Here is a 72,089-nt window from a genome sequence, read left to right on the forward strand (position 1 = left end):
GCTTGGATTGATTGTTGCCTATAGATATTGTCTTGATGTTAAAGTAGGATTTATCCTTATTATTTTCTTTCCTTAACATGTCAAAATAGTATGTGTTTTTTCCATCTTAAGGAGGAGGGCACATATATAGCCTCCCTCATTCTATATTATGCATTTTTGTTCTAATCTTTTATTTTGTATCATGCTAAATACTTAGAAAGTAACACACATAAGTTTCTAAATCCTAAAGAGACATACATTTCCAATTTCAAATATGTTAAACCTTCTAAAGGTAACACGAATAAGTTGCTAAATCTTGAAGAGGTACGCATTTTACAAATGTATTCTATGGTGATATGAAAATATGGATCCATGGGTACTTTATAAAAGCCACCAGAAGGTGCACAAATTTATGAGGTGACTATCAAGTGTTTTCTTGGTGGTCCATTCTATTCTTTTGTGGTTCATAGTGAGATACACAAATCTTGCTAGACAAGCTAGCAACTCCTCTATCCTCCCTCTTCTCTCTTTTTTCTAGTGATGTCTCTCTTACTTTAATCTTGAAGTTGAAAAATACTTGAGTCCCTAAGGTCTTGAGGATCACTTTTTCCCTTTGATTTCAATAAGATTTTTTTTCTTTGTGATCTCCTTTACCAAGAGTTTGCATTGAGTCCATACTTTTGCTAAAGTGAGGGATAAATGTATCATCAAAAAATGTAACCACTTCTATTTAGGACTAGTTTAGTCCTTTGAGGAGGTGGTTTGGGGTCATTCCAAGTGCCTTGAATGGATCCTCAGCTCAGATCTAGATTTTTCCCCTGATTCTACCTCCTTTTCCACTTTCTTTTTGCATTTTTCTAGCATTTTGGTAAGATCCTAAGATTTTTGACCTCAAGGTCAAGGTTGATTGTGACCTTGACCCTAACCTAGCTCAAATTCAACTTTTACCTTGACCCAAGGTCCAAATTTCAAGGTTCCATGATTTTTGGATGTCTAGTTTCGGAAAGAATTGTTTTCCCACTTCTTAATTGGTTATTTTGGTCTCCAAAATGGTAAAATCTTAAATTGCATTTAATCAAAGTCTATTTCTAGGGGTAAGGGCCTAATGAGATTGTATTTCTCATACATCAGCCTCTCTAGGAGTTTGTGCCCTAGATATCTATAAAAGGAAGCCTTCTCCTCTCATTTTCTCTATCTCTTGTCAGCATCTCTTTTGGAGGATCTCCTTTTAATCTCTCCATCAAGTTTTGGAATTAAGAATCCATCTTCAAGAATTCCATTCATCAAGGAGATCCATTAGTAGTCATTGAAGGATTCAAGCTCTATGGGTCCCTCTTGTTGAAGATTCATCAATTTCCATTCAAGCATCTTTCGAATCCAAGATCCATTTAAGATTAGTGTTGAAGATATAAGAAAATTGATCTATAACATCCTACATCCTATTCTAAATTCATATGGAGCATCCATACTTCTAGATTTAAGGATTTGAATAATCAACAAGGGGTTCAACATAAGCAAGGTGAATTATTCCACTTACTTTGTTTATTCTAGCAATTTCAATTCAATTTCAAGGTTAATTCCTAAATTGGACCTTACCTTAGGAAAACCCCTGCCCCAAAACAAACTAAACCATTTTTCTTGTAGGTATAAGTGTGGAACAATGAAGATTAGTGTAGATTTGGATACCCTTTTTGTTGAACTTTGAAGATACATGAACATAATTTTTGTTAGAGTAGTGTAGGTCAAGGACAAATTTTTGGGGTCAAGGTTGACTTTATCTACCTAGATCAAGTTTGAGTTTCCCAAAAGAGAAAAATATTTTTGAATTTTGTAGATCTCACAATTTTGATTCAGGATTATAGAATTCAATATTTTTTGAGACTCTCAAATAGGGTTTTCAACCGATTCTTTTTTGCAGGTAAGATCCTTTTATTTCTTAATTTCTATATTAGTCTCCTATATTTACATCCCATATCATAAGAATTTATATGTATGTGTAGAATATTGTTTTAGGGTCTCTTTCATATGCACTATTCTAAAACTCTATCTAACCCCATATTTTACATATTACAATAAAATATAATGGTAACTTGAACACAGTCACCCTCTTGGACAACAATGCCAAAGGCATCATCTATTCACATACACAACATCCTCATGTCACTATATGAATAATATTTAAAGATCACTTTCTCTTTCATCTTTACCTTGATTCTTTGCAATCTCATCAGCTTCATGCTTTAGTTCAACATTTCAAAATCTTTAGGTAGCTCCTAAAGTGTTACTTTCTAAATCAACGTGTAAGATATTATGATTATATCATTTGATGTAATGTTGTATCTCTTCTCAACTTTCTTTAGATAAGGGAATGACCCCTAACTTTCCTGTTAGGTTCTCATAATCATCCTTAGGTAATGCCTTAGTGAATATATCAGCTATCTGCTTTTTTGTATTAACATATAGTTTCACTCTCCCTTTTTTGTCTTGTGACAACTCTCTCAAGTAGTGATACTTTATTGCAATGTGTTTGGTCTTTGTGCGAATATGAGATTCTTGGATATGTTTATTCCAGTTGTAATATCACAATATATCACAATAGGTTCATTAATATCTTCCTTTATACCTTTAAAAAATTTCTTGATCCACACAATATTAGTGTCATGCCCAAAATTAAGAGAAAAAACACAAATTTTTTTATTTTAAAAGAAACTAAATTCCCTAAGATGATAAGTTCAAAAATGAGGAAAACTAAAATACATCCAAGGTAGATACAAGGTCTCTGAACAAACTTTAAGGCTATGACACAGTTGAAAGCCCCATAAGGAATAGGTTGATAAATGTTCATTGCTAAATTAATTAATTAATTAATTTAAAACAACTAGTTCAATTAGTTAAAGGACTTAGTATTTTATTAATTTTAAATACTCTCTTATTAATACATTCTTAGGATGATGACATCCATAATTTACAACAATTTTAAGTCCTATTATCTTTAATTCAATTGCAACCTGTTAAAGAAAAAGTAAATGAACAACTTACTTGATTGGTTTGGATATTCAACTATTATAAAACTAATTGTTCGACTGGTTTAGAATAACATTTTTAACTAGGTAGAATCCTACACTTAATTACATAAACTTTACTTTAGTAGCAATTTCATTAAGAACAATATACTGCAACCCTTGAAAAGAACTAATTAACTACCCCCTTCAATTAACTTCCTAACTTGAACGACAAAACAAATTTAATCATTTAACTCTAAGCTTAATGTAATAAAATGATAACTTTCAACTTCTTTCTAAAATACTTACATTCAGATCTACAATCCATCCTAAATAAACTTATCTAACAAATGCTAACTGAGTCTTAAAACTTTTAATCCAAAATCCAAGCTAACCTTTAGTTACACACAATAGAGATATAGCCTTTATTATAAATTAAACTAACTACACTTAAACTTTTAAAAAATTTATCTAACACATACTTATTATAAATCTAATTTATACAAATCTACAATGACAACTACTCTATTTAAACTAAAGACTAAATTAAATTTAACTAAGTTAAAAATTAAACCAAGTCTTAATTAAAACTAATATAAATTTATAACCAACATTATTAAAAACTTTGTTACCCATCAATCACTTAAATTAAAATAACACAAGCTAATAACTACAATAACTAAAGTAACCTTCTTTCTAACAAAACATTAATAATGAAATTTAAAATACAAATTTCTAACCTTTACTACACCCCATCCCCAAAAATCCTAACAACTATACCAGAATGACCATTAACCTACCACTAACTTAAATTAGCAATATATATATAACCCACTAATCAACTAATCTAATCTACTCTATTCTTATCTAGCCTAACCCCCCTTCCATGTGACACATGTCACAATACCCCTTCCCAACACATGAGTGCCTTCCAAGGCAACTACCATGCAACTCAAGATAAGGAGCACAAGTTAAAGGAAGTGGGAGGATGGTACGTCTAATTCTGGAAGAAGTACATAAAGGTAAAAAGAGAGGTTTATGCCAAACATCCAATACTTGCACTCCACCCAAAGCTATGCCAATCCCCAACACTGACATGATCTTAGGACAGTCTGCACATGGGCACGGGATCCCAAGGTTGCTTGGTGGAGGAAATTTGCAGCCCAAGGAAGCCTTGTTAATGCTTGCTAGAAGTGATGGTCAAATCGAGGGTGGCCAAGCTCTTTTAAGTTTTATACACATATTTATAATTCATTATTACTTGAAGCCATCACTCCCTTATCTTGCAGGACCAATTTGGCGCCCAGAGTTGTACTTATGCACGGAGAATTTAATGGTTTTCTTTTTTCCATGTGCTAGGATCTTGAAGGTAATGAATGAGATGTCGTAGGTGAAGACATGGAAAGGGGGAAAGGAGTATTAAGAGAAAAAAGTTTATTAGGTGAGTTTATGAAATGAGATATTTCTCATGTATAATATTTTCTTTTAAAAAACCAAACATACTTATTTTTATATTTTAAGAAATTGATAATTCCCCTTTTTTTAAAGAAAGGAATCAAACTAGAATATACTCTATTGTTTCCCAAGGACTAAATTTTATTTCTCACACAAATTCCAGAGAGCAAATTGCTCTTTGGGATGGACATTGTTTTTCAAGCCATGTTTTCTCCCTAAGTGTTATCTAGTATTTTATTGGTTTATATCAAACTTGCATGTACTCCTTTTTGTTTTAAGACATGATTTTCTTTGGACTTGCATTTTAATACATGGGTAAATATTTATATAATTACTTATGTTTATCAATTGATCTAATACCTAGGGTGTATGCTATCTTACTCCTTTCTAATTGTATTTGCAAAATGCCAAGTTAATTAAGAAATCGAATAATGTGTATTTAAGCAATAATACAAGATTTGTTTTAATTCCAATTAAGCACGGATTGAATTGAGAATTGCAACGTAATATAGTTTCTTCCTTAGCAAGATTGAACTTGAAAATATGTAATTTATCATCATCATTCTACTTACTCATCAATGCACATATGCAAGAACTGAAATAACATAAACTACAATGCAAGAAAGTTTCTCAATCATTTCTCTCTATTAGTCAACCTAGTTCAAGGCTCCATCGGGAAAGAACCAGTAAGAAAACCCAACATCTTTGCCAAATACATCCAATTTTAAATTCATTTTTTTACATAATGTTACAATTCAATTGAATTTTCTTCTAGGTCTTTCACAAGAGGTCTTTTCCAATATCTACAATGCACTGAGGGAACCATAGGAAAACAAGAACTAACCCAGAGGTAAAACAACATATTATGATAAACAATTCAAGCATACATTCCCAACCCATTTTTTCACAAATGGTTCAACATTGAACCAAAATAGGGGGGTAGGTGGATTTTCTCAATAGGAGACGTCAATCACCATACCATAACATAGCCCTTTCAGGGCTAAAATTCAAGAACTTCCATTCTTCTACAAATGCCCTTTTGAGGCCAATGCAACAAGGATTTTCATTCCTTCCCTTCTACAAGAATTCAAATTTTCATACAAGGTATGTGATGACAAGTAGGGGCCCATACACCCTACCCTCTTTCCCTCTTCTCACCATGAGAGGAGACTCTACACTATTGAGGTCCAACTAAGGCCCTTCCCCCATACTTAGCCACTTCTTCCCTATCCAAGGGTGAGTAATTCCAAAACAATCCCCATGAAATCCCCTCAAAATTTCAAAGCAAAGCATAATAATGACATCCAAGAACAAGTTAAGATTCCTCCCAAAACACCCTCAACACACATAAAAGCAATACAAAGATCATCACAATGCCTTATGCATGAATCAAGCATGAACAATAAGAGGAAACATGGTCAAAAGAGTGAAAAACCCTACCTTCACAAAAATTTATGGTAAAATGACAAGTTGAGAAGAGCTTATTCTTCCTTTCCTTCAATCTTCAACTTCTCTCTAAAAACTAGAGATTGCGTAACAAAACCAAAACTTCTCCAAAATGCCTCTAAATATGATCCTAACTCAACTAGACGTTAGGTAACCCCAAGGTGGAGTTGAGTCACCAACTCATGAAGGAGACAAACCAATTTTTGTAATCAACCAAAAGTAGGGTTTTTGAGTGACCCTAAAAGTCAACCAAAGAGGCTAAGGGGCTGGAAAGTACTCCCAACCCCTACCCTTACCCCTAGGGTACTTAATTTTAATTTTTTTTAGGCCTTAAAGACTTAATAGAACCCAAACAAAAGCTAGGAGAATTTTAAGACTATATAACAACCTTCAAAGAAAGACAATGCAAAAATAGCACAAATTAACAAGTGGTTTCATTTCATCTTTCCATTAGGTTTCTCGGTTAAATATCTTACACACTAATTGCACACATCAGTAGTTCAAGAATCACATGCATACATGTAAATTATGTATCAAGAAAATCACGTAAATTTAAAACATCCATCTTTCTAATAATCAATTGTTTATCTCATTCTTCTCATATTTTGACCATTAAAACTACATAATCAAAGTGTTAGTTTTGCATTCATTTACTTTGTCATTATACATGTTCATAAAGAATTAAATGACTAAATCAAATATCTGAAAGTAAAGCATCACTCATCATAAAATAGCATAATAATGTTCAGTGAATCAAATAATGTCCCGACATATTGAGTCATGAGTATCAAAATAATAAAGTATAAACTAAGCTACGATGGGTCGGGGCAAGGCCTCACAATTAGAGCAATTAACTACTGTAGTAACATACTCAACCTCTTTTGTAGATTGGGAAATATAGTTCTACTTTTCTTGTCCATGAAATCGGTCACTTGCCTATAAAGAAAGAGCCTCCACTTGTAGTCTTTCTATCATTAATATTTCTAGCCTAATCAACGTCAGTAAACCTCCATCTCAAACTCATCACTTTTCTTGTACCATTGTCCATAGTCTTCTATTCCTTCTAGATAGCTTAGTATTCTTTTCACATCCATTATGTGATTTTTTCTAGGACCAACATAAAATCTAGCAATAATACCAATTGCTAATGTAATGTCAGGTCTTCTATGCACAACATATTATTTCCAATCATTTTCATGTATAATATTTGATCCACCTCAAATGAATAATCATTCTTTAAAATTTTATGACCAATAACCATAGGTCTTCCAAGTGCTCTTGAATCCTTAATTCCAAAAGTCTTCAATATCTCCTTGATATGCTTTAATTTTGTAATGTATATACCTTTCTTCATCTAATGAACTTGCAAACCAATAAAGAGATTGATCTCTCCAAACATTGACAACATAAATTATTTCTTCATCTCATTAGAAAATGATTTACACAACATATCATGTCCTCCAAATATGATATCATCAACAAAAGTTTCAGCTAGCAATATCTTTTTCTCAGATTTAGTCTTCAAGTACAAATTTATCTTGTCATTAGTTGTTGCAAAAAAATCTTCACTAAATAATTCTGTAACCTTTCATACCATTCTATAGAGGATTTCTTCAAACCATATAATACTTTGTGCAACTTACATACCATATTCTTCTTACTAAGATCAACAAATCCTTCAAGTTAACCAATGTAAACTTCTTCTTCTAAGATTGTATTCAAAATGTAGATTTGACATCCATTTGGTATACCTTAATCCTTTGTAAGCAACATATGTAAGAGAATTTCTCACTCCTTCCAGCCTTCAAATTGGGGAAAATTTTTCTCCATAGTTAATTCCTTCTTCTTGTGAATATCTCTTACAAACTAGTCTTTCCTTGTTCCTTGTGAGTTCACCTTTTTCATTCAACTTGTTTCTAAACACCCACTTAGTTCTAATTCTCATTATTGTCCTTTGGTCTAGGTACTAATGTCCATGTATTTTTCTTCTCTATTTGATCAATTTCCTCATTCATTACCTTAATCTAATCTCCATTCTCCAATCTTTAATTGATCTAGGTTCAACCTCACATAATAAACATGTATCATTCTTTAACATAATTTTTGCCAAGAATTTTGAATATTTTCTTCCAATGATTTGGTCTAGTGTATAATTCCTTCTTAAATAAATTTCTAAGATAGGTTCACATATTTTTTCCTCTTGTTGTAATTTACTCGGTCCTTCTTGTTCACCTTTATCAGGTATCTCTGGCTAGAATTTGACATTGTACATCTGATATTTAGTTTCTACTCTCTGATGTTTAGCTTCTTCTATGTGTGACTCGACTCCTACAACCTAATGTTTGGTAGTCTTCTAATGCTAAGTAGAGTTTTTCTACTAAACCTTGGTAGTGCTTGGTTGCTGATGCTTGAAAACCTCTTTCTCTCAGTTAGGTAAATACTAGGTTATCCTTCATAGATGTAAACAAAATTTATGTAATCTTTAGGTTCTTTCTTTCATTCCTCTTCATTATTTTCTACAAATTCATGAACTCTAACATTTGCACTTTCCAAAATCTTGTTAGTGTTAGAATTCAAATAGTTATATACCTCTCTTTTAATGAAATATACTAGGAAAATACCTTCATTACTCTTTGCATCAAGTTATCCTTTCCTTGTATCTTTTAGTATCTAACACTTTCTTCCAAAAAATTTGAAATAATTAACATTAGGTGCATAGCCATACCAAAGTTCAAAAGTGGTTTTTTTTGTACCTTTCTTAACTTGAACTTGGTTAAGAGTATAGACTACGATACTTATAGCTTCTCTCCAATATTTCTATGAAACACTCTTCTTTGTCACCAGTTTACTTGCATAGTCTATGATTGATCTATTCCTTTCTATGGTGGAGTCCCTAGTGCACTCATTTTTCTCTTGAATTCTTTTCTATTCTAGAATATTTTGAACTCATCTTATATGAATTCACCTCCTCTATCTGATCTCAAACACTTGAGACTCTTGCCTATTTATTTTTCAACTCTATCCAAATACCACTTAAACATCTATAATGCATCAATTTTTTCTTTAATAAACATCACGATCATCATTTTAGAGAATTTATCAACAAATATAATGAAATATTTTTCACCATAATGTCTTTTCACTCCAATACCTAGGAGTACATAAGTCAATATGAACTAACTCCAAAATATCATCACAACAATAAGTCTTGCTCTTGAAACTAGACTTTGACATTCTTTGCACCACCACTTTATCAAATTTGTTCAATCTTGGTAACCCTCTCACTCTTTTTATCTTACTAATACTTACCAAATGATCAAAGCTCACATTGGATAGCCTCTTATACCAAATCCAAATACCTTCAAATTGTGCAAATAGACAAGTATCTTTAGATAGGTCAACATAGAACAAATTACCTCGTGTGATCACCACTTTCAACTAGTTCACTAGTACCATCATAGATCTTTTCCTTTTTATTTTGAAATTCAACTCGAAAGCCTAAATTGATCAACCATACCACACTCAATAATTTATACTTCAAACCATCAACCCAATATATATTGTCATAGATGATCTTATCATTTAGTATAATTGATCCTTTACCTTTCACATAACATGATGCAACATTTCCAAACTTATCACTACTTCCATTATAATATTCTCACTTTTCAAGCTTTCTTGTATTACCATTCATATGATGTGAACAACCACTATCAATTATCCATCTGTCATTATTATCTACATCTAAAATCAATGAAATTTTCTCATTTGCATCAAATTCATCTTTCATTGCAATATAAACAACTTCTTCGTCATTTTCATTGGAGTCACTATCAGAACCATCTTCTTCAACAATGTAACAAAATTTCTTACCTTTTCCTTTATAGTCTTTATTATCTTGGTTGTTTCTATTGTCTCTCCTTCCTCAATATTTTTTTTCCTTCCTTTCATCATTCTCATCTCTATTAGGACATCTTATAGCAATATTGTTGGAAATGATTGAAAAGATCATAAAAGGAACTGGTAAAAAATGTTTTCAATCATTGTTTTGTCATTGATGTCAAACTTGCTACTTGCAGGAATGAAAATTTCTTAAGTGATCCAAATACTATCAAAATTTGATTTTCAAGGAGGTGGCAATCAATAAGATGTAACTAGAGTACCTAGAGAAGGGTTGAAGTTATGATGTTGCAATGAAGTATAAGGATCAGCTAAGCCATTGATGAAATAGTATATTGATGACATACTCTAAGACACAAAGGATGGACACACTGAGACACATCAAAGATGTAAGGATTAACTAAGTTAATTGGAAAGCTAGTTAGAGCCTAGCAGATTCTTAGTTGAAGTTGAGCAAGTTCAACTTTAGTGTGTGCCAAGTGATCTTCAGGTGCTAAGTAGCCTTCAAGTGCCGAGTGAAGATCAGATGCCAAGTAACATAGAATTTCTTCAAGTCCTGAGCATGAGTAAAATAATAATAGAAGCTAAGTAACATAGAAGGAGTTGAGCATCAGTAAATCAATGATGCCGAGTTGCTGCATTATTTGTTAAAGTCAAAGATTTGCCAGATCAGAACCGATAAGGTCGTTACATTGAATTTTGTGAATTAGTTGGATGATAAAGATGATGAGTATATGTCACAAAATTCTATGTAATCCATGCAAACCATTTTCAAGGTGAATGCTAATGGATTTATCATGAAGTTTCTAGAAGAAACAATTTGGAGGGAAAACAATACCATTTTCTCAAGATCAAATTAAGATTTGAGCGAGAAATCGAGAATAGAACTTCTTTATAAGGAGCTATAGGTCAGAAATCAAGTGTGCATGTGAGAGAGGGATTTGGTCATAAAGTATGATCATGTGAAGAAGCCAAGAGGAATAACAACAGAGCATCAACACTCTAAATTGATCAAATGACCATGGAGTGCATTGGAATAACGAGTGGAAAAACTCAAGGAGAAAAATCTTGAAGGGTGAATAAGGTGTCAACACTGCAAAGGAGGAAAGCCAAGCAAAGAAAAGAACTGAAGAGTGATCTAAAATTTGCATAGTTAGGGTTGCAATCAGTATCAGGTCAAAACCCTTCTAATACTTTCTTACCATTGTATTAGCTATTGAAATCCTACATTGTTAAGTTAGCTTAACAGCTAGGTGGATAAGCCTCAGGAAAAGGATAAAGAGATCACTAGGAGAAGGACAAAGAGATCCTCAAGAGAAGGATAAAGAGATCCTTAGGAGAAGGATAAGACATCCTTAGGAGGAGGATAGAAGATCCTTAGAGAGGGATGAAAGATTCTTTTGAGAAGGTGACTGTAAATCCTATGGACTTGGGTGAGCCTAAAGCTCTATGTAAATCCTTTAATAGGGTGACATTCCAAGTTGAATGTTCTTAAATCATTTAACAAGGTCACATTTAATAGTGTGCTATAGCCTTTAACAGGGCAGACCATCAGAAGTGGTTGAAATCAATTGCAAAGTTATTTTGTGGGCATCATCCCCACCCCAGTTTTACCTTCTTATTCCTAGAGGGTGTTTGGGTCATCAAAATCCTTAGTATTATGGTGTGATGCATATTATCTTTTATGGTTGTTCAATGTTTAATTGCATGCATGATAATTTTAGTTATGTGCCATTAAGGATTTGTAGAAAAAGTTGTATTGGACATCATTGGACCTTGAATAATTGATTCACCCCCCCCTCTCAGTTATTCTAAAGAATTCTAACAATAATGACCAACTTTGTTACATGTAAAATAAATAATAGGGAGTTGTCCTTTGTATTTTCCTTTTCCTCTTAGTAGTCTCCTTTACAATGATGCTTCTAATGCATCAAATTCATCATCAGATTTAGTATCACTACCCACATGCCTACTCTTCTTCTTTCTCTTACATCTATCAAGGGTTATTTGAGACTTGAAAGAACATTCAATACTAGATGGTGTATAATCATCAAAATTTCACTACTTAAATACAATGAATCTACCAATCAGACTATCCAGGTCAAATCATCACCAGGTGTACATCTTAGTTCTTGAATCTTAGATGCTCTAATTGCACAGATATGAAGTAAAGTAATTAATTCCATATTTATCATAGTCTCATAAGATATGATTCCTCTAGATCCTCTAATAGCATTCAAAATATCCTTGATTTAGCCACAAAATTATGCAATAGTTTCACCTTCTTTCATTCTCATGTCATCAAATTTGCCTCTCAAACTTTCATCTTTGGACCTCAACACATATTTTTTATATCCTCCACAAATTTGTGCCAACTTCTCCCACATTTTCTTTGTAGTAATAAATTCCTTTACATCATGAAATTAAACATAACCTAGGGAAGATGCCAAATCTATCATCATTTGATTATGTATGCTTCTCTTTCATTTGTTCAATAGTAGGAACTTCAATGTATTCATTCTTCATGTAGTGTAATGTAAAATCTCCCACTCTAGATAGATGAAATCCCATAAGTCTCTAACATGCTGGAAAGTTCTCCATATTCATCTTATGTACCTCTCTCTTGTACATCTTGATCTTTTGCAAAGTCTCTTAAAAAATTTCTTACAAGTACCAACAATTTTCTACGAATTTAAAAATATTTAGAATAACTAAAGTGGGGACGGGGGTGAATCAATTATCTTTAGGTCTAGATGTACCAATTTAGCTCTTAGTAACTTCAAACAACTTTTAAAAGCTCTTAAAACCACTTGGTCCATATAGAAAATCTTTATCAACCTATCATATTCATTTATCACTTAACTCTTTGTTCAATATGTGTTGACTAGCTAATAGTAAATAGCATGCATCACACATGTTTGAAAGTAAGATTTAAAGTGGAAACACAATTTTTGAAAAACCACCAAGTAACATGTTACCACTTTTCACTCTTATGAAATGAGCTCAGTTAAGAGCCAACCTTGTTAAAGGTTACAAAACATATTGTTAGGCATGACCCTTTTAAAGGATTTTGTCACCTTGTAATGAGTAGCCTGGTTAGAGGACTTTGGATCATTCCATTAGAATGTCATCTTAATTAAATGATTTACTCAACCTTGATAAAAGGATTTTGGACTACAATAATGGTTAGAAAGTAGCAACAGGTTTAATCTATTGGATATAATTGTTTAATTGTGTGTTGTCTTTAATGTTACACAAATGTCATATCAAACATAAGACAATGCTTACTGAGCTCACTTGGTCAGCAAGGCAATTTTCTATTTCTACCAAGCATTCCTAGAAATTATTCTGCGTAGACAGTGTCTACCGAGCTCACTTAGGCATCAAAGGAGATTATGGTAGAAAGAAGGGTTAACTGAGTTCTCATGGTTAATGAAGGAAAGTTGGACAGAAGTCAATGTTCATTGAGTTCACTTGGTTGCAAAAAGATTTTGCAAATTTGTAGTGTTAACCAAGCTTCTGTTGGTTAACACAGGAAATCATTTTAAATCAGTATTTACCAAGCAGGGTTGGCCAATGAAGGATTTTATTAATTTTGGGAAATGAAGTTTAATTATTTCAAGTATTGATTCTAGCCAACTGTGGTAATGATTATTGATAATTGTAAGTTGTAATTGGACCGATTTGATAATCTGAATGGTATATATGAAAGGTCAAGTTGATATTCTAATGTATGAGTGAGTATGCAAGTGTATTGATTGTTTGGAGAGGAAAGTGTGAGAGAATTTTAAGGACAGTCAGATATCCTTGAGGAGTAGAAAAGTTATATTTTATTAGGAAGGATATAGTGTAAAGCAGAATAGAGATTTGTAATTAGCAATTCAGTTGCATCTCATTCAAGTATTTTCATTGTTACTTTCTTACCATTGTAGCAGTGATTCCAAAATCTCTTAGTAGAGTTGGTTTAATAGCCAATTGTAAATCCTCTAACAAGGTGATAGTTCCATTTAATTATTCTAAAGACTTCTTGCAAGGCCACTCCTAACAGGGTGATTAAATCCTCTAACAAGGTCACACCTAATAGTGTGTTTTGTAACATTTAACTAGGTTGGCTCCTAACAGAGCTCACTTCAGAAGAGTGAAAATTAGTAGGTAGTTACTTGGTGGTTTTTCCCATATTGGATTTCCATGTTAAATCTAGTGTCTCATGTGTTCATGTTATTTATTTTATGCTTGCATATTGATCACTGTGAAAGTTTAGATCTGTTAAAGTGTAACATACACTGCATCTACCGAGTTACAACAATTTCTATATGTTTACTAAGTGACAGTAGTAATTAGCTTTATATGAAATCTAAGGGATCTATGAAATATTTTTGAGGTAACTAATTCACCCCCTCTCTCATTTACTCTATCTATATTTCCAACAATTGGTATCGGAGCTTTTGGTGCTTGCAGGAAAGGTTTCAAAGACATAAGCTAAAGATTAGGATGTCTTACAAGAGAGAAATTCCAACGCTTAATAGAGATAACTTTTTAGCATGGTAGGGTCTCATAAAACTTCATCTAGCTTCCATTGGTGATTCAAGATTGAAATACCTTGATGAAGAATACATGACTCCTTCTAGTACATTATCTATTGGTTACATTATTGAGAAAAAGACTCATAACATCATGATGATAGACATTTCATTTGCTCTAAGCTATGAGGAATTTGATGATATCAAGGAATGCAAAACTACCTTTGAAATGTGGAACAAGCTAAAAGATATCTATGGTGGTGATGACAATGTGAGAAGAGTCGAAGTAGAAAGCCTTAGAGGACAATTTGATTAATTGAGAATGAGAGAGGATGAAAACATTGCCAAATATGTTGAAAGGATCAAAGCAAGTGTTAGTTTAATCAAAGCTTCTAGAGGAGAGATCAAGGAAGAAATAGTTGTAAGTAAAGTTATTAGAACATTGCTTCCCATTTATGCAATTAGAGTATATGAAATTCAAGAAAGAGGATGTGAGACAAATCATAAGATAACTTTGGATACCTCAGTAGGAAGATTGACAACCTTTGAACTAGATAACTATGACAATTATGTTCTAGCTTCGAAGACTATTGAATCTCCACTTGAGGTCAAGCTTTCACTTTAGGAAAAATGCAAGAAAGTAAAGGATACTCAGTCAAAAAGTGAAGAAGAATTAGAAAAAAGTTTTGACAAGGATATTGAAGTTGTTGAAGCTCTACTTGCAAGGAAATATTCTAGAGGCAGAGAAAAATAAAAAGGTAAAGTATACCTAATCTATTTTTCATGTGAAGAAATTGGTCATATTGTAGCTAGGTGCCCAAAAAAGCAAACAAGGATGAAAAGAAAGGTCACAAGTGCAATGGCGAGAAGGATTTCAAATCATTCAAGGATAGAGGTAATAAAACATGTTTTATGGCTAAGGATTCTAATAATAGTGAAGATGAAATAGTTTACATTTCTAAGAAAGAGGAATCTAATAATGATGAAGAAGATAAGATGGCACTTGTCTCTCATGTGAGAAAAAATGATACCTAGATCATAGACAGTGGATGTTCACATCATATGACTGGTGACAAAAAAAAATTTGAACACTTTGAAGACTATGATGGTGGTAGTGTAATCTTTGGAAATAATGAACTTTGTTGCATGAAAGGGAGAGGATGAATCTCATTCAGCAAAGAACTTGTATGTGATAATGCCTATTGGGTTGAAGGACTAAAATAATATCTATTGAGTGTGGCATAGCTAATCAACATTGGATTCAAGGTGGAATTCATGCATGGCAAGGCAAGACTACTAGATGACAAAGGAAAACTAATTGGATTAGGAAAAAAAACAAAAGGTAAATTGTTTTATCTTGATCTTGGTGAGTGCTCATGTTTTATTGCTCAAGTTAAAGAAATATGGTTATGGCATAGAAGGTTGTATCATGTAAATTTTGATAACATGGTGAAAATAAGTAAATTCAAGAAAGTAAGAGGCATTCCTAGTTTGAAGAAACTTGATGTTGGTCTATGCAAGAATTGTCAAATTAGCAAGATGGGAAAGACTAACTTTAAAAGAAAAAACTATTAGTCTGAAGATATCTTGGAAATTGTGCATACTAATTTGTGTGGACCTATTGGAATTGAGAGCTATAATGGAGAAAAGTTCTTCATTCTTTTTGTTGATGACTACTCTAGGATGATGACTATTATGTATCTAAGATAGAAGTTAGAAGCATTTGAGAAATTCAAATGGTATGTGGCAAGAGTAGAAAAGGAAACAAGGGAAAGATTGAAATGCTTGAGATCAGACAGAGGTGGTGAATTCATCTCCAATGAGTTCAATTACTTTTGCATTGAAAGAGGAAATAAAAGATAGGTATCAACCCCTAGAACTCTCAAGAAGAATGGAATAGCTGAAAGGAGAAACAGATCTATCATGGATTGTGAAAAGAATCTAATGATTGAAAAGAACATTACTATCAAATACTGGAAGGAAGCTATTAGCACTAAGTTCATACCTTAAACTGAGTATAGTTGAAGAGGGACTCATACAAAAGTGTTCGAAATATACATGGAGTAACTAAGAGGGGGGGTGAATCAGTTACCACAAAAACAAATCCACAAATCCTTTAGATGTCTTAAATAACTAGTTACTACTGTCACTTAGTAGCCACACAAAAAAATGTTGTAACTTGATAGATGATCTGTGTATTAACTTATTACTGATATTTAAGAATTCACAATTATTAACATGCATGCATAAAATAAATCATCAACACAAAAGACACCAAATTTAATGTGGAAACCCAATATGTAAAAAACTACCAAGTAACTAGCTACTAATTTTCACTCTTTTGAAGTGAGCCCTATTAGGAGCCAACCCTGTTAAAAGTTAAAAAACACACTATTAGGTATGACCTTGTTACAGGATTTAATCACCCTACTAGGAGTGGCCTTGCTAGAGGACTTTAGAAAAATTTAGTAGAACTATCCACCTTGTTAGAGGATTTACAAAAATGGCTGCTAAACTAACTCTGTTAAGAGATTTAAAATTCACTACTACAATTGTGAGAAAGTAACAATGAGTGACCTGAATGAGATGCAACTGATCTTTGTTGTTACAAATCTCTATTCTACTTCATTGGATCTTACTAATCAAATATAACTTTTTTTCTCCTCAAGGATATCTGATCCTTCTTCAAAATTCACTCACACTTCCTCTTTACACAATCATTCACTTGCATGCTTGCTCATTCATCCATCCATTCATACTTTAGAATTTACAACTTGACCTTTTATTTATACTTTACAGGTCGGCTCATTTACAAGTTACATTTACCAATAAAAAATACATCAGTTGACTACAGTCATTACATGAAACAATTAAACATTATTTCTCAAAACAATGAAATCCTTCATTAGCTGACCCTACTTGGTAAACACTACTTTAGAAGTGATTTCTAGTGTTAATCAAGTGAAGCTTGATAAACACTGCAAACTTTGCAAAGTCCTTTGGAGACCGAATGAACTCAGTAAGAACTTATTTTCCTTTGCTGACCTTGTGAGCTCAGTAGAAACTAACTTCTTCCATGGAATCCTTTAGTGCTCGAGTGAGCTTGGTAGAAGCTATCTTCATAGTGTAACTTCTAGAAATGCTTGGTAGACTCTGTAAATTGCTTTGCTGGCTAACTGAGCTCAATAGATGCTATCTAATAACTGATATGACATTTGTGTAATATTAAAGACAACACACAATTGAACAATTGTATCCAACAATCTCCCTCTGTGGCATTGATGGCAACAAACATGTCATAGCAGAATGAAATTTGAAAACAAGTCTTTTCTTGACAGAATGTTTCTTCATCTTAGATTTCATTACACAAACTTCTCAAATATAGTAATCTCCCTCTATGAAGGAATTACATAGCTTCTTTTTAAACATCAAATTCTTCACAAACAAATGCAAAGTTGAGAAAGATATGACAGTATACTCTCCTTCTTTGACAACACATGCCAAAAACAACACAAACCAAATGAAGAACAATGTACCTTATGTACTGATTCATATGCAATGTTTTTATGATTATTCTACATCAACTGAAAGATCTTCAACTTGATACCTATTGATGCATCACTAAAACTTTATTTTAGTGAGCTTCAGATAGGGGAATTCCTCCTAGCTTACCTCTTAGATAAAAGAATACATCCTTAGGTAAAGGCTTGGTGAATATGTCAGAAATTTGTTCTTTGATATGGACATTCCAATTTGATCTCCTTATCTTGCACCAATTCTCTTACAAAGTGATACTTTATTGCTATGTGCTTGGTTTTTGAGTGCATCACTGAAATTTTAGATATGTTGATTGCACTTGTATTGTCACAAAACATAACAATAGCTTCTTTGATGTCCACCTTCATGCCTTCCAATAATTGTTTGAACCAAACAATATTAGAATAGTTTACTATTGCTGCAACATACTATGCTTCTGTAGTGGATTGGGATGTACAATTTTGCTTTTTACTTGTCCAAGAAACCAACCTCTTTTCAAGAAAGAATGGACCTCCACTTGTACTTTTTCTATCATCAATATTTCCTTCCCAATCTGCATCAATAAACACTTTCAAATCTAGATTACCTTCAAATTTGTACCATAATCCATAATCTTCAGTGCCTTTCAAATATCTCATGATCCTTCTAATTGCCATCATGTGATTTTCTCTTGGTTTTTCTAAAAAATTTGCTACAATACCAACTGCAAGGGCAATATCTAGCCTTGTGTGAACTACATACTACAATTTTTCAATCATAGATCTATACAATGTCTAATCTACCTCCTTTGATTCATCATCCTTGGTAAGCTTTAGACCAGTGCACATAGGAGTTCAAACTGGTTTACAATCTTCCATACCAAACTTTTTCAGTATCTCCTTGATGTATTTTGACTAAGTGATGTAGATTCCATTCTTACTTTGCTAAATTTGAAGACCAACAAAGAATTTGATCTCACCAAACATAGACATCTCAAATTTCTTATTCATTTTCTCTAAAATTCTTTGCAAAGATCATCATTTCTTGTGAACAAAATGTCATCCACAAATATCTTTGCCAAAAATATCTTGTTATCTAGTCCTTCCTTGATGTACAGGCTACTATTATCATTAGTTCTCTGAAAACCAATCTGAATAAGATAGTTATGCAATCTTTCATACCATGCTCTAGGGGCTTGTTTCAAACTATAAAATGCTTTGTGTAATTTGCAGACCATGTCCTTCTTGTCTAGATCAACAAAACCTTTAGGCTATTCAATGTAGACTTTTTCATCTAGTATACCATTGAGAAATGTTGACTTGTCATCCATCTGATAAACCTTAAATCCTTTGTATGTAGTATATGCAAGTAGGGTCTTGACACCTTCCAATATTGCTATAGGAGCATAAGTCTCCCCATAGTCTATTCCTTCTTCTTGAGAGTATCTTTTGAATACCAGTCTAGCTTTGTTCCTTGACACTTACCATCTTAATTCAACTTATTTCTAAATACCCACTTAGTTCCAACCAAATTTTTATCTTTAGCCTAGATACAAGAGTCCATATTTTGTTTTTCTCAATCTGGCCTATCTCTTCATTCATAGCCTCAATCCAACTTTCATTTCCTAATGCATCTTTGACAGTTCTAGTTTCAAAATCAGCAAGTAAACAAGTACCTTTAAACTTACTTCTTATTATAGTACCTTCAAATTTGTCTCCAATAATCTGATCTTGTGCATGATATATCCTTACATACTTAGCTAAAATAGGTTCCTTGCCTTTTGAATGAATTGCATTGTCAGCCTCTTTCACTTCAACTTTAGGTTCTTACTATTCTATCTACTACTCAGGTCCTTTAGACTCGATAGGCATTAGTTTGATAGTGTCTAGTTGTGACTCAATTTCTTTTAACTCGGTTTGAGCTTCCTACAACTTAGTTACTGAAGAGTTGGGAGTAGAAGATTCCTGATTGATAGATGTATCTGGCACTATGTCAGGTTCAATGAAAACAAATCTCCTATAATCTTCTAGTTCCTTTTTTCTTTCTTCTTCAGTCCTTTCTGTAAACTCATCAACTTTCACATGTGCACTTTCTATGACTTTGTTAATAGACTAATTAAAATATCTAAATGCTTTGCTTTTGCAAGAATATTCCAAAAATATTCCTTCATCACCCTTCACATCAAATTTACCTTTTCTAAATTCTTTCAAAATGTAACATTTTCTTCCAAATATTTTTAGGTAACTTGCATTGGGTTTATAGCCATACCATAACTCATAGGGGGTTTTGAACGAGTCCTTCTTTAGTTGTGCTTGGTTCAAGGTATGAATTGAAGTGCTAATAGCTTCCTTCTAGTATTTGATAGCAATGTTCTTTTCAATCATTAAGGTTCTTGCATAGTCCATGATAGATCTCTTCCTCCTTTTAGCTATTCCATTTTTCTTGGGAGTTCTAGGGGTTGATAGCTACCTTTTGATTCCCCTTTCAATGTAAAAGTTATTGAGCTCATGGGAGATGAATTCACCACCTCTGTCTAACCTCAAGAATTTTAGTCTTTTGCATGTTTCATTTTCTACTCTAGCCAAATACCACTTGAACTTTTCAAATTCTTTTGATTTCTCTCTTAGATACATGACAATCACCATTCTAGACTAATCATCAACAAAAGAATGAAGAACTTTTCCCCAATATAGCTTTCAATTCCAATAAGTCGACACAAATTAGTATGCACAATTTCCAAAACTTTTTTAGACTAATAGTTCTTACTTTTAAAGCTAGTCCTTCCCATCTTACCAATTTGAAAATTCTTGCATAGACCGACATCAAGTTTCTTTATACTAGTGATGCCTCTAACTTTCCTTAATTTTCTTATTTTCACTAGATTATCAAAGTTCACATGACACAATCTTCTATGCCATAACCAATTTTCTTCAATCTGAGCAATAAAACATGAACATTCACCAAGTTCAAGATAGAACAAGTTACCTTTTGTCTGTATGCCTAATCTAATTAGCTTTCCTCTGTCATCTATTAGTCTTGCTTTTCCATGCATGAATTCCACTTTAAATCCATTATTGAGTAGCTATGCCATACTCAACATATTGTGTTTTAGTCCTTCTACCCAATATGCATTATCACATGCAATCTCTTTAGTTAGTGAGATTCTTCCATTTCCTTTTATACAACAAGGTTAATTATTACCAAACCTCACACTACCACCACCATAGTCTTTAAATTGTTCAAACTTAGATTTATCATCAGTCATATGATGAGAGCAACAACTATCTATGATCGATGTATCATTTTTTCTCACATGAGAGATAAGTGCCATTTCCTCATCATTATCAAATTCATATTTCACAAAAATGTAAACAATTTTATCTTCTTCTTCATCAGAATCATTAGAATCCTTAGCCATGAAACATGTTCTCTTACATTTGTCTTTGAATGATTTGAAGTCTTTCTTGCCAATGCACTTGTGACCTTTCTTCTCATCCTTATTTTTCTTGTTTAGGAACCTAGAAGCAATATGACCAATTTCCTCACATGAAAAATAAATTAGAGGAACCTTACCTTTGTATTTCTCCTATCTCTGGAATATTTCCTTGTAATCAGAGCTTCAACTACCTCAAGATTACTGTCTGAACTTTGTTTTGATTCTTCGTCACTTTTTGGCTAAGGATCTATTATTTTATTTCCTTTCTCCTTGAGTGAAAGCTTGGCTTCAAATGCTGATTCAATGTTCTTAGAAGTTGGAACATAGTTATCATAGTTATCTAGCTCAAATGTAGTCAATCTTCCTACTATGGCCTCTAAGTTTATCTTATGATTTTATTCACATCTTCTTTCTTGAATTGTAGAAACTCTAATTGCATAAATAGGAAGTAATGTTCTAAGAACTTTACTTACAATTATTTCCTCCTCAATATCTCCTCTAAAATCCTTGATAGCACTGACAACTACTTTGACTCTTTTAGCATATTTGGCAATATTTTCATCCTCTCTCATCCTCATCTGATCAAATTGTCCTCTTAGACTTTTTGCTTTGGCTCTTTTTACATTATCATCACCTCCATAGATTTCTTTCAGCTTGTTCCACATTTCAAAGGCAATTTTTTAGTTTTTGACATCATCAAATTTCTCATAGCTTGGGGCAAATGTAATGTCTATCGTCATGGTGTTATGAGTATTTTTCTCAGCAATGTCATTAGTAGATAATGTACTAGAAGGAGTCACATATGCTTCATCTAGATATTTCAATCATGTATCTCCAAAGGAAGCTAGATGGAGTTTCATGAGACCTTGCCATGCTGAAAAGTTATCCCTATTAAGACTTGGAATTTCCCTCTTGTAAGACATCCTAATCTTTATCTTAGATCCTTGAAATCCTTTCTGCAAGCACCAAAAGCTCTGATACCAATTGTTGGAAATATATATGGAGTAACTGGGGGGAGGTGAATCAGTTACCACAAAAATAAATCCACAAATCCTTTAGATGTCTTAAATAACTAGTTACTACTGTCACTCAGTAGCCACAAAAAAAAATGTTGTAACTCGGTAGATGATTTGTGTATTAATTTATTATTGATCTTTAAGAATTCACAATTATTAATATGCATGCATAAAAGAAATCATCAACACAAGAGACACCAAATTTAATGTGGAAACCCAATATGAGAAAAATCACCAAGTAACTAGCTACCAATTTTCACTCTTCTAAAGTGAGCCCTATTAGGAGCCAACCCTGTTAAAGGTTACAAAACACACTATTAAGTGTGATCTTGTTAGAGGGTTTAATCACCTTGCTAGGAGTGGCCTTGCTAGAGGACTTTAGAAAAATTTAGTAGAACTATCCACCTTGTTAGAGGATTTACAAAAATGGCTGCTAAACCAACTCTATTAAGTGAATTAAAATTCATTGCTACAATTGTGAGAAAGTAACAATGAGTTACTTGAATGAGATGCAACTAATCTTTGCTATTACAAATCTCTATTTCGCTTCACTAGATCCTTACTAATCAAATACACCTTTGCTACTCCTCAAGGATATCTTATCCTTCTTCAAAATTTTCTCACACTTCCTCTTTACACAATCAACTCACTTGTATGCTTGCTCATTCATACATCCTATAGCTATCCAATAGTATTCATCTTCTCTCAGTAATAGATAAACCATATGGTCTTTGTTTAATCTCTTAGATAGCCTATATAATGGACTTTGTAAAGAGCCATAATGACCAAACATTGCATAAATAGATAATGATCCAATAAGGCCAATATTTATTCCTTCAAATGTCATAATCAAAAAAATATGTCCATAATAACTAGGATGAATATCCTTACAAATTGTCAAGTCGGCTCATTTACAAGATACATTTACCAATAAACAATACATCAGTCGGCTACAGTCATTACATGAAATAATTAAACACTATTTCTCAAAACAATGAAATCCTTCATTGGCCAACCCTGCTTAGTAAACACTGCTTTAGAAGTGATTTCTAGTGTTAACCAAGTGAAGCTCAGTAAACACTGTAAACTCTACAAAATCCTTTGGAGACTAAATGAATTCGGTAAGAATTGATTTTCTTTCGCTGACCTTGTGAGCTCAGTAGACATTGTCTTAATAGTGTAACTTCTAGAAACACTTGATAGACTTTGTAAATCACTTTGTTAACCAACTAAGGTAGGTAGACTATGTCTGATAACTGATATAACATTTGTGTAACATCAAATACAACACACATTCGAACAATTGTATCCAACACAAACCCCCTATGAGTTATTGTATGGCTATAAACCCAATGTAAGTTACTTAAAAGTATTTGGAATTAAATGTTATATCTTGAAAGAATCTAGAAAAGAAGAATTTTATGTGAAAGGTGATGAAGGTATATTTTTAGGATATTCTTGCAAGAGTAAGGCATATAGATGTTTGAATTTGTCTACTCATAAAATTAGAGAAAGTGCACATGTGAGAATTGATGAGTTTTCAAAAAGGACTAAAGAAGAAAGAAGAAAGGAACTAGAGGATTACAAGAGATTTGTTTACTTTGAACCTGATACATTGCCAGAAACATATATCAATCAGGAGACTACTACTCTTGAGTCTTCCCCGGTCACTAAGTTGCAAGAAGTTCAAATTGAGTCATAAGGACCCAGGTCACATTTTGAAGCTACAAAGCCAATGCCTATCGAGTCTGAGCAAGTGGAACCTAAAGTTAAAGTTTAGGAGGATGAAAATGCAATTCATTCAAAAGGAAAGGAAATTGTATTGGCCAACTATGTCAGAAGGCATCATGCACCAGATCAGATCATTAGAGATAAATTAGAAGGTACTATGACAAGAAGTAAGCTAAAAGGTACATGTTTACTTGCTGATTTTGAACCTAGAAATGTCAAAGATGCATTGGAAAATGAAAGTTGGGTTGAGGCTATGAATGAAGAAATAGAGAAAATAAAGAAGAAAAAAACTTGAACTCTTGTACCTAGGCTTAAAGAACAAAATGTGATTGGAACAAAATGGGTATTTAGGAATATGTTGAATGAAGATGGTAAGGTATCAAGAAACAAAGCTAGATTGGTGTGTAAAGGTATTCTCAAGAAGAAGGCATTGATTATGGTGAGACTTTTGCTCTTGTTGCAAGATTGGAAGGTGTCAAAACCTTACTTACATATGCAGCACATAAAGGATTTAAAGTATATCAAATGGATGTTAAATCTATATTTTTCAATGGTATTCTTGCTGAAAAAGTCTACATTGAACAACCTAAAGGTTTTATTGATCTAGACAAAAGGGACATGTTCTAAAAATTACACAAAGTATTGTATGGTCTAAAAAAAGCTCCTAGAGCATGGTATGAGAGACTGCATAACTACCTTATTCAGATTGGTTTCTAGAGAACTAATGATAACAGTAGTTTGTACATCAAGGATGGACCAGATAACAAGATTGTTTTAGCAAAAATATTTGTGGATGATACTTTGTTTACAGGGAATGATGATCTATGCAAAGAATTTTCAGAGCAAATGAACAAATAATTTTAAATTTCTATGTTTGGTGAGATTAAGTTCTTTGTTAGTCTTCAAATTTAGCAGAGCAAGAATGGTATCTACATCACCTAGTCTAAGTATATCAATGAGATACTCAAGAGGTTTGGTATGAAAGATTCAAAACTAGTTGGAACCCCCATGTGTACGAGACTAAAGCTTACCAAAGATGATGACTCAAAAGAGGTAGATTGAACCTTATACAGATCAATGATTGGAAAATTACAGTATGTAGTTCATACAAGGCCTGATATTGTTCTTGCAGTTGGTATAGTGGCAAGATTCTTGACAAAACCCAAAAAAAATCATATGATGGAAATCAAAAGAATCTTGAGATACTTGAAAGGTACTAAAGATTATGGCTTATGGTATAAACTTGGAGGAAATCTAGACTTAAAAGTGTTTACTGATGTTTATTAGGTAGGAAACATTGATGAGAGAAAGAGTACAAGTAGTGGAGCATTCTTTCTTGGAAAAAGGTTGGTATCTTGGACAAGTAAAAAGCAAAATTGCACATCCCAATCTATAGCAGAAGTATAATATGTTGCAGTAGCAATAAATTGTTCTAATATTATTTGGTTTAAATAGTTGTTGGAAGGCATGAAGGTTGAGATCAAAGAACCAATTTTTATGTTTTGTGATAATACAAGTGCAATTAACATATCAAAGAATCTAGTGATGCATTCCAAAACGAAGCACATTGCTATAAAATACCACTTTGTCAAAGAATTGGTGCAGGACAAAAAAATTTGATTGGAATATGTCCATACAAAAGAATAGATTGCAAACATATTTAACAAGCCATTACCTAAGAATGCATTCTTATATCTAAGAGGTAAGTTAGGGGTCATTCCCCTATATGAAGCTCACTAAAATAAATTGTTAGTGATGCATCAACAAGAATCAAGTTGAAAATCTATTAGTTGATGCAGCATAGTCAAGAAATCATTGCATATGAATCAACACTCAAGGTACATTGATACTCATTTGGTATGTGTTGTCTTTGGTATGTGTTGTCAAAGAGGGAGAGTTTATTGTCATATCTTTTTGAAATTTGTTTGAAGGAGAGTTTACTATCATATCTATTTGGAGAAGAAGCTATGTAATTCCTTCATAGAGGGAGATTACTACATAAGAGAATTTTGTGGCATAAAATCTATGAGAGAAATTTTCTATCAGAAAAAGACTTGTTTTCAATTTCTTTGTGCTATGAGATGTTGTGTTGCCATCAATGCCAAAGAGGGAGATTTTTGGATATAATTGTCTAATTGTGTGTTGTCTTTAATGTTACACAAATGTCATATCAGTCATCAAACAATGTTTACCAAGCTCACTTGGTCAACAAGGCAATTTTCTATGTCTATTGAGCATTCCAAGAAATTACTCTATGTAGACAATGTCTACCAAGCTCACTCGGGCATCAAAGGAGATTATGGCAAAAAGTAGTGTTAACCGTGTTCTCATAATTAACAAAGGAAATTTGGTTAGAAGTTAGTATTCATTGAGTTCACTCGTTTTTCAAAGGAGTTTGCAAATTTGTAGTGTTAACCAAGCTTCTTTTAGTTAACATAGTAAATCATTTTTTATCAGTGTTTATCGAGAAGGGTCAACCAATGAAGAATTTTGTTAATTTTGGGAAATGAAGTTTAATTATTTCAAGTATTCATTCTAGCTAATTGTGGTAATGATTATTGGTAATTGTAATTTGTAATTAGTCTGACTTGATAATCTGAATGGCATATATGAAAGGTCAAGTTGAGATTCTAATGTATGAGAAATTATGCAAGTGTTTGATTGTTTGGAGAGGAAAGTGTAAGAAAATTTGAAGGATGGTCAGATATACTTGAGGAGCAACAAAGTTATATTCAATTAGGAAGGATCTAGTGTGAAGAAAAACAAAGATCTATAATCAGAAATTTAGTTGCATATTATTCAAGTCATTTCATTGTTACTTTCTTACCATTGTAGCAGTAATTCCAAAATTTCTTAGTAGAGTTAGTTTAACAGCCAGTTGTAAATCCTCTAACAAGGTGACAATTCCATTGAATTGTTTTAAAGACCTCTTGCAAGGCCACTCCTAACAGGGTGATTAAATCCTCTAACAAGATCACACCTAACAGTGTGTTTTGTAACATTTAACTAGGTTAACACCTAATAGGGCTCACTTCAAAAGAGTGAAAATTAGTAGCTAGTTACTTGGTGGGTTTTCTCATATTGGGTTTCCACGTTAAATATAGTGTCTCATGTGTTCATGTTATTTCTTTTATCCTTGCATGTTAATCAATGTGAATGTTTAGATATGTTAAAGTGTAACATACACTACATCTACCGAGTTACAACAATTTGTGTATGTTTACCAAGTGACAAAAATAATCAATTTTATATGACATCTAAGGCATCTGTGAAATCTTTTTGAGGTAACTGATTTAGCCACCCTTTCGCCCTCCTGCACCCTAGTTACTCCATCTATATTTCCAACATGATCTATAAAGATACAATTCACTTTGCAGATTTAGATCTCCATTTAGCTATTTTTTCTCTCATTTACTTGACTTCATTATTGTCTCCTTCTCTAATATACTTGGAAAACCTTCAAGCAATCACACTTCACTAATCTTCTTGTTGGAAATGATTGAAATAATTATAAGAAAAGTTGAGGGAGATTGTTGGAATAAAATATGGAACTAGTAAAGAATGTCCTCAATCATTGTTTTGTCATTGATGTCAAACTTGCTACTTGCAGGGATGACAATTGCTTTAGTGATCCAAATACTATCAATTAGTTGATTGTCAAGGTGGAGGCAATTAATAAGATGTAACTAAAATACCTAAAGAAAGGTTGAATTTATGATGTTGGAATGAAGTACAAGGATCAGCTAAGCCATTGATGAAAGAATGTATTTGATGACACACTATAAAGAATGGGCACACTGAAACATATCAAAGATTTAAGGTTTTAAGTAAGTCTTTTGTAAATCTCAAACTAAGTTCATTAGAGAGAAAGAGCCAGGCAAGCTAGTAAGAGCCGAGCAAGTTCTAGTTAATGCCGAGTAAACTTCAGATGCCAAGCGGTGCCAAGTAGAATCAAGTGCCGAGTAAGTTCAAGTGCCGAGTAAGTTCAAGTGCCGAGTAAGTTCAAAGTGCTGAGTAAGTTCAAGTGCCGAGTAAGTTCAAGTACTGAGCAAGTTCAAGTGCCGAGCTAGTATAGGTGCCGAGTAACATAGGGGTGCCGAGCACCAGCAACTCAATACTGCCGAGTTGCTGCATTATTTAGGAAATTGAAGATTCGCCAGATCTAAGCCGACAAGGTTGTTATCTAGAAATCTGTGAATAAAGGAAGATAAGAATGATGAGTTGGTGGCACAGAAAACCATGTAGAACGTGTTAAGATACAACTAGTGAAGTCTCAAGAAGAAAACAAGATATGGGGTAGATACATTGTATCCTACCTAATCAATTTTGAAACCCTAAAATTGGAAAGGGAGAATTGAGTGGTAAAGGAAAATTAGACTTCTATATAAGAAGACATAAGTTAATAAGAGAAAGAGAGAGTGAGAGGGGATAGAAGGAAAGGAGACAGTGGTCAAGCATAAAAGCATGAAATGCTGAAGAATGTGCCTAGGAGAAGATAGCGCAGAAATTCTATTTGTATAGATGACCACAAAGATGATTGCATTGGTAGAATGAGTTAGAAGACTTAAGGAGATAAAGCTTGAGAGGAAGACAAGCAGTCAGAGCTAAAGAGATTAAAGCCAAGCATAAGGATTGAATTGAAAGTGTGATCTGAAATCTGCAAAGTATGTTGTAAGTTATATCAGATCAAAAGACCATTATTGTTACTTTCTAGCAATTGTAACTGTAAGTCTAAATCCTATGGACTTAGGTTGGTTTAACAACCATTAGAAAAATCCTTTAACAGGGTGACATTCCAAGTGAATGTTCTAAAGACCTTTAACCATGCCCATTCCTAACAGTTTGTTGAAATCTTCTAACAAGGTCACATTTAACAGTGTGTTGTAAGACTTTAACAGGGTAGGTTTTTAACAGGGCATCACTTCAGAAGAGTGAGAATCAAGTAGCATGTTACTGGTGGTTTTTCCAAAATTGGGTTTCCACGTAAATCATTGTGTCATGTGTTGATCTTGAGTGTTTTATCTTTGCATGTTGATTTACTGTAACTTTCTTATATGATTGATTCAAGTATGGATTCATTAAAAGTAGTAAAAAGGTATTAATAGGGCATTTGGACCTTGAATAACTGATTCACCCCCCCTCTCAGTTATTCTAAAGAATTCTAACAATTGGTATCAGAGCCTAACTATTGATTCAGTTTAAAGGGACTACTAGCAAAAAAGATCAAAATGCCAAAAAGAGAAGTTCCCAAGCTCAACAAAGACAACTTTGTTGCATGGTAAAGTTTGATGAAGCTACATCTTGGATCCATAGGAGATTATGCCCAAAATTTAATTGTCACTGAACATGTAGATCCAACAGGTGCACCTACTGCAGAAGACATGAAAAACAAACAAGAACACAATCAGATAATGCTGGAAATTGTATCTGCACTCAGCTATGCTAAATTTGATGATATCAAAGGATGTGACACTCCATTCAAAATGTGGAAAGCACTATGAGACATCTATGGAGGAGATCAGAATGTACAAAGAGCAAAAAGAGAAAGTCTCAGAGGAAAGTTTGATGAAATGAAAATGGAGGAAAATAAGAATGCTGCTCAGTATGGTGTAAGAATAAAAGAAGTGGTAAGTGCAATAAGATGCCTGAATGATCAACTAGATGAGGATACTGTTAATAGTAAGTTCTTAAGAACCTTGCTCCCTATCTATGCTATTAGAGTATCAGCAATACAAGAACTAAGATGCATACCAGGAAATAATCTAAGCTTTGAAGGTATAATAGGTAGACTCACAACATTTGAATTATCTAACTTTGACAACTACAAACCTAAAAATGTTGAATCTTCTTTTAAGGAAAAGTTATCACTGAAAGATGCCGAACAGGTAAAATCAAAGAAAGGAAGAAAAATGAAGTATGTATCTAGTGACAGTAGCATTGATGAGGAAGATGTGGAACAATTGGAAGCATTGCTTGCTAGAAGATTTCACAAGGGCAAAGGAAAATTCAAAGGTAAAATGCCTATCATCTGTTTCAATTGCAATGAAGTAGGTAATATTGCTGCAAGATGTCCACAGAAAAAGGATTCCAAGGAAAGCAATAAATACAAGAACAAAAGAGATGATGAAAAAAGAGATTACAAAGAAAAAGGTAAGAAGTGTTATATTGTTGAAGAAAATTCTTGATGACAATGATGATGAAGTTGTTTATGTAGCCATGAAGGACCAATCTAATGAAGAAGAAGCCACAACACTGGTGACTTGTATAAACAAGAATGATAGATGGATCATAGACAGTGGATGCTCACATCACATGACAGGAGACAAAAGTACGTTTGTCTACTTTACTCAGTATGATGGAAATAGTGTTAGATTTGGTAATGATGCTCCATGTCAAATCAAAGGAAAAGGTTCCATTAAGCTCACATAATATATTTCATGTGATACTGCATACTATGTTGAAGGATTAAACTACAATTTACTGAGTGTCTCACAGTTAGGCAATATAGGTTGCAGAGTGGAATTTAGAAACAAAACTACAAAAATCTATGATACTGATGGTAAACTAATAGGAAAAGGAGATCAAACAAAGAGAAACTTGTTTTACCTTGATATGGATGATGCTTCTTGTCTATTTGCAAAATTTGATGATGAATGGTTATGGCATAGAAGATTATGTCATGTCAATTTTGATAATCTAGTCAACATCAGTAAAATGAAGAAATTCAAAGGTCTACCAAAATTGAAAAAGCCTGATAATATCATGTGCAAACAATGTCAACTAGGAAATATGACAAAATCAAGTTTCAAAAGCAAGAACTATACATCTAAAGAGATACTTGAGTTAGTTCACACTGACTTATGTGGCCCAATGGAAATACAAAGCTATAGAGGAGATAAATACATAATGCTATTTGTTGATGACTATTCCAGGATGATGATTGTTATGTTCTTAAAACAAAAATCTGATGCTTTTCAAATTTTTAGATGGTATGTGGCCAGAGTTGAAAAGGAAACTGGAAAAAGCTTGAAATGCCTAAGATCAAATAGGGGTGGTGAATTTACATCAAAAAAATTTGAGATATTCTATAATGACAAACGAATCAAAAGACAAACGTCAGCTCCTAGAACTCCCCCACAGAATGGAATTGCTGAGAGAAGAAATAGATCTGTGATTGACTATGCTAGAACATTAATGATGGAAAAGAATGTTTCTCTAAAATACTGGAGAGAAGATGTAAGTGTAGCTATTCATACACTGAACTGAGTACAAGTCAAGAAAGGTACAAATACAACACCTTTTGAATTATGGTATGGTTACTCACCAAATGTAAAACATTTCAAAGTGTTTGGTTGCAAATGTTTTATCCTTAAGGATACTAGAAATGGAAAATTTGATGCAAAAAGTGATGAAGGTATATTTCTTGGTTACTCCACTAGAAGTAAGGCATATAAGTGTTTGAATGTTAACACTAACAAAATTGTGGAAAGTGCAAATATAAATTTTGATGAGTACATAGAACTCCTAGTTGAAGAACCAAAGAAAATCGAAGAATACAGAACCTTTGTATATTCTTATGAAGGAATGACTACTGATGAGGATGATGACAATCAAATTGAAAATCAACAACAAGTGTCAGTTTCAAGCGATTCACAACCAATGAATGCCAAGTTGCATTCAGAAGCTGAGTTACAAAATGAAGAAAATGCATAATCTGATTTTGAAGATAGTACAGATAATGAAGAACAACCCAAAAATGAAGTGTATAGTGATCCTGAATCTGAAAGATCGAACATGGAAACAAGAATAGAGCCAAGATTATCCAAATATGTAAAAAGACATCACCCTGCTGAACAGATAATTTGTGACAAAGATGCAAGACCAATGATAAGGAATAGACTAAGACATGAATCATGTCTGATCAGCAAATCTGAACCCAAGACAGTATATGGTGCATTACAGGATGATGACTGGTATAAAGCTATGGAAGAAGAAATTAATCAAATAAGGAGAAACAAAACCTATAGTTTGGTTCCCAGACCAACTGACAAGAATGTGATTGGTACAAAATGGGTATTAAAAAAAAAACTAGATGAGAATGGTGAGATTACCAAAAATAAAGCCAAATTGGTATGCAAGGGTTATGCTCAAGAAGAAGGAATAGATTATGGAGAAACATTCACTCCTGTTGCTAGAAAGGAAGGAGTAAGAACTTTACTTGCATATGCTGCCTACAAAGATTTCAAAGTCTATTAGATGGATGTAAAATCTGCCTTCTTAAATGGTATACTAGAAGAAGAAGTCTACATTGAACAACCAGAAGGATTTGTTGATGAGAACAATAGGGATATGGTGTGTAAGCTACATAAAGCACTCTATGGTTTGAAACAAGCACCTAGAGCATGGTATGAGAGACTTCACAAGTATCTAGTGCAAATTGGATTTGAAAGAACTGATGATAACAACAACATGTACATCAAAGCTGAAGAAGGTAAAGACATTATTGTATTTGAAATTTTTGTGGATGACATAGTATTTGGTGGTAAGGAAGTACTTTGCAAAGGCTTTGTTGACAGAATGAAACATGAATTTGAAATGTCTATGTTTGGAGAAATCAAATTTTTTGTTGGATTGCAAGTACACCAACTTAAACATGGAATATTTATTACATAATCAAAGTACATCAAAGAAATTCTTAAAACGTTTGGATTGGAGGAATCCAAACTAGTAAGCACACCAATGGCCGTAGGAAATAAGCTGTCCAAAAATGATGAGTCAACTAAAGTCAATCAAACAATGTACAGATCCATGATTGGAAAACTACAATATGTTGTGCATAGTAGACCAGACATAGCATTAGCAGTTGGAATAGTGGCTAGGTTTTTTGCTAATCCTAAAGAAAATCATCTCATAGCAGTAAAAAGAATAATGAGATATCTCAAAGGGACTAATGATTTTTGTCTATACTACAAAAAGAATGGAAAATTTGAACTCAATGCATATACAGATGCAGACTGGGGAGGAAACATTGATGACAAAAAAAGTACAAGTGGAGGTGCATTATTTCTAGGCAAAAGGCTAGTTACCTAGACTAGCAAGAAACAAACATGTATATCCCAATCCATTGCAGAATCAAAATATGTGGCAGATGTAGTCAATTGTACAAGCATTGTATGGCTCACACATCTATTGAATGGAATGAAAGAAGAAATAACAAAATTGGTGATATTGTATTGTGATAATACAAGTGCTATAAACATATCCAAAAATCCAGTGATGCATGCAAAAACCAAGCATATCACAATCAAGTATCATTATGTTAGAGAATTTGTAGAAGACAAACAAGTGAAGTTGGAATACATTCACACGAAGGAACAAATTGCAAATATCTTCACCAAACCATTGCCCAAGGATGCCTATGAATATCTTAGAGGCAAATTGGGGGTCATACCCCTAACCCAAGCAGTTTAAGGCAACAAGGAAGCTGCCTTGCATCAACAGGAATAAATCATTGAAATATTAATAGGTTGATGCAAAGGATGACAACAGGTACAGAAACTCCAAATCAGTCACAAGCATGGTGATAGAGGAAGACAAACAAAAAGAAGCCAAAGCTTATATTTTGCATGATAAAAATGCTACATCTTTGGCATTTATGTCAAAGAGGGAGAAATATGTAGGGAAACTGATCAATGCAAAGAAAGAGGGAGATATATATATGAAAGAGGGAGATATATGAGATCAGTAGTGAAATACAACAAGACAACGTATACAATCTTGATGGTAACTGAATTGATTACTTGATCAGTTTGGTTTGCCATCAATGCCAAAGAGGGAGATTGTTGGAAATGATTGAAATAATTATAAGAAAAGTTGAGGGAGATTGTTGGAAATGATTGAAATAATTATAAGTAAAGTTGAGGGAGATTGTTGGAATAAAATATGGAACTAGTAAAGAATGTCCTCAATCATTGTTTTGTCATTGATGTCAAACTTGCTACTTGCAGGGATGACAATTGCTTTAGTGATCCAAATACTATCAATTAGTTGATTGTCAAGGTGGAGGCAATTAATAAGATGTAACTAAAATACCTAGAGAAAGGTTGAAGTTATGATGTTGAAATGAAGTACAATGATCAGCTAAGCCATTGATGAAAGAATGTATTTGATGACACACTACAAAGAATGGGCACACTGAAACATATCAAAGATTTAAGGTTTTAACTAAGTCTTTTGTAAAGCTCAAACTAAGTTCATTAGAGAGAAGGAGTTGGGCAAGCTAGTAAGAGCCGAACAAGTTCTAGTTAATGCCGAGTAAACTTCAAATGCCGAGTGGTGCCGAGTAGAATCAAGTGCTGAGTAAGTTCAAGCCGAGTAAGTTCAAGTGTCGAGTAAGTTCAAAGTGCCGAGTAAGTTCAAAGTGCCGAGTAAGTTCAAGTTCCAAGTAAGTTCAAGTACCGAGCAAGTTCAAGTGCCGAGCTAGTATAGGTGCTGAGTAACACAGGGGTGCCGAGCACCAGTAACTGAATAATGCCGAGTTGCTACATTATTTAGGAAATCGAAGATTCGCCAGATCTAAGCCGACAAGGTTGTTATCTAGAAATCTGTGAATTAAAAGGAAGATAAGAATGATGAGTTGGTGGCATAGAACACCATGTAGAATGTGTTAAGATACAACTGGTGAAGTCTCAAGAAGAAAACAAGATATGGGGTAGATACATTGTATCCTACCTAATCAATTTTGAAACCCTAAAATTGAAAAGAGAGAATTGAGCGGTAAAGGCAAATTAGACTTCTATATAAGAAGACATAAGTTAATAAGAGAAAGAGAGAGCGAGAGGGGATAGAAGGAAAGGAGACAGTGGTCAAGCATAAAAGCATGAAATGCTAAAGAATGTGCCTAGGAGAAGATAGCGCAGAAATTCTATTTGTATAGACGACCACAAAGATGATTGCATTGGTAGAATGAGTGAGAAGACTCAAGGAGACGAAGCTTGAGAGGAAGACAAGAAGTCAGAGCTAAAGAGATTAAAGCCAAGCATAAGGATTGAACTGAAAGTGTGATCTGAAATCTGCAAAGTATGTTGTAAGTTATATCAGATCGAAAGACCATTATTGTTACTTTCTAACAATTGTAACTGTAAGTCTAAATCTTATGGACTTAGGTTGGTTTAACAGCCATTAGAAAAATCCTTTAATAGGGTGACATTCCAAGTGAATGTTCTAAAGACCTTTAACCAGGCCCATTCCTAACAGTTTGGTGAAATCCTCTAACAAGGTCACATTTAACAGTGTGTTGTAAGCCTTTAACAGGGCAAGCTTTTAACAAGGCATCACTTCAGAAGAGTGAGAATCAAGTAGCATGTTACTGGTGGTTTTTCCCAAATTGGGTTTCCACGTAAATCATTGTGTTATGTGTTGATCTTGAGTGTTTTATCTTTGCATGTTGATTTACTGTAACTTGCTTATATGATTGATTCAAGTATGGATTCATTAAAAGTAGTAAAAAGGTATTAATAGGGCATTTGGACCTTGAATAACTGATTCACCCCCCCTCTCAGTTATTCTAAAGAATTCTAACACTTCTCACTTTTCCTCTACTACTCTAGTCTTCACAGGTTCTCCACAAAATCGACAATCAATAACAACCCAACCTTATAAAACATCTCTTATTCCTCCTTAAATATGTATCTTTTATCTTTTTCCACTTAAGCATCACCATAGATCTTAAGGTTTGATTAGATTAAATGAATCTATCCATCATTTTGTCCTTCAAATCCTTTCTTGATACTTCTATAAACTTCACTTTAAATCCTTCCCTTTGATCACATAACAAAATCTATTTGCATATTAAATATGCCAACTAATTAATCCTTATCGTCCATGTAGTTTGACCAATCTAAAAATTCAACTATGTTGGCATCAAACTCAATTCTTTCACAAAATGTCATTTTGCTGACACTTGATCATCACTATGATCTTTTGCTCGATCTCTACTATTCTATCTCACCCAGGTTATATTAGCTTGCTCAGTTTTCACTACACTTGGTTGCTACTATGTTTTCTTTCTTCAACTTTTTCGGCTATAACTATCACTCAACTAAAAATGTTTACTTGACTATCTTTTAAGTTCCTTAATCTTCTATTGCATTAGCCTCATAAAACTATCAACTAATCAAGCTTATGAATTTACTTAATTGTTTGTCTTCTATTCTAAATATGAACTCACCTATATTCTCCGCTACATATAATGACTAAATAGTACATCATCTTGTCAAATATGAACTAATCAAGTGCTCATTGTAATTTCAACATACTTTCTCCTCTTTCCTCCACAACTTGACTAGTTTATCTAGTTATATCTCTTTTCAATCCTCTTCATCAACCAATAGATATAGAACTCTACACTACTAGTAAATGTCTCTTCAACAGGTTTGACATCAATGACAACATAACAAGTGAAGACTTGAAAGAATTATCAATATTTGGCACACTATTATCAAATTTACTTAATTAAAATGCAGTCAATATACCAACTAAACCATCAAGATTAAGGTCATTACCATGCATAGCTCTAAATTCATGAATAGTATCTATACTCTTATAGAATAAATATGTAATAGTGTTTTCACAACCTTACTTAGAACTTCTTCATTACTGATGATTCCTCTAGAAGCTTTCATAACACTCACAACTTGTTTAAGTCCATTCACATATTGAACAATATTTTATCTTTTTGTCATCCTGATCTCATCATATTTTCCTCTTAGACTTTCCACTTTGTCTCTCAATACATTTTGATCTCCACCATGCACAAGTATCAGCTTTTCCCACATTTCTTTAGTAGTAGCATAATCTTTCACATAATCAAACTCAACATAATTCAATGTAGGAGCAATCTTAATCACAAGACTATTATATTCTTTCTTCTAGTTAATTTCCTCAATTTTTGTAGGGGGTCTAGGAGTGGTGTATTGGTTGTCCAAATAATAAAGTGCATTGTCTCTAGTCCCAAATTGATAAATACTCATCTCACTTTCTTATGATGAGAAATCTTTGTTCATCTTTTGTAGCTCTCTCTTATACATCTTTGGATCTTTAACATGAATCCCTTCAAATGTCTTCATTCAAGAACTGATCTTTGATACCGATTGTTAGATAACTGGTGGTAGAGGGGAGAATTAATTATTACTAATTATCATACACACCTCAAATTTTTTTTATCAACTTAAACTTCTTAAACTTTTAGATCATTAACTTGGTAACTAGATCTAGCATCATAATTCAAACTAACATAACATATGTATCAATCTATCAACTTAATATATCTTACTATATCAACTATCAGAAGAATCATTTAGCTTATATCAAGTTACAATATTACATAGCAAATCATGAAATAAACTTGAAACACTATAAAAATTTGTACAGTTTGACATAAGCATTTAATCTAGAAAACCTGTAAAGGAAAAAAACCACCTGGGAACTAGCAACCCAAAATATTCTCACTCTTCCAAAGTGAGCTCTATTTGGAGCCAAACTTGTTAAAGGTTATGTAGACAATTTTAATGTGATCTTATTAGAGGATTTACACAAAAGATCATCTCAATCTATCACTCTTTGACATTTATAAAGAGTGACATACTCTAAAGGACTTACAAAACATTACTATTAAATGTTACCATGTATGATTACAAAAGATTGTTAGGTCAACTCGGTTAAGAGTATTTTCTTCTAAAATGGTAAGAAAGTAACAAAAAATGATCTATTAGGTTTTAGCACTGCACCTTTCTTGTTTACATCTCTTCTTTACTCAATCTCTTTCTTCGCATCCCTTCTTGGCTGATTCACACACCTCATACTTCAACTTGGCACTTCCAGTTGGTTCCCCAAATTATTGGTTGGATTCCTATAAGTCCTTTCCCCTCAGTGTTGGGAAATCTGACAAAATTTTTCCATTGGAAAAATTTGATCCTATGAGAATCAAATACCCATTCTTTAGGCCCTACATTACCTATATGGGAACACCTTCACAAAAACTATTCAAAATGACTGAACATAGGCTTTTTAGATGATATTATTGAGATGGAAAGTATTTGTCAAGGAGAAATCACAAGTATAAGACTAAATTATTTTGGAATTCTTTCAATTGATTGTTGGAAATATGAATGATAGTGGATTAATGTCATACAAATTAATTAGATGAAGAACTACACAAACTACAATTGTATATCGATTTAAGTGAACCAAGTAAGACCACTTCTTAATCGAATTGGGAAAATGGTGTCAACCTTATAAGAAATTATCATCGAACTCTTATGGAGACAACTACACACACCATCAACTACTAGACAAAGAACTTAAAACATGGACCCTATTCTAAATGAATTTAACCCCAAGTCAAGGGGGTCAATTTAGAAAAACATCACATAGCCTATAATATTTGATAACCAAGAGTGTACATGAAGTTCAATCTATCAAATTGACATAGTCCAAAGTAGGAGAATCCCTAAAGGAGATATCAAACTTGCAAAAATTAACCACACATCAAAAACACAACACAACATGCAAGATCTCATACCAAACTCAACTTATTTATAAAACAACTACTTACATGCAATGTGTTGGGATGTAAGACCTTCCCAGTTACAACCAAATGCAAAGAAAGTAATAGTTCTACAAGATCCCTCAAGATCTAATCCCAAACCTAAGCTAGTCTAGATCTATAACACAAAAATAATCTAGTAGAAACCTCTAGCAAGATCTACACTTGTAATCACAAGCCACCAAACAATCTCCTTGTTTCCCAAGCCATATTACTAGCTTTGTTAACAAATTTGCAACTCCAGATCTAAAATTTGAACCTATGCTCCTTCACCATTGATTGGATGCTTACAATTCTACCCAAGGCCTCCTTAAATAATTGCATGGCCATAAGTTAGCTTGTTGCAAGCATAACACTCTAGAACCCAATTAATCATAAAATTCCATAGATATCTTACATCAATCATTAAATACACATACGATAAATAAAAAAGCCCTAAATTGAAGCACACACATCCCCATAATTGATCCACCTCATGATCATATGCTATATACACTAAATGCACCAAGTTAGCCAATCCAATCTACAAGAACTCCATATTATGCACCAAACTACCACATGTCAGCAAAACTACAAGCATCATTGAGAAATAACACATGTCAATCAATGTAATATAAGCCAAGAAACCTAGTATAAGACAATAAACACACATATGAAGAAACATAATTTATGCCAAGATCCTTGGCCAATACTACAACCAAGAAATACTCAACAAAAATCAAGCATCAACCCTCCTACAACTGAGTGCTCCAACTCCAACGTTAAAAAAAATCCAGCATGTAGGATGGAAAACTTTATCATGATTCTCTTATATCAGACACCCTAGGTGCAAAAAGATGTTATTAATAGTTGGAAGAACATCTTGCAAGATTCAACACATAAATCTTAAACTGATTCTTCACATGCATATCCTCCAAGTTATCAACTTGCACCCTCTTCCCTTTATTCCATTTCTACCAATCCTTTCCAGTAATAATCATGTGGTTTCTCTACTTCTCCACATCCCTTCTTGGTATAGCATAGGTCTATTTTCTACACTAATCACTAACCCTCTCAGATTTATTAAGCTCAACTCTACTCCCAAAGCTCGGGTTCCTCCTACTGAGTTCTTTGTTCTAGAAAGGAATTAGTGAAAACTTCCTACCACATTTCTTAATTGTAAATATTTTTTTTTCACAATAATGCACACCATTGAAATTATACTTCCAAGGCCTACCAAGAAATGTGTGACAACTACCCTTTTCCACAATATAACACAACACATGATCCTTATACTTCCCAATCTAAAAATCAACAAGACATTGCTCCTTCACTTGGAAAGCATGTTGATCTTGTAAACAACCAATATTAGAAGGACAAGGATGTCTCACTCTCTCCAAACCAAGATTCCAAAACATCTCCTTAGTGAAAACATTATCAGTATTACCACAGTCCAAAATCACATTGTAGATTTTACTAGCCGACTTACAACAAGTCCTAAACAAATTACTCCATTGACAAGGTTCCAATACCCTTTCACCAAACAATATTTTCTAATCTAGCAAGTTCTCTCCTTCCCTCTTCAACCTCATTCAAAACATCAACTCTTCTATCTCTAGCCTTCTGGGAACATTCATAAGCAATATGTCCTTCTTTAACACAATGAAAACAATTAACTTTAATGACAACCTTACCCGTCCTCTTCCTCTACCCAATATTTTTTGGTTCATCTTCTATTGTCTATTTATCCTTTTCTGAGTGAGCTTCCTTCTCCTTCCCACATGAACTACCTTGATTTCTCCTCTTTAGCCTATCTTCTTCCTTTAGGGCATACTAATAAGCATCCTCAACAAAATCAATCTTCAACATTCCAATCTCATCCTAAATATTGAATCTCAAGCCATTAATATTCCTAGCCACCTTCTCCTTAGACACTTCTTTATGTCTAGACTAAATAGTCAAATTGTAGAACTCCTCAATATAATCCTTCACAGATATATCCATTTTCTTCAAATTTTACAATCTCTTAAAAAATGCAAGTTCATAATTAGTTGGAATGAACTTAACCTTCAACTTAGTCACTATCAATCTCTAGTAAGTGACCTTTATTTCACCTTCTCCTTTTCTATCTCACTATAATTCTTTCCACCACAAAATAGCATGTCCTTTCAACTTAGTTTATGTCAAACTCACTCTGAGAGAATCTCCAATATCCTCTAGCTCAAAGTAGTGTTCCAATTCACCAATCTAATCAATCATGTCTTCAAGATTCAAAGTACCTAAGAAATTAGGAACACGCATCATGTGTTTTAGCTTCATCTAAGCTCCAAATCTACCCAATTGACCAATCCTATCTTCTATAGTTCTCTCCATTTGATCAATTTTTTCTTTACTACTAGATCCAACAACTTCAAAGTCTTAAAAAGCTTCCTTATATCCTTCTTCAGTATCCACATTCCTAGGTACACTAAAAATATCTTTCATGATCTCATTCCTCATCAATTCTATCTAAGATCTATAATATGCTTTAACCTTCTCTGAAATCCTAGTCTCTACAACATCACAAAGATCTTCAATCACTCTAGGGTCCAATCTTCTTGGAGGCATATTCTAAGATCTTCATAAAACCAAATCAATTAATCACTACCTAGATCAAGCTTCAGCTCCACAAGGTCAACCTTTAGCTTTGATACCACTTGATATAGTCCAAAGTAGGAGAATCCTCAAAGGAGATGCCAAAACCCTGTGAAATTAACCACGCAGTAGAAAAACAACATAAAATGCAAGATTTTTCACCAAACTCAACTCTTTATTCATAAAAATTAATTACATGCAATGTGTCAGGCTGTAAGGCCTTCCTGGTTATGGCCAAATATTAAAAAAAGAAAGTTCTACAAGATCCCTCAAGATCCAATCCCACCCTAGCTAGTCTAGATCTATAGCAAAACAATAATCTTATAGAAACCTATAGCAATATCTACACTTGTGCTCACAAGCCACAAAGTAATCTGCTTGTTTACCAAGCTACAGTTACTAGCTTTACTAACAAATTTTCAACTCTAGATCTAAAATTTGAATCTCTTCTCCTCCATAATTGATTGAATGCCTACAACTCTACTCAAGCCCTCTTTAAATACTTTCATGACTATAGGTCGACTTGTTGCAAATAGAGCACTCTAGAACAAGACCCATATAGGTCCACACACATCCTCATGATCAATCCACATCATTATCATATGCTATGCACATTAAATGCACCAAGTTGACCAATCTAATCAGCAAGAACTCCATACGATGCACTAGATTATAAAGCATCAGCAAAAACCCAAGCATCATCAAGAAAGAATACATGCCAAGAAATATATATAAGTTGAGTAACCCAGTATGAGCTAAGCAACACACATGATGAGAAACATTGTGTATGTCAAGCTTCTTGACCAATGCTACAACCAAGAACTACTCAATAGTGACCAAGAATCAACCCTCCTATGATAGAGTCCTCAAATTCCAAGGTCAAGACAACTCCTGCATGAAGGATTTCCAACTTCTCCAAGATACTCCTGCATCACATATAGTAGCTCTGGATCCAAGAGGATAATAGAGTATGCAAGTATTGAAAAACCAAGTTCCCAAAATGAGACAAAAACATTATCCTTTATTGATTAAAAAAAGGAAGTACGATTGAGCCACATTTAGTTGCATTACCTAATCATACTACAATAATCATCTAGCCAATATCTCATGATCTTTTTAATGTCTTATTCTCTATATGTGTATGCTACTATGAATGATCCTGGTATCCTTTATAGAAAATCAAAGGATCCATACAATCTTCATTACATCTATTCCTACATAAAACCTAAATGTAACTAAACATAAATGTTTATAATGTAAATTTTAATGAAATAATTAATCCAAAAGCCATCTTGGCCACTTCTTGAAAGATCATGCCTTTTGGTTTAATTAGAATTTGATAATCATCTCTATTCCTTAATGTTTTTATGATCTCCTTAATTGCACTCAAGAAATACTTCATGATTCAGATTAATATTTGTGATTAACACATGAAATAATTTTAGTAAGATATTATAGTTTTAAATGAAGTACAACCTTTCCTTTTAATTAAGTTTGTCAATAATTTCCTTTCTTGTACAAAAAACATAATTCTCATAAATAAGAATTTTATCCTAATATTAATCTTTCAAATTTAGGGTAAAATTATTGTTAGAGTAAATAATTAATTAATTATTCTATTTACTTAAGCTTACTTAGGTTAATGCATTTATTTAATATTTAGTATTTAATAGTTGTTGTGGTTAGTTGTTGACAACATGGGAGTTTGTTCCCTTCTAGCATGTTCCACCTTTTTTAGATGTTTGGTTGTCAACCTTATCTTCTACCACTTTTCAGCTTGTTCTACAAGCTTCCATGAGGCCTTTATATTTGGTCTCTCTCTCATTGTAAATTACCCCATTCACATAGCAATTTCATTTTCCTATTGTGAAATATTTTCTCTTGCATTGTTTGCTTCAAGCTCTTGGTCCTTCAGTTTCTCTTCAGCAAGCTATTTGCATGTAAGTGATCTTGGTGACTGCAGAGTTGGATTTCATCAACTCCTACATGGTATCAAAGCCTTCCTGCTGCTTCTTGTTTGAAGAATTTTTTTGAAGCCACGATTCAGAGACACAAACCCTAGTTTGTTTGTGATTTTTTCTTCAATCAGGAGGAAGAGCATTTTTTTTAGTATTTGGAGAAAAAGGAGAAAAATGGTTTGGCATAATGGATCTGATATTTTTTGGGCTTTTTTCTTTATTTTTTGGAGGTGCGATGGCGAAAATTCAAAAAAATAACTGCAACGATGATTTTCAAACAACGATATCTCCCTCATATGGACTCATTTTTTCGAGAATTTTTTTTTTGTTTTGGGGTAGGATTTTGTGATCTACACATTGGTGTAGGTGGTTTGAGATCTCTATTCTTAAATTTTTCTACAACTTGCAATTCTCAAATTTTGCCACTTCAAATGCTTAGTACAGGCCCATTTGGACACATAATTAGGTTCTATTTTTTTTGAAAGTGTACTTTTTTTTGTCTACTTTCCAAATTTACAATTAGATTATAGGTTCTGTGGATAGAAATATTACTTTAAAAAATAAGCCCTAAATTGGCTATTATAATCGCACTAAGTAAAGAGTGCCTAATTTATACATTGTTGGGTTGGGGGGAGAGCATTTTATTTTCTATAATTTACTTCAGAATAAGACCCTTTTACTTCTATCTTCTTCTTTCTCTCAATGGAAAATTCATCTGTGTCCTATCTCACACCACATAACTATCACACCTGGAAGGCACAACTGACACGACTTCTCATATCAAGGAGCTTATGGTCATGTTTAGATGAGAATCAACCTTTTATTACATGAACTTTTGAGGTTCTTCAACATAGGAACAAAATGGATGAGGCCATGGGATTGATTGCATTGAACATTTCAGACAATCTACTATTTCACTTGGATGGTTTGACTACTCCACGAGCTTATTGGCTCAAATTTTAGGCTTTTTTTGGCCAAGTATATGAGTTTTGGGCACTTCAACTAGATGCAAATTTGACTTCTTTGACACCTGATAGCTTTCCCACGATTGAGGACTTTTTGATGAAATTCAAATCTTTGCGTACACTTTTGCAGGGATGTGGGAAAACCAAGATAGATGATGAATGTATGTTTTTGATACTCTCAAAGTTGAGGGGATAGTATCAGATCTTCTCTTTCACTTTTTACTCCACTATGGATGCCTTGGGTAATAGACATAGGATGCCTTCTTTTGAGACATTTTGTAATCGATTAACTCGTGAACAATCCAAGATCAATCAAATAGATTCACTTTCAGGTTCATAGTCACAAGCATTGCTTATAGAGGAGCAAAAGTCGAAGAAAATATCATATCCCTCTTCTAGTGGTTCATCATCTTCTAAGAAGAAGGAGAAAAAGAAGATTGAGACTCCTACCTATTCCTATTGTGGGAAAGGATCTCATGATGAGGCACATTATTTTTAGAAGAGATTTGATGGCTATGAGAAACAAATTGTAGATTTGCAAGCTCTTCTTCAGAAAAGAATTATTTCTTCTTCATCCTCTTCTACCTCACAGGGGTCTACCTTTCAGTATTCTTCCACATCTTTTCCATCTACATCAAATCTTGGAAAGGGTCATACATTACAGGCTTCCATTGCATCTCCTTCACAGGTTCCTTGGATACTGGATTTAGGTGCTTCTCACCATATGACATCTTCTCAAGGTGCCTTCTCTACTCTCGAGGCTTCTCCTATTCCTCATATTCTCATGGAGAATAACACTACACTACCAATCTACGAGAAAGGTTTAGTTCACCTCTAAGATGGTATATTCAATGATGTATTGTATGTTCCATCTTTGTTTGCCAACCTTCTCTCAATTTCTCAGATTACACGCAGTGGATCAAGGAAGACAGTTGAGTTCACTACTGATTCAATCTTCATTCAAGATCATGCAATAGTAGGTCTTATTTCTATAGGGGCCATTGATCCTTCCACTCATATCTACACCCTCTCACACTTTGGTCCACCATCTCCATTGTTGGAGCACACTTCTTCTCTTTTGCAGGAACATCATGTGGTGTAGTCAGGATACTTGAACCTTTGTATTGTTCCTGAGATCCCTATTTTGACTTCCACACCACATCTAGTTGAGGGCTTTTCTCTTCCATTATATTCTTCTTCTACTCTGCCTAATCCTCCATCTTCATTCATTGAGACTCCAAGTGCACTTGTTGTAGATACTACAATGGACGTTCATGACAGTGTCATCACACCTGCCTTGGGGATTCCCTTTCCAATTCCTCATACATTCTCCTTTGGGCATTAGCTAGGCTTTCCAATTTTTCCTCTCATTTAGGGATTCCCTTGTTATGTACCCTTTTTTCTTCCATATTGGAGTTGCATTGGTTTGATCCCTCCTTTAGGGGCTCCTTTATTCTAGGGAGGCTTTAGTATCTCTCATGGGGGGGGGGGGGGGGGGGGGGCTGGTTGTACTTATGGTTTTGAGCAGGCCTCTTGACTCTTTTTTGATGGAAGTTGTCCTTGGGGGGATTGGTTGAGGCCTTCCTTCCTTCACTTTATATTTTTTCTCTTGCATTGTACATGGGTACCTAACATGGCCTCATTGTTGGGACCCATTCTACATATCATCTTAGTTTTGGGAGCTTAAGGAATTCCCTTAAGTTGCACTTAAGGGGGGGTGTTAGAGTAAATAAATAAATAATTATTAATTATTTATTCTATTTACTTAAGCTTACTTAGGTTAATACATTTATTTAATATTTAGTATTTAATAGTTTTAGTGGTTAGTTGTTGACAACATGAGAGTTTGTTCCCTTCTAGCATGTTCCACCTTTTGTGGATGCTTGGTTGTCAACCTTATCTTCTACCACTTTCCAGCTTGTTCTACAAGCTTCCATGAGGCCTTTATATTTGGTCTCTCTCTCTTTGTAAATTCATCCATTCACATAGCAATTTCATTTTCCTATTGTGAAATATTTTCTCTTGCATTGTTTGCTTCAAGCTCTTGCTCCTTCGGTTTCTCTTCAGCAAGCTATTTGCATGTAGGTGATCTTGGCGACCACAGAGTTGGATTTCATCAACTCCTACAATTATAGCATCCTTATGCCAAAAATATTTCACCACTTTTCTCCTCAAATATTACATCTTAAAGAATCAATGATTTATCTTAAATGTTCTTTCCTTAAAAAAATTTAGATAAAGTAAAGGCATGTCATCAAAAACTCTAGGGAAATAATTTGTTAATATTCTTTATAATATATCACCTTTCAATTAATTATCTCAAAAACATTGTCTAAGGGAAAAAGTAAAATATCACGATTAATCTTTATTTTTATTTAAAATATATTAATGTAAGTACCTCCTCAATTATTTCAATCTTTGAGAAGAACATTCATAAAAATAAGACTCAATAAAATAATATTGAACTTACCTTTTCAACTTTTAGGGAAGGTGAGAAAACTTACCTGGAGATAATGATTTTGACTATTTAGGTATTAGATCCATTGAGCCCACATTATTATTACCTTTGAAATACTCAAGCTCTTACCAAAATCATATTTGTCAATTTACAAAGTCATGATTTTCCAATTCAAATATATTTTATAATATCATTTATATGAACTTTAGCACATTTTCATTAAATAATATCATTAAAAATATTATCCCAAAATTTTAATAGTTTTTTAGTATAAAAGTTGAAAGACTATATATATGAAAGTATATATTGACTTTTCCTCCAAAAATAGTTTATTTGAAATTTGTATTAAGAAATTAAAAAATAAGATGAAAAAATATTGATGAATCACATATCTCCCACTAACTTTTAAGTCATCTTTTTGTTTTCTTGCGAGGGCTGACAAACTCATCATGGAATATATTTGGAATAAATCAAAATTTTAGAGTAAGTATAGGTCATTAGATTAAAATATTTATTTACATCACAAATTGGAAGGGTGCCTAAACTTACCATGCAATAATGTGAATTTAGCCTTTCACTAGCCTCTTCCCTTGGGCTTCGTAATATGGTGAGAACGGGGTTAGGATTTCATATGCTACTTGATATTTGAATCCAACCTAAGTACAATATTCTTCTTCACTGATGCATGCTTGATCAATGGAATAAAGAGTGCGAGAGTTTGGAAATTACCCACAACAATTTAAATCATAGGAAAATCTTGAAATGTTCTACATGTGGCTATTGGAGGATTGCATGATTCATGACATCTGCTAAGATTAACCATGGAAAAAAATAATAGTTACATGAAAATATAACCAATATTAGAAAATAATATATCGCCTAGAAGAGAACATAAGACATGAAGATTTAATGTGGTTCACCCAATCCCTAGGCTATGCCCACCAACAACTAGTCCAATATTATTACTATCTAGTGATTACAATCTACAATCCCTTATAGCTCAATACTAATGCAAGAAGCTACAATATCACCTTACATTATGAAATCCCTAACCCTAAGCCTTTTTATACAAGCTTTTTACTACTTACAAAATTAGTGCTAGAATAAGTCATCCAGTAGAAAAATAGCAGTCAACACCTTTTACAATATAAGGTCATTTTAGCTCAATTCTGCACCTTGACCCCATCTTGGGGGGCACTGCCCCCAAACCCCTATAGAAATAATCTAAGGAGGAACCATGCCAAATAAACCTCCAAGTTTGATTAGGATCCACATCACAACAACATCAATAATTTAGAAGGCTCTTGTGCATTTCAATGAGATTGCATTTTATCACGAAGATGTGCTTTTCTTTGAAGTGCACTATCAAAAATTATTATGCTCTATCAATACTTTATAATCCTACATATAAACTAGATATTGCATTTTTCATCTTATGCTCTCACATACCTTATGCATCATGTCATTGAATTCCATGAGACCAAATATATTTTAAAAATAATGAGACAAGGTTGGAACTAATTCATCTTTGGTCTAAGAATCACATATGTAATGCCATGGGTGGTCCGTAATAGACAGGTCCTCAATCGCTTGGGTGCATTATCATTGCTTCCAACATTTTCCTTATCTCATTTGAAACTTCAAAGATGATGTGTAAAGAAATATTTAGGAAGAATTTCTCAAGACATTCCTTAACACAACACTAGTATTAGGTATCAACATGATCCAAATAATGATCTTTGAGTGAAATTTCACTATTGAAAGAAAAGGAAAGGGGATTTTATAGTCCACGATATGAGCTATCATTTTGGGGTTGACATATGGTGACAATGATATTGAGCCCATGCAAAATAATATGTCGGTGACACAAATATCTCTCACCTCCATGATACTTGCATTTAGAAGAATACTATTTAAAAGTGTAGTAGATGTCTTCACTATAGTTCTTTGAGACCACAAAAATGAACAATCCTCCTTGCACATTCATGAAGCAATCTTACTCATCTTTTCATCATTAGATTTACCATATTCCAAACTCACTATTTTGCTAGCCTAATTTGCAAGCTAGTTCAAAATAGTGAAAACATTATGCATATGACATTTTTTTTAGTTCATCATATTATAATATTTGTCATCTTATATGCATGGATAAATCATAAATTTGAAAAAAATATACAGTCATAAATAGAGCTTCAAAATATTCAAATTAGTAATGCAAATCCCATTCTTAATATATTTTCTTATTGAAAAACATTATATGTAGTTTCAACTAATTTTTTTGATCTTTTTTCAAAACATTTTGATATCACTTGGGAAATATTTTGAAATACTTAATGAGCCATCTAGGAAAATGTGCAGTTTGAACTCATGAATACATTTACGAGGTAGATATATCAACATCACTCATTTTTTTGATAGGTAACATTTTGATTTTTGTATTAATAATAAAAGGAGTAGTTACATCATATTTCCATATGCATAAATTGGCCAAAGTCATTACAAACATATATCTACCCTACCCCATAGACATACATAAATCTTTAAACATAGTAATATGCATTAACACCCTACCAAAAAATACCAGCAACCCAATCCCACAAAACCACCAAAAAGGAAACATTTAGGTGCCCAAGGCACTATCATTGTCCACCTCCACCAACCACCTATGATTAATTCTTCAACCATTGAGATGCCTCATCCCTCATGAAATTTGGATTGGTCTGGTCATATTGCACTAACCTTAGCCTTGGCTCCCTGAGTGAAATGGAACCTTAGCGATGCTTGCTAAAGTATAATTATAAAATATGGTAAAATTAGAAAATATAACTTTAGAAACATATCAAAGCCCAAAGATCATGCTAAAGTATATTAATCATTTAACACACCCTTAAAATTATTAAAAGAAAAAACATATTTCAAATAAGTTATCAAATTTCTCTTGTGAAGAATTACATGCTCTTATTTTATAGTCTTGAAAATAGATTATAAAATTATAAAAGGGGATATAATAATTATATGATTCAAATAAGAAGCCTTAGTGTAATGATTACCATGAGAACTTTATGAAATGAGCCGTCAAATTTGAACATATGAATGGTGTTCTTATTTCTATACTAATAATTTCTTTTGAATAATGTGTGGGCTTTAAAATTTTGAAAATGAGCATCTAAAATATAAATTCTTGAAATGAACTCTCCAATGTAAAAATTTAGGACTTGGAATTCATACTTGAGTAATTTTTCATTAAAGAGTATACATACCATGATCTAGATTCTATAGAGAAATTTTCTTCATAGCAATGAATTGAAACTCCAAATTTACAAAAACTTAGGGTTCCACCACTTTCTTTCCTTGATCTTCACAATATTGTTATGCTTGGTTCACCTTATTCCTTCATCAACTTGATTAACAACATTAGCCACAATAAATATTATGTTTTGTCCCTTAAATAGAAAAATTTGGTCATTCCTCTAGAATCTTCCAAAATTTTCCACTTAATCACACTTGCTATATCTTAGTTAGGTTTAGACTCATTGAATATAGGTGCTTGAGAAATAGATTTCCACCTTGAACTTTGTGCTCCATTTCCAATTGATAAAACCTCTCCATTAGATCTACATTGAATTTTTCTATGCACTGATCTCATAACTACCTTCATCTGTATCCTTGAAATACATCCTTAATTTTCTTCAAATGTCAGCCTCAAATTAAATCTTTTCTAGACATGTTCTCATTGTTCATGCTCAATGATCATTACATCTCCCTTAGTCAATATTAGACTCGATTAACACTAAAATTTCTTAGTTAACACTATGCTTCCTTCACTTCTTTATCAGGTGCTTGGTGACAATTGTAGTAGCTTGGTTAATACTGTAATCATTCATTCACTAACCAAACTATCTTATGTATAAATGATTTCATAACTTTTTTGATATGTTGAAGATCATGTAAAACAATCAAAACAACATTATACTATAATAATCTAACTCATTCAAGTGCCCTTTGAATACCATACACTTATCGTCACTTATATCAAAATACTTTCTTCAAATCCTCTTTATAAATCAAATGATATGTCACTCTATTGAACTAGCATAATGTATAACCAATTAAGGATTGACATCATTGAAAACATAACAATTGATATGACTCTTCCACATGCATTAACATATTTATCATTTGGGGCTAACACTTATAAGATGAGAAAATTATATCTTGGACATGTCTACAACAATTACATACATAAATTTTGTATCGTTGACATCATTTATTTCCATTTCAATAATTTGCACACTCGAGTATTCATCAAAATCTTCATCTATTTACATTGGAGAAGGTTTATATTAAACAATAAAATACCAATTTTAATTTTTTTACACGTATAATTACATCATTGATCATCAAGATCATAATTTTAAAAGTCTACTTAGTACTTCCTAGTATCTCATTGTGCATCTCAATTTCTCTTTTTCAATATCTTGTTAATATCAATGCCTAAGAAACTTGTGCCTATATTTCACACTAGTATTCATTAAGTGACAAAGTGTAAGGCCCAAAGAATCCCCAAAGGATATGTACAAGCCCTAACTAAAAATCACACAATGGAAACACAATAGCAATACAAGGTCTAAAACCAAACTCAATTCTTTATTCATAAACAACTAATTACATGCATTATGTCAAGTTGTAAGGTCTTCCTAGCTATGTCCAAATACAAAGAAACTATAGTAATAGTTCTATAAAATCAAGTGAAAGATCAAATACTCCTAAACCTGGTCCCTAGATCTATAACAACATAACAATATGGTAGGAACTCCAAGCAAGAGTTAAACTTGTTGTCGTAAACCACTGAAAAACCTTCTTGTTTCCTAAGCCCATGCATAGCTACTAGCTTTACATATAAGTTCACAACTCTATATCCCTTCCTCATTGTCCACCACTCTCTCACTAAATACCTTTACCTCTAACCCAATCCCTCCTTTTATACTTGTATGACCACAAGTTAGCCTGTTACAACTAGAATAATCTAAAACTCAAGTAAACATTAAATTCCTTAGTTGGATTACAACAATAATTAGATACACATAGGATAAGTAACCAAGACCCAAATAAGTCCTCACACATCCCAAAATTTATTCACATCATGATCATCATGGCACAAATTAAATGTACCAAATTGGTTGATCAAATCTCCTAAGAATACTATTTGGTGAGTGAAACCATTGAGAGTTAGCAAAACCTACTTAGAAAGCCAGGCATCACTAAGTATAGAAAGAAAGAACATTCATTGATCTCCTATAGGAATCATTGAGCATAAGTTCAATCGAGTAGCATATCAATTGAGCACCACAAGCATCACTGAGCCCTTTAATCATTGAGTTCTTTGGCTAACACTAAAACTTGGAACTACCCCAATAGTGATCAAGCATCAAATCCTTGTAAATGAGTCCACCAAATCCAAGGTTAAAATCCACTCTAACATATAAGATTTCCAACTACCCTAGGATGCTCTTCCATCAAACAACCTAGGTGTGAAAATATGTTCTTAGAACTAGAAGAACATCTTCTAGGATTCAACACATAAACCCCAAACTAGTTTCTCACATACATGTCTATTGAATCCTTGACTACTACACTCTATCCTCTACCCCACTTCTACAAATATTTCCCTAAAAAAAAAAGAAAATGTTTACTCTATCTTTTTGCATCCTTCTTTGGTGTACCATAGTTATGTTTCCCATGCTTATCTCTAATCCCTTAATAACCATTTAACTGAACTCACCTACTGAAATTGAGGTTCCTCCTACTGAGTTCTACATTTAGCAAAGGAATTAGTGAGAAATTAATACCACCCTTCTTAATAGTAAATATATTCTTGGTACAATCATGCACTACCTTGTAATCATACTGCCAAGGTCTACCAAGTAATATGTGACAACTAAGCATGTCCACAATATCACACAACACCTAATCAACATATTATCCAATAAAAAAGTTAACAAGACATTGATCCATCACTTCCAAACCATGTTCATCTTGCAACCAACTAATCCTATAAGGATTAGGATATCTCACTCTCTTTAATCCAAGTTTCTAAACCGTCTCCCTCATGACTAGGTTATTAGTACTATTACTATCCACAATCACATTCCAACAACTACCAATAGACTTGAAATGAGTCTTGAACAAATTCTTCCTTTAACAAGGTTTTATTATGTTCTCCCAAAAAACACTCTTTGAACCAACAAGTTCTCCTCCCCCTACTTAGGCTCATTCATAGAGTGGCCAGTCTCATTCACCATAGTAGTTCTATGATCATAAACCTTCTAGGAAAAATCAAAAGATTGATTTCCTTCTTCACCATAGTGAAAGAAATTACCCTTAAATACACCTCTAGTTGTTCTTCTCCTCTATTCAACAAGCTTTGGTTCACTTTCAACAATTTGTTTATCCTTCACCAAATGATCCTTGCTCTCCTTCCCTCGGGACCTACCTTGATGTCTTCTCTTCAACTTATCTTCTACCTTCAGAGCATACTGATAAGAATCCTCAACCATGTCAATATTTAGCATACCAATCTCATCCTTAATTTTTAATCTTAGACCATTAATATAAATAGCCACCTTTTCCCTAGAAAGTTCTTTATGTCTACATGTAGACACTTAAAATTATCCTAAACACTATATTAATTTATTTAATATTTTCTTTGACATTATAATTAATTAGTTACTAATTAATTATATTTTTCATATTCTTCTACTTATTTAATTAAATTTATTTAATCAAATAGGTTCATTGCCTAATATATTTAAATTTAATTTAAATACTTCCCCACCTAATGTATTAAATTTATTTAATACATAGTGCTCCATAAATCCCCTTTTAAATAAATAAATAAATCCTTCTAAGCCTCCCCACTACCTAATCCCACTTATTTATCCTAAAAACCTTGCTAAACCCTTTTTTATTCCTAAGTGTGTGCTCACACATGTGTGAGTAAACCTCACACTTCTCACACCTCTCATGCCTTCCACACCTCTTACACCTTCTTCCCCCACTCCTTCCTTCAAGTTTTCTCACACATGTGTGAAAGAAATTTGAATGTTGACCACTTGCATGACTTGCCTACATGTCTCCCTTGTGGCACCTATGTAGATGCCACATAGATGCCACCTCACCAAGGCCTCTCTCAAGCCTATAAATAGAGCCCTTGTCTCAAGTATTTTACATCTCCCTCGTATGCGTTGTTATCATGTTAGTTTGGTATTAGAGCTTTTCAGTGATTTTCATAGTTGCATTGTTACTAACCCTTGGTAGTTTATAGATTTCATTTCATCTTGCATTGTTAGATTAGTTTGTTTTCTTGCATCCATCTCCATATCTTTTGAATGCTCTCAAGCATGGTTGCTTCCACAACCATTGTTTGAAGTATTGTCCACTCATTTAGCATAGTATTCATTCTTATATTGCATTTCTTACTAAGGGATTCAAGTAGTTGTGTTTTGGGAGAGCACAACAACATACGTCCAATCTAAAACACACCAATAGGGCCTCTCATGGGTCTCTTTGTTGAGCTATTTGAGGTTGCATGAGGACTTTACCTTTTGGTTTCTTTGAGTTGAAAAACTCAAGCATAACATTAGTTGTGTTTGTTTTAATTTGAATACTTGATGCATCCATGCAACTAATGTTTGTTTGTTTATTGTTGTTCCCAATAGGTTAGATTTACATTTTGGCATGCCCGATGGGACCCATGTCCCTATTTTCCCTTAAAAAAATTGTCAAAAAAACCATAACTTGTCAAAATCTACGCATTATCATTTACGCTAGATGTAGTGTCATCTACAAAGCTATCATCTCTATAGATTAGCATCTGCACAGACCAGTGTCTCCATAGATTATTTTTTGTTCTATCATCTCTGATGTTTTGTCATTTGCACCTACTAAATTGTCATCTCTAACATTTTGTCATCTTTGTCTGCCAAACTATCATCTTTGTTGTTTAAATTTGTTTTTTCATATATGTTGTGGGTGATTGAAAAATCAGTCTTTTTTATAAACTGTCACCTCCAACATTTTTTCATCCTCATTCACCAAACTATTGTCTCTGCTATTTATTTTTTCTTTGTCATCTACATTGTGGCAATTGAAAATTAGTCTTTGTTATAAATTGTCATCTCTATTATTGAACTAGCATCTCTGCCTCTGAACTTTCATCTCTGACATTCTGTCATCTATGCTATTTAACTTGTTCTATTGTCTACATTGTGGGTGGCCAAGAATCTATAATGTTTGTTAACTGTCATCTTCAAAATTTGGTGTTCTGTCATTTGTGTAGTTTGACATCTCCAATCTACATTATGTCATCTACGATCTACAAGTGTAAGTATCAGGTATATTATATGACTTTTTATTCTATCATCTATGTTGTTTGTCGTCTCTGTAAAGTTAAAATAAATTTTTCCATAGTAAAGCTTTCATTTTGGATTTTTTCTCGTGAGGATAATCAAGTTTGTTTTCTCTTGCAGATTGGAGAATTTTAGAAACACTTAACCATATTTTTTTGCAGGTTTTTCTTAATATTTTATTGCTCTTGGGAATGAACTTGAATGTGTAAACACTTGTCTTTGAATGAATGTTTCACTTAATGGGATAAATCAAACGCACTTTTGAATGCCATTAAGGAATGAACAAGTTTTTCATTGAAATGCATGTTTAGGATAGTCAAACACAATCTTGAATGCCTTAAGAAAATTGACATGCTTTCATTGGAATGAATGTTTAGATAGTCAAATACACTCTTGAATGCATAAAGGTCAAAGTACAAAGCTATGATACACATTTCAATTTGGGTTTAAAATGAATCCCATCAAATCTTGGATGCTTAAGGATCAAAGAACATTACAATGAACCTTTGGATTTGGTGTTTAAAACAAGCACTCACTCAATCTTGAATGCATAAAGGAATTGACTCTTTCCTTATTGAATTTCTTATGTTGACAATGCTCAATTTTCTTATGTTGGAAAACTCTCAATTTTAGTTATGTTGATGATGTTGTCAAGTTGGAAAGAACATTGTATGCTATAAACACGAGTGTGTTAAAGAATAGATTAGAAAACTTAAAGCTTCATTGGGAAAGAACAAGTGTCTTTTAACCCCGAGGCCACTTACATATTCTCTCCTCTCACGCCTTTGGGTGATCTTGAGTGCATAAAAAATAATTGGTCTTGTTTTACACTCTATAGGAGGCTTGCTTGGGGATTTCATCAGCCCTTGAGATGACCTCAACTCTAGTGTTCTGGTAGACTATAAATATCAAGAGGTGAAAAAAAAGACACCTCTCTTGGAAGCATAATCTTGTCACTCTTGGCTAAGCCCCAAAGAACTTTATACCTTTGGGAAGTGAAGGTGGAGATTTGGGTTACCGTCTCCTCCTAGCTATGTGGCATTATTTTCTTTCATCTATAGATTTGGGCCTCACATACCTTGCATATATCAAGGAAACCCCTAGTTGAGCTTGTATATCCTAGTCAAAGCCTTTTAGGATTGTTGGTGTGTTCTATGTGCTTCAATGTTCAAAAACCTCCCCATTTGAAGGGGACACACACCATCTAAAATTTTCTTGTATATATTTCATTGTATGCTTTGCACATTATGTTTCAAAAAAATCCAAAAACATCATAAAAGTTCAAAATACACAAACATTTCAAAAAAAACAACAAAAACAAAAAAAAGAAGCTCTTGTTTCTCCCAATCACTTCTTCTATCCATCAAATTCATCACCATCATGTATCTCTTGTCTTAATCATTCAAATCATTCCTCAAAGTCGTAATCTTCTCTAATCATTCAAATCATTTCCTCATTTTCTCAATCATTTAATCTAATCCATAATCTTCATCCTAATCATGGTTCATAATCCACATCAAGATCCAATTCTCTCATTCAATGGTTCATCTCCATGATTCTTAATCCAATCCCTTATCAAACTCATTCATTTCTAATCAATTCTTAATTCAATCCATTCACATCTTCATCCAAAATCAATCTTTCTAATTTCATCCATTCAAATCTTCTACTTCAGACTTAGGAGCACCATCATAATCCTTGGACTTTAATCCTAGTTATCTTGAATGACCCAAATCTTATCAAGGTTATCTCAGACCTTCATCTAAATATCAAATAAAATCAAATCCAATCAATAGCTTGTCAAATCCAATCAAAATCAAATTAAAATGAAGTCCAAAATTACTCCTAGTCCCAAGTTCATATTCCATCCATCATCAAATCTTTCATCACTATTCATCTAAAAATCCATGGATAAGAATTGGCTTAATAAAATGGTTGAAGATCTTCAAAGGAAATCTGGAGTTATACCTCCTATTCAACCTACATATCAAATCACTCCTCAAAACTTCATATCCAATTCTAATCTGTCTCACATTCCTTATTCCTCTACCTTTTACAAGGGCAATCCACCTCATTATCCTTCAACCACATACAATTATGTTCATAGCCCACATAATTCCTCAAACAAAAATATCATTGCCAAAGAAATTGAGGAACTGAAGAATTATATCTTGAGCTTAGCAAATCAAAAGAAAAAGTCTACCCTCCATGACATATGTCCTCTTCCCCCATATTTCAAAGACCATAATCCTCATGTCCCATCCAATCCAAATCTTCCATGTAGTTCCGCATACTTCCAACTTAATGTACAAAACCATCATCCCAATCCCATACCCATACCTCCACCTCCACACAATCCTAATCCTCTAAAATCAACATCATCCCCAATGTGTAATAGGTTTATCTCACTAAAAACCATGTCTAAATACAAAACTAAAAATGAAGCAATCCAATCACCCAAAGTCATACATCCAATGCCATCTTAAAACCTTCCTCCAAAGCATGCCATTTTGGATTCCTTTTCTCCTCTAGATTCGAGTATTTCTCAATCCCATTATTCCATTATCCCTTAAGATCCATTTATCCCTCTTAGTCCATCTTATGCTTCCCTTCCTAATCAATATCAAGACATTCCATGTACCACACACGTTACTAATTCCATTCTATCTCAAGAGTTAGCATCCATAGATCCTCCACTTCATGAAGATTCTCCTTCCACTCCATCCACTAATACTCCTCCATGTCAAGATCAAATCACTCCATCTCATGGTTCCATTCCATTCGCTCCATTATATGATCCAATTATTCCTTCCATTCCACTACATGAAATTTTTTAAAGTCAAGATCAATGTACCCCTTCATCTATATTTCATGATCCTATTATCCCTCATAATCCCCCTCATGATCCTCATCCTCCACATGATCCTATCACACCCATCCAATCCACTCATGAATCCCATATACATGGACTCACATTTTGTATTAAAAATGACAAGTATCCCATTGAAGAAATAATGTCTCAAGATGTTGTTACACCTTCCACTCTTTCCAAATCCAAAATTTCTCCTTCCAAACCTAAATATTCCCATCACCCATATTCCAAGTCCATTTTGGGGCCTTAAATCCATAATCCACTTCCTTCCTTATTTACATCCATTTTGAGTCCTCGTGTCCAAAGCCAAACCCTTCATCCCTTCCATCCATTTTGGGTCCTTACATGCATACATCCACCATATATAATTCTTCCACTTCATCCCCTCATATACCTATTAAAGATCAAGAAATTCACACATCCTTGAATTCTTCCCAATGTTCACCATCCATAAGCTCTCCATACCATTTATCCTAATGCAGCCATACCATGGCCAATGGACGCAAGTTGGATGCCAAAGATAAAGTGAATCAAGGCAAAAATCCACAAAAATCTAAGGATCAACATATCCCCTCTAAAATACATGTCCAAAACAAGAAAAATATGATCCAAAGCAAAATCAGAAGGCCACAAAGGCTGAAAATAAAAAATGCAAAAATCATGTGGATCCCAAAGCTACTTAATGAAGCAATGAATATCAAAGAAATATTCAAAATGACATACAATTTTTCTAATCCAAAGGCTTCCCTCATTCATAAATTCTCAAAGCTTCCATTTTCCAAATCCATTTTGGGTCCTTATATACCCAAATCCACCATCGTAAATCCATCATGTCTTTCGTCCATTTTGGGTCCCTATATCCCAAAATTCAAACTTTCTCCTACATATCCTCCACCACTTCCTCCTTTCCATCACCCTTCAAGGTGTGTGTTAATGATGATCTTTCCACCTCCTTCATCTACTCATTCACAAGTCTTCTAACCTAGCATCAACCAACCATGTCCTCCTCCCAACCACTCCACCCCTTAATCTAAACCTTTTCATAAGTCCTTAACCTCCATTTCCCAATCCATTTCATCCTTCTTTTTACTATCCTACCAACATCTATGAGAAAATAGTCAAAAATCCTTCAAAATAACAAAGAAAAAAAAGGAATAGATATCAAGGGATTCCATCCATGTAACTAGATGCTTGAGTCCTCTCTTTGTTTCCTTATCATGTATCCATTATCTTCCAATTCCACTTATCCTTCCATTCACTTATCCTCTTTCACTTGCAATCTACACTAGGAACAAGCTCCATCCATACCACATTTACTTATATATCTTCCATATTCTATCTACCATTTGTCATCCTTATCCATCTTTGATCTTGACTATCTTATTCCATTCATGCTCACTTTCCATATCCCTTGCACAATATTCACACATTATCCTACGTACTCCCACCATCCATTAACATATTTGATCTTGACACCCTATCAATATATTTCATCCCATATTCCTTGGCATTTTCATTTCCTCATTATCCTCCATCCATAATCCTACATGCTTACATCCTTCTTTCATATGTCCTTGGTCTTGGTTATCCCATCCATTTCACCCATTTCATGTCCTGCATTTCATCCATACTCTTCATATCATTATCCCTACTTCATACCCTCCCTCACATATCCTATATTCATTCCCCTTTCATGCCCATGCTCATGATCCATACTAGAGGCACAACAAAAAAAAATTCATCCATGCTTTGGGCATCCACATGCCTTCCCTTCCTCCATACAATAGCCTCTACACCATTTTTCCATTTCCACACATCCTTTCCCACCATATTTTCTTCCATTTTTCTATCCTTGGTATGAGGCATTTCAACTCCTTTGAAGCATGGTACTTGGTTCCCTACTATTTGATACCATATCCTTTGGTCCTTCATACTATTCCTCCATTTAGATATCTCCACCCTTCCCATCCTTTTAAAATTCCTTGGTTACCCCATGTCATTGGTTCTAATCTATTCCACCTTCCATCAATTTTTTACTTCTTCCAATCCATTCAATCAATTCATTTCTCCTCTAATATAATCATATTCCCTTCTTCTAATCATTTTATACACATCACTTTCCATAATCAATTGTTTCATTTTTCATCTATTTTCATATACCTTGATCAAATTTCTAGTCTTTCATTAAACACACTTTCCTCTATCAAACATTTATCACTTGCTCTCTCACATTCCTCTTCCATTCCAATTCATTTCATCCATCATCTTATCATAGCTTATCCAAATTATTCTATTTATCTCCTGACACTGAGCTTCATCCCATCAAACTGAGCTTATCAAATAGTGATTGCAAACAAAACTTACACAAATTCACACTAAGACTAAATGATTTGAGAACCTTGTTCCTTTCACATAACTGCCAGTGAACAATCACAAACATTTCAACACAATTTAATCAAACACTCAATTTTTGCCTTACAAGATGCATCCTTCCTATACAAGCTTAACAAATTCACTATGAAAATAAAGCTCATGGAAAGAATGGTGGATTGAATGACTACTTGGTCATAAGGTCTTTTTGTTGATTTTATCTTTGTGTGTTAGCAATAGCCTTCCCAAGTGTGCCTCGATCTTCAATATCTTGGTATCATTTGAATGGTTTAACCTAATTACACCTGTGATTTTGTGATATGAACTATTTTCATTATTTTTTAGCACATCTCTATTGGTTTTTGAGTTATGGTTATGCATTACTCACTAGGGGCAATAGGTTAGCACACTTTCCACAAAAATCCCTAACAAAAATTTGGGTGTGCTCAAACCTCTCCAGCGTGTATATGTCATTTGTTCCATCATGACTCTAAAACCTACATCTATTGTGTTGAGAGTCTAGTCCACGCAAAGAAATCTTGTCATCTATGCTACTATAGCATTTGATTCATAACTCCTCTTGCAATATCAAACTAAGGTGTGCTCTCCCATATGAACACAATTGAATTCCTTGCATTCATGTAGTAAGATGCATTTAGATTAATCATTATCCAATTCACCCTACTTCATTCCACTCTTACCAACAAGTCATGTAAGGTCATCCTTTAAGCCTTTTCTCTTTCCCTTTTCCTTCCTGTGTCTATTTTTGAGAAAATGGGGCAAACTATATTCCTTTTTCACCCCATTTTCTCAAGGGGGTACCCTCCTCCCCTGTCATCACTTTGACACAACTCCTAGGACTCCTATCCTTTTTGGGGCAACCTATATGTTCTTTTCTTTTATATAATGTCGTCCTAACATCAAATCAAAGAGAGGCAAAATGTAGACACTTAAAATTGTCTTAAACACTATATTAATTTATTTAATATCTCCCTTGACATTATAATTAATTATTTAGTAATTAATTATATTTTTCATATTCTTCTACTTATTTAATTAAATTTATTTAATCAAATAGGTTCACTTGCCTAATGTATTTAAATTTAATTTAAATACTGATCTGTAAACATATCTAGACTAAATGCAGAATTGAATGCTTAATTAGAAACACAACCTAGAGGAAGACTTATTATATTTATACATTAATGAATTTAACCATTAAAAACTTTAGGTGAGGAAAAAAAAATTGAGAGAGAAGAAGATAGAAAGTGCAAACAAAGTTTGATTTTGGAGTTTGCCACAAATGTGACTACGTCTCTAGGTCAACTCCAATTGGGTACGACCGATCTGATTAATCTCCAAAAATCAATTACAATTATGCACCAAGATCATTTCTTCTAGCACTTCGATGGCATAACAATTCTCCAAAGTACAAAAATGGATCCAATAATCTCCTAGAAAAATCTCCCTATTCCTTTTTTAAAAACTTCACCAAGATTGCCTTTTTTCAAGTCTCTTACCCCCTCTTTTTATACATGAAATTAGCCAAAATTAGGCTTAAAAAAAATATGATAATTTTAGGGCCTTTAACAATTTCTTTTAAAAAATACCCCCTTAGCATTTTTACAAGATTTAGCTATATCAATTTGTGGGGTTAAAAATTAGCAAATACCCCCTATTTGCTAAAGTAGACAGAATTTAGTTAAGGGTTAAACAAAGTATGGGCCAAAAAATTTCTAAGTGCTATTAATAGCGCAATGGCCAAATACCATTTTATGATGTTGGTGATTTGGGAGTTCAACTCCCACCAACCCTCCTTTCTACCATTGGCGCCTAAATAACGTTTAAATTAAATTGCTCGCCCAACAATAATAAATGGAACATATGGTCTAGCGGCAAAATAGGTTGGATTTGTTGGTGGAGGTTATGGGTTCAAAATGCATCTAGAACCCTTTTTATTTTTTGTTTCAAATTGCCACCATGATGTCATCAGGATTCAAATGACATTTTTACCTCCAAAATTCAAATTCCCACAACTTTCACATATGAGGTCCGTTTTTGACGAAGCGAACATCGTCAGAAAGCTCTTGATGAGATATTTGATTTGAAATCCATTTTTTTTTATCACTTTTGAGATGGTCTGATTTCACCTCTTATCTAGCCCTCTGGTTTGCTTGTTGACTAGAACTTTGACCGAGCTTAACTTTTGCATTCAAACTCCATTTTTGTCCATTCAAGTTGCATTGGAATTAGAACACCAAGATCTTTCTGATGGTGCAAATTCTAGAGAGAAATGAGACACTCCAATTTTCACTAAAAATATCCACTGGATTAGGCCTCCCCATTGTAGACTTTTTGGACCTACAAAAGTGACATTTACTCTAAGATAAAGTGAGGACTTGGCCTCCCCACTTGTTCTCTATCATCTGTACATCTAAATACTAGGCTCACAAGCACAATAAAGACTGCAACAACATTGTTGATCATAAACATTATTCTATCACTTCTATGAGCATCTACATCAGTTGTCATAGCCACTAGCCAACAAACATTGACTAGCATCAGATGAACAATAATGTAGAAATGAAAAAGAATAAGTCAACAACATATTGATCCTTCACAACAGGAATATTTTTACCCAAGGAACCATTAATGCTTTCAATCATCATTCCCTCATGTTGTACAGTAGGTGCATCCTGCAACATCTAACCCTGGTTAGCTACTCCAAGTTCAAGTGTAGAACAATCTATATTGACAAACATAAGAGTTAACTCTTTACTTGCATTAATTACCCTCTTTAACTACCGTATGTTTGCAAAAGAATGATCATTCTTAATCCTGTGAGAATGTACAATATACTGAATGCCATCTTTAAACAAGTGATAATGATTCTTTTCCCTATAGAAAATTGCTTTTCTATCATAAAGATAAGGGCTACCAAGCACTATCCCACAGATATCTAGTGGAATCACATCAAACTGTACTTCATCAACAAATTTACTAGTGATTGTGAATCTTAAGGTGCATTGTCTTATTACTTGCAACTTATCATTTTCACAAATCCAGCCTAGTGGATGAGGTTTCTTATGTAATTTAGTTTTCAATCCCAATTTTCTTACAATACTTTTAGATATTAGGTTCACTTGAGAACCACAAGCTATGAGTGCATCAATTTTAGTGTTCTTAGCAACAACCCTTAAATGAAATAGCTCATTCATTTTCTTATCTTCTGAGAAATCATTAACTTTAGATGAAGAAGCACAATTATGAACAGAAACACCAAAAATAGGAGCTTTACCTTTAAAACCCATAGTTGTTATCTTAGTCTCATCATTTGAATATGAACCAAGATCCATAACAACATTTGTAGCTTTCTCCTTACCTTTCTATTTCTGATCACATTTCTGAGCCCACTTAGGCTTCAATTCAGGATGCAACTTCTAATAATGTTCTTCATCATGACCCTTCCTATCAAAATGAGTGCAAGAAAGTTTCTCATCCTTCTTGACTATAGCTGCCTTCTTTCCTTTCTTTGTCTTTGCATTCTTCAAAGATTTTTTTACATCATTATCAAACTTATAAATAAAAGATCCTTTACCCCTTGACTCTAAGTGTGTATCTTAAACTGGCATTTCATCCAAATTAGAAGGGTTTGATACCAAAATAGAATGCCTAAGGTAGGAATGAAGACCTCCTATGTACTTCAACAAAATATCTTGGGTGTACAAAGGAACATTCAAAGCAATATCCATTTTCCTAAATTCATGGGTGTACTCTTGGATAGTTTGACTTTCCCTTGCCTAAACATTTTCCAATCCATCATTAACTATTGCATATGTCCTAGGGGATAAAACTGCTTCTTAAGAGCATTAACAAACTTTGCCCAAGTTAAACTGACTCTACCATGTTGTGAAACTTCTACCTTAGTCTTACTCTCCCACCAAGTTAAAGCTATACCTTCTAACTGAAGAGCAGCTAATTGGATCCTACCAACATCATTTAATAGGTTATAGACTCTATAGTAGACTTCCACTTGTTGAATCCAATCATCCAATTTTTTAGCATTAAGTTCACCACAATACTTAGGCAAGTCAAATTTTACATCTAGTTTGATCTTAGGCTTATACCCACTCTTGAAAGGATTGAAAGAAGTAGAATGAGGAGAAGATGGAGAAGAAGGAGAAGAGGGTGGATCTGGTTTCTTGTCACCATCTCCATGATGTTTCCCTTTCTTGTCTTCACATTCTTTCTGCTCTCGTCTCTCTTGAAAAAGAATGTCCACCTTAGCCTTCATCTTGAGGAATGCTCTTCAAAATTCCTTCTCACTGATCTCATCAGGAACTCCATTCCAGAAATAGAAATATTTGGAAATGTCCTTCACTTCCTAATCTTAGGATTAAATTCTTCAAGCTTTCCTTCACCCTTTTGAATCTTGGATCTTGTTAGCATTCAAGAAAACAACTACAATAATAGTCAACCGGGCTCTGATACCACTTGATCTATAAATGGATCTAGACTAAATGTAGAATTGAATGCTTAATTAAAAACACAACCTAGCGGAAGACTTATTATATTCATACATTAATGAATTTAAGCATTAAAAACTTTAGGTGAGAAAACATAATTGAGAGAGAAGAAGATAGAAAGTGCAAACAAAGTTTAATTTTGGAGCTCGCCACATATGTGGCTACATCTCTGGGTCAGTTCCAATAGAGTACAACTGATCTGATTAATCTCTAGAAATCAATTACAATTATGCACCAAGACCATTTCTTCTAATACTTCAACGGCATAACAATTCTTTGAAGTACAAAAATGGCTCCAATAATCTCCTAGAAAAATCTCCCTATTCCTTTTTTAAAAACTTCACCAAGACTGCCTTTTTTCAAGTCTCCTACCCCCTCTTTTTATACATGAAATTAGCCAAAATTAGGCTAAAAAAAAATATGACAATTTTAGGGCCTTTAACAAATTGCTTTTTAAAAATACCCCCTTAGCCTTTTTACAAGATTCGGCTATATCAATTTGTGGGGTTAAAAATTAGCAAATAACCCCTAGTTGCTAAAGTAGGCAGAATTTAGTTAAGGGTTAAATAAAGTATGGGCCAACAAATTTCTAAGTTTTATTAATAGCGCAACATAAAAATACCATTTTAGGACATCGGTGATTGGGAGTTCAACTCCCACCGATCCTCCTTTCTACCATTGGCACCTGAATAACATTTAAATTAAACTACGCGCCCAACAATAGTAGATGGAACATATAGTCTAGTGACAAAGTAGGTTGGATTTTTTGGTGGAGGTTATGGGTTCAAAACGCATCCAGAAACCTTTTATTTTTTGTTTTAAATTGCCACCATGACATCATGATGATGTCATTAGGATTCAAATTACATTTTTACCTCCAAAATTCAAATTCGCATAACTTTCACATATGAAGTCCATTTTTGACGAATTGAATGTCATCAGAAAGCTCTCAATGAGATCTTTGATTTGAAATCCATTGTTGACCACTTTTGAGATGGTCTGATTTTTCCTCTTATCTAGCCCTCTAGTTTGCCTATTGACAAAAACTTTGACTGAGTGTAACTTCTGCATTCAGACTCCATTTTTGTCCGTTCATGTTGCGCTGGAATCAAGACGTCGAGATTTTTCTGATGGTGCAGATTCTAGAGAGAAATGAGACACTTCAATTTTCACTAAAACTATCCACTAGATCAAATACTTCCCCCCTAATGTATTAAATTTATTTAATACATAGTGCTCCATAAATCTTCTTTTAAATAAATATTATTTATTTAATTCCCTCCATTCCATTAAATTCTCTAAACCTATGATTAAATTAAATCCTATTTAATTTAGTCTTAAACCTATCCTAAAACATGCTCTACACCCATCACTTCCATCCTTCTAAGCCTACCCCATACCTAATCACACTTATTTAACCTAAACACCTTGCTAAACCCCTTTTTATTCCTAAGTGTGTGCTCACACGTGTGAGGAACTCTCACACTTCTCACACCTCTCATGCCTTCCACACCTCTTACACCTTTGTCCCCCACTCCTTCCTTCAAGTTTTCTCACACATGTGTGAGAAAACTTTGAATGTTGACCACTTGCATGACTTTCCTACATGTCTCCCTTGTGGCACCTATGTGGATGCCACATAGATGCCACCTTACCAAGGCCTATCTCAAGCCTATAAATAGAGCCCTTTTCTTAAGAATTTTACATCTCCCTCATATGCATTGTTATCATATTAGTTTGGTATTAGAGCTTTTTAGTGATTTTTATAGTTGCATTGTTACTAAACCTTGGTAGTTGATAGATTTTATTTCATCTTACATTGTTAGATTAGTTTGTTTTCTTGCATCCACTTCCATATATTTTGAATGCTCTCAAGCATGGCCACTTCCATAGCCATTGTTTGAAGTATTGTCCACTCATTTAGCATAGTATTCATTCTCATATTGCATTTCTTACCAAGGTATTCAAGTAGTTGTGTTTTGGGAGAGCACACCAACATACCTCCAATCTAAAACACACCAATAGGGACTCTCATGGGTGCCTTTGTTGAGCTATTTGAGGTTGCATGAGGACTTTTCCTTTTGGTTGCTTTGAATTGAAAAACTCAAGCATGGCATTATTTGTGTTTATTTTATTTTGAATACTTGATGAATCCATGCAACTAATGTGTGCTTGTTTATTCTTGTTCCCAATAGATTAGATTTTTCTTGCATACACCAGACCAAATAGTCAAGTCATAAAACTCCTTAGTATAATCCTTCACACACATATTCTTTTGTTTCAAACTATAAAATCTTTTAAAAAACCCAAGTTCATAATCATAAGGAATTTATTAGCCTTCAACCTAGTCACCATCAATCTCCACTAAAAAAAATTCATTTCACCTTCCTCTTTTCTATCTTTCTGCAATTATTTCCACCATAAAGCAACATGTCCTTTTAACTTTGCCTATACTAACATCACTTTGAGTGGATCACCAATATCTTTGAATCATAGTAATCTTTAAACTCACCAATCCAATGTATTAAGTATTTAAGATTCAAAGTACCTAAGAAATTAGAAACATCCATTGTATTCTTTTGTTTCAATTGATTGCCAAATCTATCCAACCACCTAGTTTTGTCTTCCACAAATTTCTCCATCTGATCTGTTCTATCCTCACCACTAAATATATAAACCTCACTTCCTCTAACCATCTTCTGTACCTACATTCTTTGGTACACTAGATATATCTCTCATTTTTTTAATGACCACATCATTCTTCATCAACTTCATCTCGGATATGAAATGTGATCTAACCTTTTCTAAAATCTTAGTCTCCATAAAATTACTAAGCTCTATGATCACCCTAGAGTCCAATATTCTCAAAGGCATCAGCCAAGATCTTCATAAAGCCTTTACAAAAAATCATACCAAACACCTTATGAAAAACCCAAGTTTTCCACAAGTTAGATTGTAACCAACCATCTTGCATGAATAACCAAGAACCTAATCACAAGTCCAAGAATATAGATCTACAAGAAAAATTACATGAACTCTTTGTAATCATGCTCCAATAAGCACCCACTAGATCAAATTTCTTTCTAATGCCACCTGATGTAATGCAAGTCCTAGAGAATCCCAAAAGGAGATGTCCAATCCCCCATCTAACAACCACACAATGAAAATACAATAGCAACATGAGATTTAAAACTAAACTCAACTCTTTATTCATAAAATAATGATTACATGCAATGTTTCAGGATGTATGACCTTCCTAGTAACATCCAAATACAAATAAATTATTGTAATAGTTCTACAAGATCTTTAAATATCCAAATACTCCCAACCCTAGCTATCCCAAGTTTGTAACAACACAACAATCTGGTAGAAACTCCAAGACAGACCTAAAATTGTATTTGCAAGACACCAAGCCACCTTCTTGTTTTCCTAAGCCCACACAAAACTACTAGCTCTACATACAAATTCACAACTATAGATTCCTTCCTAAATCTCTACCACTATCTTAGTGAATACCTCTAACTCTAACCCAACCCCTCTCTTTATACTTTCATGACCATAAGTCAAACTATTATAAATAGTATCATCTAGAATGTAAATAAACATAAAATGGTTTAGTCAACTCAAATCAATCATTAAATGCACATAACATGAGTAACCAAGACCCAAATAGGTCCTCACACACCCCAAACTTAATCCACATCATGTTCATGCACAAAAAAAATTAAATGCAACAAGTCAGCTTATCAAATCTCCCAAGAATATCGTTTGGTGAGCCAAATCATTGAGCATCAACAAAAACCACCAAAAAAGCTAAGAATCACTAAGTATACCAAGAAAGAACATTAGTCCAATTCCTATAGAAATCACTAAACATAGGTTCCACCAAGCAACATATCAAAAAAGCACCACAAGGATCTGTTGAGAATAGATTGAAGGAGATTATTGAAGAAGGAGATTGTTGAGAACAGATTGATACAAGTATGATAAATATGCTTCAATCATTGTTTTATCACTAATGTTAAGCCTCCTATTTACTAGTAAGCCAACTGCTTATATGATTTAACTACTATCACTTATTTGATTTATGAAGATGATTTAATCAAAATTTGTAACAATAGCACCTAGAGGAAAGGTTGAGTTATGATTATGAAAAGGAGTACAAGAATTAGTTAAGACAATGATAAAATGATGTATTGATAATCTACTTAAGGTTACAAAGGTTGGTTACACTAAGAAATTATAGAAGAACAAGTTAAACAAAGTTTTTCTTCCAAGCTTGACCAAGTGGATAGTAGGTGCCAAGAAAAGTTAGTGCAAGCCAAGTAGAAAATTAGTTGGAGCTAAGTAAAAGTATACTCTAATGTATGTTGAGAAAAATAGTAGATGCTGAGTAAAGTTTAGTTGATGCTGAGCACCAATAAAATTTAGTTCATGTCGAGTGATTCGAAAGAGGAAGTCAAGCATCAGAAGCCAAATAATGGTAAATGGCTGCATTATTTGAAAGATAGTGAATTCATTGGATTTGAGCCAACAAATTTGTTTTCTTGGATTGTGTGAACTAGGTTGAAGGTAAGATTGATGAGCTGATGCTACAAAATTCAAGGTAAATAATTTTAAGAAAATTCAAAGAGGATTCAAGGAGAAGTTTCTAGAAGAGATATGAAATATGGGGTAGATTCATTGTATCCTACCTAATTTGTCCTAACCCTAAATTGGACGATGGAGAGTGAGCAAAAAAATATTTTAATTTCCTATTTATAGGAATGATTGGTTAGGAGAAAAGGTTGTCATGTGTGAGAACCTAAGGAAGATAAGGAGTCAAGGGTTTTGCTTCATCAAGTGACCTAAGAGAAGAGTCTGCATCAACATGTTAAGCAAGAAGGCTTAAGGATATGAATGCTTGAAGTGTGAACATGCTATCAGAGTTGAAATGTATGAAGGCCAAGCATTATAGAGGACTAAAAAAGAGATCTATAATCTAAAAATGGAGTTGTAAGCTATTATTATATCAAGCCTTGCTATTACTATATAATAATTGTATCAATCTAGGGTAAATCCTTTGGATTAAGGTTGACCTAATAGTCATTTGTAAATCCTTTAACTGAGTAATATTCCAAATGAATGGTCTAAAGTCCTCTAACAAGGGTCACTCCTAATAGAGTGATTGAAATCCTTTAACAAGGTCATATTTAATAGTGTGTATTGTAACCTTTAACAGGGTTGGCCTTTCATAGGGCATCACTTCAAAAGAGTGAGCAAGAGTAGCATGTTACTAGTGAGTTTTCCCAAATTGGGTTTCTATATAAATCATTGTGTCAATTGTGTTGAGGAATCTATTATGTTTCATGTTAACATTTTTCCAAGTGTATTTAATAGTAACCTACAAGATTTAAGTGATTGCATAATCTTATGGATGATTGCATAAAGATAAATGTTTTATTGGTTCAGTAAGTTGTGAGAAGTTTTATTTATACATCTAGACTTTGTGTAATTGATTCACCCCCCCTCTCAACTATTCTAAAGTATTCCAACAATTGGTATCAGAGTCATCTGCTTAAGAGGATTAGTTTGAAGGTACTACAAGCACAAAGATCAAGATGTCAAAAAGAGAAGTACCCATTCTTAATAGAGATAACTTTTCTAAATGGAAAAGTTTGATGAAGCTACACCTTGGAGGACTTGGAGATCATGTATAATCTACCATTACTACTAAGTATGTTGATCACACTAGAGCCCAAACTACTGAGGATATGAAAAATAAGAAAGAATGTAACCAAGAAATGCTAGAGATTGCCTCTGCCCTAAGCTATGCTGAATCTGATGATATCAAAGGTCTTGACAGTGCAAAGAAAATGTGGGATGCCTTAACCACCATCTATGGAGGAGACACTAATGTTCTAAGAGCCAAAGCCGAAAGTCTCAAAGGTAAGTTGATGATATGAGAATGGAAGAAGGTGAAAATATTGCTCAATATGTTGCAAGGATAAAAGAAGTTGTTAATGCAAGAAGAGAAGCTAATGGTAAAATAGATGATGATAATATGCTAAGAAAAGTTTTAAGGAAACTATTACCTATATATGCTATTCAAATTTTGACAATTTAAGATCTAAGATTTATACTAGGGAATAATCTCTCACTTGAAGGTATGGTAGGTAGGTTCACTTCTTTTGAGCTAATTTTGATAATTACAAACTTGAAAATATTGAATCTTCTTTCAAAGCTAAGGTATCATTGAAGGAACCAGATAAGAAAAAGAAGAAAAAGATAAAGTATGTGTCCAATGACAACAATACAGATGAGAAGGATGTATAACAACTTGAAGCACTACTAGAAAGAAGATTCAACAAAGGTAAAGGCAATTTCAAAGGTAAATTACCTATCATTTGTTTCAATTACAATGAGGTTCGTCATATTGTTGCTAGATGTCCAGAGAAGAAGAGCTATAGAGTTGGTGATGAGTATAATAGTAGGAGAGATGAAGAAAACAAGGACAACAAAGAAAAAGGAAAAAGTCTTGCTATACTGCTAAAGAGGAAATAAAAGATCAATCTGATGAACATGATAATGAACTGGTGTATGTTGCAATGAAGCATGAATTTGATGAAGATGAGGTAATTTCACTTGTGACTTGTGTGAATAAGAAAGATATATGGATCATTAATGGTGGGTGCTCAAATCACATGACTAGAGACAAAAGTAAGTTCATAACCCTAAATTTTTATGATAGAAATAGTGTAAGATTTGGTAATGATGAACCATGTTTGATGAAAGGAAAAGTTTCTATCAAACTCACAAATAATACTCTATATGACAATGCTTACTATGTTGAAGGACTTAACTATAATCTCTTGAGTGTGTCACAACTAAATAATTTGCGATGTAAGGTTGAGTTTGAGAACAAGATTGCTAAGATATATGACACAAATGGAAAACTAGTTGGAAAGGGTGATCAAACTAGGAGTAATTTATTCTATCTGTATATAGAGGATGCTACTTGTCTAATTGTAAAATTTGATTATGTATGGCTATGGTAGAAAATATTATGTCATGTCAATTTTGATAACTTGGTTAATATCAGTAACATGAGAAAAGTTAGATTTTTGCCTATGTTGAAAAATCTTGGTAATATAATGTGCAAACAATGTCAGTTAGGCAAAATAAAAAATTCATGTTTTAAGAGTGAAACTCATACTTCTAAAGGAATACTAGAGATTATTCATACTAAATTGTGTGGACCAATTGAAGCACAAAGATACAAAGGAGATAAGTAAATTATGTTGCTTGTTGATGACTATTCTAGAATGATGATA

Source organism: Cupressus sempervirens, chromosome 6, assembly GCF_028749045.1.
Source record: "Cupressus sempervirens isolate cs-2001-9-10 chromosome 6, ASM2874904v1, whole genome shotgun sequence".
Taxonomy (NCBI): domain Eukaryota; kingdom Viridiplantae; phylum Streptophyta; class Pinopsida; order Cupressales; family Cupressaceae; genus Cupressus; species Cupressus sempervirens.